At 38.9% G+C, this 72,089-nt stretch overlaps 1 protein-coding gene and 2 long non-coding RNA genes across 3 annotated transcripts in view; all 3 read left to right on the top strand.

The window, feature by feature from the left end:
* The first annotated feature begins 1,879 nt into the window (after window positions 1-1,879).
* LOC137299006 (uncharacterized) lies at window positions 1,880-50,755 on the top strand. Its single transcript, XR_010957773.1, has 3 exons — window positions 1,880-2,087; window positions 23,695-23,732; window positions 50,441-50,755. It is a non-coding gene; the product is annotated as an uncharacterized lncRNA (long non-coding RNA).
* Window positions 42,726-45,069, top strand: LOC137299007 (uncharacterized). Its single transcript, XR_010957774.1, has 2 exons — window positions 42,726-42,789; window positions 43,736-45,069. It is a non-coding gene; the product is annotated as an uncharacterized lncRNA (long non-coding RNA).
* A 10,242-nt stretch (window positions 50,756-60,997) lies between the features above and the next one.
* The window catches only part of LOC137299005 (homeobox protein Hox-B4a-like), a 17,257-nt gene continuing 6,165 nt past the window's right edge, over window positions 60,998-72,089 (top strand). Inside the window, exon 1 of the mRNA XM_067831467.1 lies at window positions 60,998-61,495. Coding sequence (XP_067687568.1) covers window positions 61,060-61,495 — 436 coding nt within the window. The 5' untranslated portion in view covers window positions 60,998-61,059. The remainder of the gene's footprint in view (window positions 61,496-72,089) is intronic.

Raw genomic sequence — 72,089 nt, forward strand, 5'->3', positions numbered from 1 at the left:
AAAACAATTATTTGAAGAAGTCGACAGATGCCCTGTATCGATAAATCGATAAAATTTCGATTAATGTACTTATGAGCCTATACAATGTGTATTTACAGTGGCGTTTAGAATCTGAATTTAGCTAAGCATCAAAACGTCTAAATTTAGGGCATATTTTTCAAAGATTCTTCTGTCAGCACGTGGAACACGTGCTGAGCACATCTTCGGCTCACGACGGGACATGATGCTAAATTGTTTTCGTTGTCGATGCCTCCGTTTCGCTGTCACGGTCACTGAAATAAAGGCAGTTTGCATTTCGGTCGCAGAATAAAGACATAACTAGACAAACAGCAAGCTTTGGGTTCAATGGAAATGTCATCGTCAACACGTCATGGCTTGTAGAGCTGAGGCATATTAACACGTTATCGTCACTTTTAAACCCATGGATTAGAAAGCCAGTCATACTTGAAAACAATGGTCTTGTCACCACCTGTTTATTTTGTGCGGAGAGGCACAGACAGAACATTTTGAAATGCTAAGAGACATTTTATTTTACAAACATGGTATATGGTCCATGAACAGGTTAATTTATTACCAAGATTGCTCTGTTTTGTTAATGAAAGATTTTTATACGAAAAACAGATTTTGGCAAGACTACTCTGGAATGTCTACAATCACATTTTATTGTTGGGGGTGGGGTGGCAACAATTATAATTCGTTAATTTCATGTTATCAATATGATCACTTCGACATAAAATACATCGAAGCATAACATTTCCTATGATCTGTTCATATATGTTTCAGCGTGATGTTGTATTTCCTGCCCAGTGTAATCCGTCTCTCTGTATCCACCAGACTGGTTAGATCTGGCATTGTCTGTTATATTTATATAGATAAGAAGCATATATCTACTTTGTATACATAATTTGTCTGGGTTTTACTACACTTTACACACACCCGTAATGTGTACAACAGTTCTCACTCCACGCAAGGTTCTTAGATAACCATTAAAGTTAAACAAATATATTTTTGAAAACATTATTTCAGATTTTCAGAACAGGTTTGATGAAATATCCATAATTTTGTAAAACGTGCATTTTCTATTCATTTCGTATTCTATCAACTGATAATTGCAAATGATATTTTCTTCAGCCGAAATTAATCAATCGAACACCGTAAATAAAAAAAGTAAAAACTAACCTGCGGACAGTGATAATGACTTGTTCAAGCTTAAGGGCATTTCTACCAAAGAATAAATTAATAGCTGTGTGGGATTTTTTTTCTCAAGAAGACAACGTAACATGTCTACAACTATTTTGAAACTCGATAAGCGGTGAAAAAAGACGTAAATTATCATTCGAACAAAAACAACTATCCTCCCCGTTAAAAATAACGATTTTCTTCACGCAAAAAAGTACTATTTAAGGTATAGAAAAATTATGGGTAATTTTCCAGACGAAGACTTTTCCACCCAACCTCTGTGTGAGGATACCACAAGTGAATATTGGATTACCTTCCCCGGCGACAGATCATTGTGAATAACAATCTAGCCGTGTAATTTTAAACTCGAACGAAGACACATGGTATATATACAGTTAAAACTACGGTCATGACTCAAACTAGCATGCTATCTCATTCCCCCAAGCTCGGGACGGCCAGATAATTGCCCTTTCATTGAGTTTTATGAGTTTAAATGTGCCGCCGGGATTGGCTCTATTACGTCACGTGACCACAGAATCGGGGAAAATTACGGCCCTGTTCTGACGTTATAGGTACTAAATCATAGATTTATGCCGAAATGTATGGCTCTAGAAAGCCTACATGGCTCACAAGGAATCCCGTCCCAGTCTCTGTCTCACAAGCCACGCACCCAGCGGGCTATGCTACCCATCTCCCGCAGTTAGGAAAACACAAAACTCTTTCCAGTATTATATAAAGAATGGAGCGTATATATTCTCCCTGTGTTTTCTAAAAGCAGGATTACGTGTTAAAGCGAATAGGGAGCGAATTAGAAGGTGAAATGTGTAACACTGATGGATTATCGATTTCTGATACGTCGGTGGATCTCGAAGAAAGAATTCATTGGTGTGGAGTCTTAGAATAAGCGGGTAAGTGTATGGAAGCTGATTTCCATGTGTAGTTAATGGCGGCACTGAGAGGAGAAAGCAGCTTGAGATATCGACAGGGCGAGATTCTATACAGTTCCACTCTCGTACCTCCGACGAAGGTCGGAGGAAACTCGCCAAGCGCTGTCAGCCTTCGTGTCTCTGCTGACGATGGAACGGGACGCGCTCCGTTATGCACACGGGAATCGCGATCTGTTCTCCGCGTTGTGTTCGGTCAAGTGGCCAAGCGGTCAGACTGTTTTCTTGAGTAGCGTCTTCCTAGGGAAACAATAAGCATCTCAAAAATATCTTTGGTCGACACACAACTGACATGACTTCCAGGGTGTTATACTAGTTCTCGTTCAGGGCAGCCTGTCCACGACTTCAAGTACATATTGACCCCCGACCGAATTGGCTTACCACGTGCAAACTACATTATCATAACGGATGATAGTGAATTCGTACATTCAGACACAGTATATGTATTCTGATATGAGATAGAGGGAAATTCAATTTAGGATTTCTAGACGAGATGTTTCTTTATCAAATTTATCAGTGCATTTATCATAATGACACATACCTATGTAACGTGTAAAATGAAATGTCATTTTTGACGTATGATTGATAGATGATCTGTAAGGAGAAACGAAATGTATCTGTGAGCAGATCTAATTTATGTTTTGTTAACTTACAAATTATCTTGTTCAAAAGAAACAGTGTTTTCAATACATTTTTACCTTGAAATTCAAATTTACGTAAATGCTAACATGTTAGATCACAGCTCATTTAAATATTATTAAAATTATTTTATATTTGCTAAAATTCGTCTTACATTAGTCATCAAAATATGAAAATAATTTTGAGTGTTAGAGGTTACATTGTTTGTCATTTTGCTTTCTTATGTTGTAATTGGTTCTAATTTATCACAAAGCTGTCATCATATTGATAAATTCACAATTATTGGAGAAATAATATCAGTAAATTTAACTGCAATATTTATTTTAAAATATCGATTTTGGAAAGCAGGTTCGACTTGTGACAGCATGCCTAATATGAAGAAATAAGAACGCCAAATACACAGAAATAATAAAAAAATGGTGTTTCTGAAGCAGATTAAACACGAAAGGTTAACTCTGTATAAATGCCAAGGTTGTTGTCAGTGTACGTAGCAGTCAAATCATTTATTCAATTTTGTAAAAAAAATATATACCCAGATTTACCATGATATTTACATAGCTTTTTACCGACGACATGGTTAAAACAAACCTGTAGGTCTTATTTAAAAAAAAACCAAACTATTTAGCTATTTCTGTTCATTGTTACCACGGGGCCTGTTTTGTATTGGATGGCGGATTAAGGTTAAATTTAATTGACGAATTGAATTTAAATTTTCCTTTAATCTTGCAATAACAGAATAAAAAAATGTAAGTTTTAATTGTTATATTTTATTCTAGAACTATCACGCTCTACTCAATTTACCGATGAAACCAATCGATTATTAATGAAAGACCTTTATCCGAATAAGGAACGTTGGGTATTTATTTAATGGTCGTACTGCATTAAGATAATTTCTTTAAATGTGACATAAATGAAGCGTTCAAAAAGACTTTTAATATTTCATGTGACACGCGTTGTAAAGAAATTAATAGCAAAACACTTAACGGAATACCTATCTATCATGTCTTGCCATGCAAATCGGCAATAAAAATCAATGTACACAACCACTTAAGCAATTCTTTAAGTCTGACGTGTTGAAGAAAATATAGTTTCAGTTACACAAATGTCACGACATTTTTCTAATTATCAGTAAGAAAAAGATGAAATTACATACTAATTTTGCGACATGAAAATACACCGAGGACATTATCACATATAGTCATCGAAATTATTACGAGTTATGGGTTGCTGTGTTTCAAAAAATGACATTTGATGTGTAGCCGATCTCTGCTGTGGACTGCTTCACTTTATACTGTAAATGATATCATGTTAATATCATGATATCTAACTCACTGCCTTTGTGATATGCTAATGCTTATATGACCTGACACAACTCGGGCATTCGTTAGTTTGATATCTTTCCTCTTGGCGAAAGCGAAATCAGTTTGTTGACAAATGGGGAAGTGTTTGTTTCGTTTTGAATGGCCAAATGAGGACAAAACTCTCTGTTATTGACATTTGACGTCCCTGGATAAAAACAACAATACCCCCGTTTACAAATAAACATTCAACCGACAGCTATTTAGGGTTAATGGTTTAATTTAAGAATTGTTTTCGGATTTTTTTCAAAACGGTTCAAGTTCAGAAACGCCTCCGTGTGAATTGACACATTATTCATGACTTGTAACAGCAGAATATCGATAAGGTACATCGATTAACGAAAGAAGCTTGAAAAGACAACCATGTTGTTTTCCTTACACCCTAGGTATAAGTGACAATAATATCTAGCACTCACAGAAGAGAGTCATAGATCACTCAAAGTTACATGTTGTAAACAAATCTCATGTTCTCTAGAGTTTTTACATTAATACGCTTTACAAATCAACCACACACGCTAAATACACAAGGCTGCTCAACAAACAAAACTTCTCAAATTAACATTTGGTCATAAAAGACTTGGATGGTTTGACCAAACCCATAACGTGTGTGTTCAAAATACGTTTAGTGTTGAAGCCACTGGCTTTGTAGTATTATGTTACTTGGCTATTTCTGACGGAACTGCGTTCATTGGTTTTTAACACATTTCAAACTGATGTCAACGGCTTAACGATCAGATTTAGATCCCATATGCTGTCACGTTACCAATGGACATTTGCTGACCTCTGACCTCATAATTATGACCATCTGCATAATTTCAAGTTAACATGTCGTTTAATGCATGTCAGTATTCTTAAAACCTGAAGGCAACCAACTTTGATCAGCATATATGCTACGCTACAGTTGGTAGGGATACGTCTGTATATGGCGACCTTTACAAAATATCTCTTAAAGGTCGAATGTAGCTACCATAGTCATTATGATATTATATTGAGAGAATGCGTGTGCGTACGCACATGAGCGAGTGCGTTTGTTTTATCGAAGTCATTTATCTTCAAAATGCTTGTGTAAGTCATAGTTGAGATGCGGGAGTGAATGCAGGTTTATGTTGGATCAGAAATAGTCAACCAATATCACCTCATTGACACTTATCATCATTATGTTGAGTGAGAAAATGTGAGCGTGCGTGCGTGAATGAGTGAGTGAGTTTAGTTTGTTTCAACGAAGTCATTCATGTTGACAATGCGAGAGTGTATTATTACTGAAGAGTGCGAGTGAATGCAGTTGTAAGCCGTTTTCAGAAATAGTCCATAAATGCCTCCTTAGTGAGGCAGGAAGTGTACTTCACACACGGAAATGTGAACGTGAGTGAGTGAGTGATTTTTTTTTTATTTTTGATTTTATTTCTATATAGAATGCAGCCTATTAATAACCTAAAACATGTCTGAAAACTCGTGTTGATTTCTTGGGCAACGTTAAGTTCTGAATGACTCCGGGTGTTACATTTCAGCATTGCAAACCAACAGTGTTCTGCATCCTACTCAAAGAAGTTAAGGAACACGACTTGTTTCTGTGCTAATATGAACGAATCTTGGGTTCTACATCTTCGTGGGCGGTCACATAGCATAGTGGTCTTCGCGTTCGCTCGTCATACCAAATCCTGGGTTTGAAACCCCACGTGGGTACAATATGTAAAGCCCATTTCTGGTGTCCTCCTGACATTACTGCACGTTTGCTAAAAGCGGCGTAAGACCTCATACGCTCATCTTGAGCAGTATTCAATGAACACTTGTATAGGACCTGTGTGTAACGAATCAGGTCAGTTGAAAGTGATGGCGTGAACGATTTTGTGTTTATCGGAAGCAACGGCAGAGGGACTCGAGTCATTTGAAAGAACCAGATAATTCTCTCTCTTTTTCATTTCTTTTGAATAGCATACTTTTTTAGGTGCAAAACACAAATGACGTGGGTCACAGACCACTGCTGACTCGATAAAAAACAACACAAGAATATAAATTCGTTTAATGTTTGGGACTCGAACCATTCCATGTAGGAGAACTATTTAACTCGTTCCTGATACCACGATACCACAGTGCCCCACTAAACTGAGAGTTTAGTTTATACAGCAAAGTGAACTCTTTTTAACTCGAACTCAGTTTGTCTCGAAGTTAGGGTCGATTATACAGGGTGTAATTATTTTAATCTATCCCCGTCATACCCATGAAAAACGCACGGACCAAGCTAGCTAGCGTTACGTCGGTAGTTTCATTTTGTGTAGCTATTTTAAACAAAGTGTAACGGAATGCAGTGAATACCATGTGTGTCGAACATGAAGCATCTTACTTCAGTAATAACCGAAAGGTGAATAATAAGAGGGAGATCTTGTTTCGAGACAAACGTACGCTCGAAACATCATAGTTCGACTGTATGTGTTTAAACAGATGTCGTCACATGAAAATTAGCTTGCGTACAACATGTCATTGGACAATATAATCGAATTTCGCTTTCGGTTATCGTTTATCTCGAAAGATTGTTTAAATTGAAATTAACCGATAGTCTTAACGGCAATCCATGTTTCTGTGCATTTTGCAGAAAGCGTGAGTAAATTGGGGAATCGTATTGGGCCAATGCCCTTCGAGTAAACCGGAGTTGTTTTGTTGTGTTTCCAGTTTAAGTTAACAGCCAGCTCTGGTCTCTCTCTTGACATGTGAAGGTCACGATATTGTCCTGCTGGTATCACCTGTCACACGTTACCTCTGCATGAGAAGTACAATCCGTAGAAATGGCTCTTTTCCAGATATACGAGCGGTATGACTGTTTCGACAGCATAAGATAATTCTTGGCATACCAGTTTGTGTTTTAAAAACAGGCCATCTAATGTCCACTCTTATCTTTTTCTTACACTCACGTTCATATGGCAGTATAACTTGATGTCTCGAAGGTTTGTTATGTCGAAGTTTCTTCATGTCAACGGCGTGTAATGTCGGCGTTTCTGTATGTCGAAGTTTGAGGTGTCGACGTTTCTCTATGTTGAAGGTTTGTTGTGTCGAAGCGTCTTTACATTGAAGTTATATGGTGAAGTTTTAAATGTATAATCCCTCTCCATATTCGTACTAAATAATCATCATTGTATCAGAAACAACGATTTAGAAATTTCGTTTCCTGGTAACACCATTATCTAACTGACAGCCCTCCTCAATAGAGTCATCTGCAATTTTTAAAACTTTTTAAAACTTTTAATTTGTAACTAACTCTTTAAACTTAATCGAAAACAATTTAATTTCGAGCCCATCTTTGATTAATTGAGAGCAAATCAGCGCTTGATATCTGCTACAGTGAAACTAAAAATCCGAAGTAAGGTAATTTATTGGTTTAGGCAATCAGATGAAGAAATGGTCCAGATTGTTACATTGTTTGTCTCGAATTACTGTTAACTCCAACCGGAACTTCGAGATAACGATGGTTGTTGAGGCTATGTTCGTGTGGAGCGTGCTAACTGTGACGTAAGCCGATTTACCAACAGTTCGTTTATTATTGGCCAGAGCGTGGGTTACTCTTCAGATGTAGTAAATGATTAGGCCTCATATCTGCTCTATCATGATGGCAGAGCTGCCAGTGAATAAGAGTCTTATGTATATAGGATTTGGTGCAGTAGCCTGTAATAGGCTTGCTGCAGATTGTGAGCAGATTTGAGCACTTGGAACTATACCAGGGTAGAGAACCACACTACGACGTCCGGATCCATGAGGCTATGCAGGTATTTTGACAATGCAAATTTGTTGAACAACTGCTCTGTGGCGTGTGTGCTGAAGGGCAAGACTTGTAAATCCATGTGTCAGGGTGAAGTTGGATGGTGATTGGGTTAAGGTGAAATGGATAGTGATGGGTCTGGGGATGAAGTGGATGGTGATGGGTGTGATGGTGAAATGGATGGTGATGGGCATGATGGTGAAATGGATGGTGACAGGCGTGATTGTGAAATGGGTGGTGATGGTGTGGGATGACATTGATGGTGATGGTGTGGAGTGAAATGGATGGTGAAGGATGTCAAGAAGAAATGGATGGTGATGGGAGTGGTTTCGAAATGGATGGTGTTGTAAGAGATGAAATGTACGGCGATGTAGCGGGTGAAGTTTGGATGGCGATGTATTGGATAAAGTTGGGATGGTGATGTAAAGGATGAAGTTGAGATGGTGATGTAAAGGATGAAGTTGGGATGGTGATGTAACGGATGAAATAGAGATGGTGATGTAAAGGATGAAGTTGAGATGGTGATGTAAAGGATGAAGTTGGGATGGTGATGTAACGGATGAAATAGAGATGGTGATGTAAAGGATGAAGTTGAGATGGTGATGTAAAGGATGAAGTTGGGACGGTGATGTAACGGATGAAATTGAGATGGTGATGTAACGGTTGTTGTAAAGGATGAAGTTGAGATGGTGATGTAAAGGATGAAGTTGGGACGGTGATGTAACGGATGAAATTGAGATGGTGATGTAACGGTTGTTGTAAAGGATGAAGTTGAGATGGTGATGTAAAGGATGAAGTTGGGACGGTGATGTAACGGATGAAATTGAGATGGTGATGTAACGGTTGTTGTAACGGATGAAGTTGAGATGGTTGTTGTTACAGTTATGATGGTGATATAAATGATGAAGATGGGATGACGATGTAAAGAGTGAAGTTGTTTAGTGTTGTAACGGATGAAGTTGAGGCGCCACTATGACATATGAAGTTTGTGATAGTCTTGTAGCGGGTGAAGATGGGAAGACCATTTACAGAGTGAAGTTGGGAGGACGACGGTTGTTGCGGAAAGCGGCAGTCCATGATGAGTAGTAAACATCACAATGTACTTTTGTTGTTCAAGTCCGACAAGAGAATCCTCCCGGAGACACAAAACGGGCAGAGGGTTACAAAAGCGTCTTAACAGGTATTCCTACCCGCCGGGTAAACGTGCCGCTATCATAGTCTACATTGATAGGTGACACAAGGGAAACTGTACCCCGGGTAAAGCCGGGACGAAAGATGTCGGACAATGGAAAAGTCAGCCACCTTATCGGATGTTACTGACACACGTCAGAGTCATAACACTACCAGACAGGTATGACTACAGATTACTGTCAAAGAAAGATTTCTTCCATTTCAAAGTTTGTGTATTGGTGTTTGGGGAGCCCCGACTGAGACTTATTAAAATGTCAGCTTCTGTGAATGAAGCCAACTGTATCTTCATCTCACCACCGGTGTCCTCGGAAGGGGCTTGGATTTAGATGATAGGCAGTTTCTTGACTTTTTGTCTTTCAAGACGGATGGATTTAAAAGAGCAATTCACAATAATTGCCAGTGTGTCTTATACCCTGAGGTATTTGTTACACCGTTGAGAGGAATTCGGTTTGGGTGACATCACTGTCTCCTACACTGTACACTGGAAGGTGAAGGGGGTGATAGAAGGCTTGACAGGCCTTTAAGCCACTGCCACAGAGAATAAAACAACTATTGTATACATATCACTGTATCGGAAATCCACATCTCGCTTCTGTCGATTACAATGCTAATTTGTGATTTGACATTACATCAATCAAAAGCTTGTATGTAACTGTGCTTCCGCAGTCTGTTTCAAAAAGGGTATACTTACAGTGAACTTGACAATTGGACCACTGTGTATTGTGAGTTCACCTCTTGACGAATCTGTGCTGTAGGAATGACGTCTTGAACAGCTGATCACCTCTTGTCAGTGAAATGTACACGTGTTAATTTCAGATAAGAGTGTGTCGATTTCAAGTATGCCTAACTTCTTCACAAAGAGACGGTATTGCTGGGGAAAATTAGTATCTTTCTCACATAACATCTGTCAAGACCAATTATAAAATCCTAAAACATCTAGGGCACAATGCAATTGCTGCTTATTCATTGGGTATCAAAATCATTATCACAAAGATATCAGTTTAAAGACGGTGCAGAAGATATTGTGGCCTGTATGAGAGATTTCCGACATCATGCTAATGACAGGTAATTAATATTTGTCATAATTCATCCCATACATGACGTTCTGGATGTAGAAGAGACCCCATAACATATTTTATAAAACTTAATTGCCGTGTTTATTTCAGGCTTATTACCGTGTACATGTTTTTTAACGCAATATGACTTTGCTATTGTGTTCTAGGGCGCCATAAAACAAGGATGTTTTGTCGTTTGAGTTGTGAATGAACTACCACCCATCTGGTTTTACTGCAGGGTGACTAATAAAACTCGTACAAAATAAACCGTTTTATGCTCCTCAGCAATGAACGCTATACAAAACGGAGACAGAATAAACACAGACAGCTATTAGAAGCTTATGGTTTTGCCATCGCTCAGTATTGAGCCCGCTTTTAATTTGTGAGGGGTTGGGATGCCTAAAGGTTAACTTAGTAATATATGAAAATACGGTTTGGAAGGTGAACGGATTCGTTGCAAGCATTACTGGTGATGCTATTGTGTGATGTTGTGGCGCTTGGCAGATGTTTGTTGTGGTTTGGGCAAATGTATTTTGTGCTTGCTCACTTCCTTGTTTTGTTTTGTTTTAATTATTATTTTATATTTTGTTTAGATTCTCAGGGCATTAGTTCCAAAATTAGTTACATTTAAGTGTTTACGCTTTTTTTCGTGTTTTAATGAAACAGGACCCTTGATGACTCAGCATTTCGGAATATGCTCATAAATCAGTCGTATATATACACACCAGTATAGTAATATATGAAAATGAATCTGCTTCCAGTCTACACCAAAATATCCCACATAGGTATCAATGAAAAATGTACAGAGTTGACTACAACCTCGGTCATGAACACCCCCGACAATTTTGTCTTTGAATGTAGTAACGTTTGTCGACACACATAGTTTTCAAAAGATGGATGATTTAATGCCCAATTATTTACGTATTAATTATCATAAAGGGACAGTGTGTGACTCCTACCGAAGACTGAAGCCACGTCTTCCACCGGCGAGACAGTTAAACGATAAATAATACGGAACGCTCCAATGTTACTACATAGAGCGAGGGCCTTGATGTGGGGTGGGCAGCGATGCATGACCAATACTCAGGCCAGGAACATAGACTCTTTTGACAGAAATGTGTGCGATATTCAAATACAACCAATGCAAGTCAAAGAGGAGCTCTGTAAGATGCATTGGGGAGACGTCACGGCTGATAATAGCCTTTTGATACTCAGACGTGTACGGCATTGAGCTCATCCAGCAACGACCAGCGACGAATCTAAGATTGTACAAAGAGGGGTGGGTATATTGTTCAAAAACGTTCAGAGCCCGCTGTGAATACTTACAAGATGAAAGAAGCCGACGCATTGATGCCTTCTTGAAGAAAAAGCCATCCCCCGTCTCCTATCATTGTGGAGTGGTCAAATTTGGGTCCCCAAAAGCTCTTTGAAGTCGGTCCCCTGACCCTTGTGCCCATAAATATCTACCTGCACTTGGAGCTGTCAGGATGGGGGACGAGGATTTGCGGGGTCCTTTATCATTCTGGGGGTGCAGGGCGAAGGAGCATAGTGATTGTTGCTCTGGCTTAGAGGAGAGTTACGTGAGAGAGATGTAATGTTAGCTGAAAGGGATTTTCAGGGCCATTTTGCTGGGATTGACGAGGGAGGGTTTCGCGGAAGGTGGCGTATTATTTCTCGTTGAAAAGAATTTTTTTAACATTAATATTTGTGAGATTTCTGATAACTTGTAAACTCTTTTGAAACCGGGATATCGTGTATTTCGAATAATCTTCTCAAGGTTGTTTATTGTAGGCTTCTCTAGAACTTGTAGGGAAGAGAATATTTCAGAAAGTATCACCGATTTCGGCACAGTTTAAGTACTTGTTTTATGATAATTCAAACGAGTTTGGACAATTCGCTTATGTTCACATTTGATATGACCTGTTTTCGGAATTGCAAAATTTGTAAAGATTTCTAAATTTCGAATGCATGCAAAATCCTGTAAATATCACTAACTTCTATTAACATTATTTTAAAGTGATTAACTAAATGATGACACGTGATAAAACTGAATATTATGAAAACGACGGACGCTGTTTGTTAAGGTTTTATTTACATAAAATAAACACACATAACGTGACCATTTGTGTTTACATCATAGTTCTGACAAGATGATTTTATCAGGATGAATCATATAAATTTTCAAACATGCATATTTGATACTAGTCTTGTACTAAATAATCGTGATGGATGTTAAGTACACGTTTACAATAAACATATGCCTTTCGAAAATCCTAATAATATTTTTATGAAATGAGACAATGAGTATTTGTTGAGTCTATTTTTCTTCTCGTGTTTCTTTCAAATTAGAGGCATACACATTGCAAATCATCTTATTAAATGTTTGGTGACAATAAATGTAAAATACCTGTGGCTCAATTAATTTTAACAGCTTACAGGAAGTAACCGAACAATCAGCGAGGCTTCCTCGCTTCGGCGTGTTATAAATTATGGATTTTCAGGACATTTTCCAAGGCACAAAAACGAAATGAATAATGTTCGTTCCCCAATGTTTAAAACGAGAAGGCGCAGTCAGATAAGAGGCGGTTATTCAGAGAATAGCATCACGACCTTTGCAGTGACCTGTGACCTTTGAGATCCAACGAATCGCGATCGTCGAAACCAGACCGCTTCGTAAGAGTTTCTCTGCTGACTCGCGAGGTTTATGAGGAGAGGGTAGACATTTAATTACCAAGACGAACTCAGTCCTGGATTCTACAAGGATTGCTCCAAGATAAAGACAGCGATAGGCAAATTCTAAAATCACAATTCAAGCTAACTTTAGTTTGGCGGGCGGGAAGATCTTGGTCCGGTTTAGGTAAATCCTTCATGAATTTTCATGTCTTTAATTACCAACGAATTTTGGTTTCAGCAGATGTCTCAGTTTTGAAAATAATGCGACTTCTGATGGTTAAGGTCTCAATGAAGCAGATGTTGTTCACAGTCATGGATGCCGTGAGATATGTACTTAGTACTGTAGTGTATGGACACATGATAATTCTGGCATAAACTGTCACTGTTTCACAACATTGTCGTCACGTGTATATCACATGCTGTCTGTTTTTTTCATTCTATTTACGAACCTGTTCCAGATATGATGTAATCTAAACTTGGTTCGCATGGGTTATGTTATCATATTGAACTTGGTGTCTGTTTTTCAAAGAGAAATATATTAAACGATCTGTTATGGCTTCAACAATAACGTCCAATCTATTGCTGTGAATATATCTTTCACTTAAGTTGCTAGGTAATTGTGAAAGCATGGACCAAGACCTGCTTTATATTGTTTACACACTTGTAAATATCAATACACTCGGAAAAAAAGAAATATGAGCAAATAATAAATTTAAAACAACGAACTATCCATGTCATTAACCAGAGGAGTGAAATGTCATGGATAATCATACAAACAAAGAAACAAACATATACATCAGACATAACACTGATTTTTTTGTTTCATTTCAGATTGAATTTTTTGGGACACTAAAACATAATTACATCTAATATATTTTCAAATATTTTTAAACACATTGTATCAACATTCCAAAAAGGATATCTTTTTTTTAGGATATGTATAAACAATTTTCTATCACATCTGGAAAACATATTGCTCAGGAAAACACAAGATTTTCACGTGGTTAATATTTTCTTAGGCCCAGTGTGAATGATTTTAATGTTTAAAGTGTTGTCTGTTTTATGTCTTCGTTCAACCGAAATTGTCTGAAAGGGTAATGTACCTTAACACATGAACCCATGAATGTATCATGTTTCACGCTTATCCAAAAATACATTCATGACGGAAGGAAAGTGCGACTGGGGACAATGTCTTGCAAGCTGACCGGTCAGTTAGCCGTAATACAAGATGATCGATTGAGGAATTAGCCGTTAATCCTGTCCACTCTAGCTGACCATTAACAGATTATAAAATCAAATAAAACAATCCCCAATAGGAGACATTTCATTCTCTTTATTACACATTCAACAGTATCTTTCACACTTTCGATCAAACTTTGAATTATTTATAGCTCAAATTTAAATTTGAGTATGTAAACACAGGGCGTCATTTTGAAATAATAAATATTCAGATGATCACACTATATTTCGTGATTTCACTTGTCCATATGGTCAAAGATTTAATTCTCATTTCTTTTGAATTTTTAGCATTAAAATAAAGAAGGCTGATTTTCCTAATGCGGGCTAAGGACCGACTTTAAAGTCATCAAAACGGCTTACACTGCCTATTCCATCTGGCTTGGTCTTAATAGTCCATGGCAATAATTCACGATACCACGTTTTGTATTCGCTCTGCCAAGTCGGAAGACTTAACCATGAGTTATAGCCTTTGAGAAACAAAGCGAAAATTCGGCGAGGTTCTGACTCGCAGGACAACCGTTACGGGCGGATACCCAAAGATTTTAACAAATTATTTTAGCTACAGATCAAATTTGTTCAATTAGTGTACCATCACGAATAATATATCAATTTTGGATATATGGTATTGTCAGAATTGGTGGAAGTTTGCTCATGGTATTCCACCAAGTGGATTTAAATACAATAGGTTTGAAGTAACTAAATACAATTAGATATTCACAATATTTACAACACTAAAGTGGAGTAATTGTCTGAACATAAAATGAGAACAATTGAGTCATAATCCATTTACTGAATCTGAGGTCAGAAATAGGAGAAATAGTTTCTTATTGATTTAACGAAATACTTGTCAGTTTAAAAATTTGACAAACAGAATGTAAAAAATGTGTATTAGAAATTAATAAACTTACAGAAAATATTCGGCACATTTCCCAGTTCGAGAGCCCAAACCCAGAATGCAACATTCAAAATGGCTTCTGTTGTTTACCAAGGTAAAGTTTCGGCTGAAGCTTTAGCAAGGGGCCATGTGGTCACTGAGCCGGACGGTGAACGCTTAAGCGATAAACTTGGGACTGACGGCACATAGCTCGTAAACATGTCAATTTTTCTCCCAAACGCCGTGTGCTCTGTTGCGAGACATGTCCTCTTCCAAGTCGTTGCGCTCCGAAAATGTGCACATGGCGACCATGATTGAAATGACGCTTTGGGGACGATTTGCCAAGAAACGAAATTTCATTCATTTTACGTGATTTGTACATTGTTTCAAATTAGGAATATTCCCAAGAGTATAAGAGATTTTATATCACAAATTTAATAAAATAAACATTCATCGAAATGAACGAAATATTTAATCCTGATTCTGTTTTATTCTATGATATTTTTCTAAAAAAATATAGTGCTGTTTTCGTTGGGCACATCTGTATGAATTTAGTTTTGTATTTTTACTGATAATAAACACACATTCAGCATTATATTTAAATGCATCAAACATTAAAGTTATTCTTGTGTTAATGCAGAGTGTCGCGTGAATTAATTATGAGCAAAACATATCATGAACCAACAAGGCGAATTAACGTTGATAAATAGATAAATACAAGGAAATCACAATCTCTGTGATGTAGCGCGTCGGTGGTTGGCTGCGAATCATTGTACTGAAGTGGGAGTAATGTTTCATTCGTCTTGCGGGGCCCCAGTTGCTACAACTCACGCTTGACCGGATGAAATATTAGCATCGGGTCGCTAAAGGTCGAAGGGAGGTAACTCTGCCTTGCATCCTCTTCCCGAGTCACGCGGAATAGGCGGGTTGCACGAATGAACGAAATTCATGCACAACTTGTACATTTTATAACTATTTCTTTCACATTATTATGTATCTAACATACAGAGTTGGTGTATGTATTGAAAATGTGTGACATATATCCTCTTATGAGAAACTCTAAATTAATGCAAACGTACACCTCTCTTAATTATATATTTGCATTCACTGTTGGAAAAAATGAAATATTCACAGTCCCATGTTTAAGTGTACTTAAACATTGTATACATTACTGAGTGTGATAAATTGAGATTGGTTTACATTCTCAAACTCGGTAATGATATTTAAAACAATATATATATAATATATCTCAATAAATTAAAAAGCCAGAAAAAAATAATCAACCAGGCAAAACAGTGAAATTATGAGCATACCTCACGCGCTCGAGGAACTTTTGCACGACATCAGCAGTCACACAGACTCACGATACAACCACGAATCAACTTAAGTCTAGTCACCATTTGTAACTGAGTTCCCCATGATATTCGGCAGTGAATTCACCCAGTAAATATGCAAACGTTTTTATTACCAATATACCTGAAATGTATTTTAAGTATTTTATTATATTCGATAATAATGGACCGTGTCATGCGGCTTATGTACAAAGATAGCAAGTGTTAGCAAGTGTTAGCAAGTGTTAGCAAGTGTTAGCTGTTCATACATTGGATATCACCGCCTCTGTGATCATAACTAAATTGTTTCGATGTTTATTTCAACATCAGCGTAAATTCATCAATGATGTCATTGCCTTAATTTGTTTCAACTTTGGCAAAGTCTGACTGATACAGTTCATGTCAGTAAACTGATTCATGGGAAAAACGAGAAGAGCCTGAGAGTAATTAACACATTAGGGTTTTTTTGCGCCACTAAGAGAGGGTTCAAAGAACTTGTGCCACGATACCTTTACGGGTCACGTGTTTATTGATTGACACTTTTTCATTGCCGGCAGTTCTTAATTATATTTATCTATCTAGCTGAGAGTTATTATAGAAAAACAGAATAAACCTTAAAAGCAATCCATTTTCATGTACTTGGAAAAACCTTGGAGGTAATGTAAAGACATATCTATTTGTATGAAATAAATTCCATTGTTTAATATTGAATCTAAAAATCAAGGTAGTCTTTGACTGTTTTAAACCATACACAAATTCTGTTGTTAAGCTAATGTATCGATTTCGTTTCCATCTTAATATATTTCAAACTTTTAATCACACTTAATGTTTCTTCATAACTTTAATTCCCACTCTGCTAAATTATAAAGCAACGAACACTAAAAACATTAAGTTTGCATATTCGGGAAAAGTTTAACTTAAAATTCCAAACTAAGTAGATGTTATAAATATGTAAATAGAGAAACATACCATCATACAGAACGCGGGGCGGTTCAGTTCAGTGCAAGAGGCTCGTTAATAAGTCTACAGAATATTCCCCAGTTGAGCTCTGCGTATGTCATCCCGTTTGACTTAGTGCCATCTAGACAGGCTAGAGTGTGGTAAGCGTTTGCCGGCAAGCATTAAGATAAATATATTTAGCCCACAGCAACAGACGCCAAATGAAGGAAGAGTCCCTTTGATGTTGCCGACAAGCTTAAGATTACCCGCTGAAAACTTGACAAATTTAACAGTTTGAGAGCTTCAATCATTAAAGAGCGTTTGCTGTGAAAATCTGTCGTCGCCACAACAAGAATGATGTTCCACGGACATGTTTGAAATATTCTGTATTAATTAAGATCGTTGCCCAACGGTTTTTCGTACAAAGGGAGCATTTTCTCTTGTTTTTGTTTTTTTGCGAATTCAGATAACATCTCTGCTTTGAGCCTCATTTATCTTAATTATTCGATAGGTTTCTGCTTCATCATAATTATTTGATGACGGTAACGATGAGCTATGCACATGCGCACGGAAGATCATTCAGCTGGGAAGGCAGTTTGGCACAGGTCGCTTAATTATGGTACACGGAAACTGTGTCACGTGTCACGTGACACAGATACTGATCTATGGAAACGTGTTTCGTGGAGAAGGATTAATTTTGATCTGATGGAAGTTTCAAAATTTGCTACTACCAACCAGATATGCTTTTGTTTACATGTACAATGCCTGTTGTTATTTTGGCCGGATATTGCATCAATGACACAAAGATCATCTTCCTTGTAATCGATTACACCAGTAAGCGTGCTGAATATAGACTATATGGGCGGTCTACAGGTCTACGCCTAAAAGCTCACGTCTAATGTGGGATATGCTTGACAAAATCACCCCACCATCCACCGCGGAAAAAAGAAGGACTACAAAACTAAACAAAACAAAGAAAACGGTAAATCGAAACAAAACTTTACGCCCCCTTACCCCTACTCCCCCACCCATCCCAAGCACACACACACACATATGAAAAAAAGAAAGTATAGAGGAATGCCACCAACAAACAAAACACAACAACGAACATACAAATTTATAAAATTCGGAATCCACAATAACATAAGTCAGTCTACATATTTTACGATGAAAACATTCGTTATCCCGTCATGTATACAGTTTCAACTTTGGAGCTATATCAAAATAAAGGTTTCATATAACACGTAACTTTCCACATAACAAATTCATCGTTCAATGTACCAGCTACAACAGACATGGGCCTTTGTAATACGTAAACACGGTTATACATAATCAACTTAATGGGACCACTAATTGTATTTCGTTCTAAACGTGGGACGCCATACTCATTTCGAATTACGGCAACTGTCTGAGACTAAAACATCCAGTTCGTTATATCCATCAGTTCGTTTTATCCATCAGTTCGTTACATACGTGTTAGTTATGAACGGAGGGTGTATCATTTTAAAGTAAACTATTTAATCAGATAACATCCAAGTCCCCCAAAGTCCCCCATCAAATAACTATGTACCCCATAGGTTGCACAGTCCTTAGCCCTCCTGTTGAGCTGCTTCCTGAGCATCTAACCAGGAGAGTGAGTGAGTGATTGAGTGAGTGAGTGAGTGATTTTTACACCGCGATTAGCAATATTCTAGTAATATCACGGCGGAGGACATGAGAAATTGGCTTAACACATTGTATCCATGTGGGGAATCGAACCCGGGTCTTCAGCGCTACGAGCGAACGCTTTAACCACTTGGCTACCCCGCCGCACCTCTAACCAGAAGAGACGTTACCTGGCAACGGCATTGATCTAACGTTTAAACAGGTCAGGGTTACCATCTGACCTCCTTGGTTTAGTTGACAACAGGTGACAACAGCTGACAACATCTGACATCATGATCTATGAAATGTACACCACTTGCAACAATCACGTTCGCCTCACCGATCAGCTGTTGCGGGAGTGTTAGGTAGGTGATTACATGCCGAAGGGTTAACGTGATTACATGCAGAAGGGTTAATCTATCGCATGTGTATATAAATTGAAGTTACCAAAATTTCAGACCTGATATATGTTGGTGTGACATATTCGTGACCCGACGTTTGACGTCGATATTCCATAGTGGCTCTGGCATAGACAAGAAATTTGTTCTGTTTATAATAAAATATCTAAATGTCATGAATACTGACGAGTATCTGCCCAAATGACGACAGACGTTCGATCATAAGTATAAGCAGCAGGTGTTCTGCTGTTGTACAACAGCATCTGTTGCTGTTGGTAACAGGTGTTCAACCAAACCGCGAAAGTCAAAGCGTTGCGACGTCCACGTGCTTCTTTCAACAGTAATTGAGTTGTGTTTTCTGTTCTGTTAAGTGACACCAACTACATCGACGGTGAATATAACGTCAACCTCTCCGACAAAAAAGAAAACAGTCTGGCTGACTCTGTTTTCAAATCCAGTGTACGAAATCCACGTACGAACGTTACTATTTATGCTCGTGGTCTCCAATTTTTCTGGGACTAATTGTCAAACAACCGCTCTCACAACAACCTATCCTTCAACTCCAATACTACACGCGCTACCCCTTCACCCCCGACTACCTCCCCCAGCCCCCAGCCCCCAGCCCCCGGCCCCCAGTCCCCACCCCCTCACACATACCCAATCATTTATACAGTAATCTCCCTCTGCCCTACTCCGCACCGAATCTGCCATCACCATCAGTACGTTTGGTTATTGACATGTACTGAACGTTCAGGGTGACAGGAGCTAATACATTACATGTACATTTCAGATGAAATTGATTCGTGTATATATGAAAGACATGACAATCCCGTCTCTAATCTAGGTATATCTGTAAAGCCATCTACCCTAGGGCTGAACGCACTTGCGTGTTCAACGGGTTCACGGTCGCCTGTCAGGATCGGGAACTTTGCGGGTACATACGGCGCCATTATATTCGAAACACGGCCTTTCAAAATGATCAGGACAGATAACTCTGCCTCGGTTTTGTTCGCCACATTTTCCGCTTGGAATTGTAACGCTTTTAAAGGCAGTCATCGATCTCTCCAAAGGCAGTATATTCTCAAAACGAGGCGTGTATTATTGCATGTTCTGTATTGTCTTCGGGGATATCTATCCCACAAGTCTTCAGCATTCACTAAAGACAGTGCATTATTTTTGCTCACATACACGTGGATGAGAAATCAATTTGAATAAAGTGGGGCCAAAAATATCGATTTAAGGATCAGTGATTGGCTGCTTGTGAAAGTCTATGCGCAGAGGAACAGAGTTATTTCATTATTGAAAAAAAAATCAATAAGTTTTCCGCGCATCTGGGAATTCACCAACGTCTGTGTCGACTTCCATGATGTTTAATACATGTTCTTTGATCGTAACTAGTTTGCATTACATTTCATCAACTTACATGACTGCTACTATAGTGCTGAGCGTCACATTTAGTATCAGCAGTAAGAAGAAATCGGATGACTGTTATGTATTTATCAATGCGCTAAAAAAAGGTACATAAACCAACTGCACCAACTTCATAACTACAGCTGCCACCAACTGCAGTAAACTTTATAACTATAGATGCCACCAATTGCAGTAAACTTTATAACTACAGCTGCCACCAACTGCAGTAAACTTTTTAACTACAGCTGCCACCAACTGCAGTAAACGTTTTAACTACAGCTGCCACCAACTGCAGTAAACGTTTTAACTACAGCTGCCACCAACTGCAGTAAATTGTTTAACTACAGCTGCAGCCAGCTGCAGTAAACTTTTTAACTCCAGCTGCAACGAACTCAAAGGGGTCACTCAGCCTCTGAACATATATAGTTTTGATAGTAATAAACAATCCAATTTTAATTGTAAAGGTGTCCGTGGGAGATCAAAGACTCAGAGAGATTAGCAGATTAAATAAAATGACGTTTATTTATTCAAATGTGAATATTTGGTAATGAAATATTTGTCAAACCACGTTACTCTCCAGAAACCACCATTATGTCATAATGACAATTCACAGTATTTTATCAGAAGAATTACGCGTTTCGCGTAATTTTTATATCTATTTTTTGTGTTTCCTACCAAAAATGCAAGTTAACGTATTCCAATATAATTCTTCGTTAGCATTTCCTATAATAAGCAATAAATACCCAAACAGTTTTAACTGCCGCTAATATACATGGACATTTGGCATGTCACGTGATCTAGGTTTTTAAAAAAACTGATGTAAAAGAAACCATTTAAAACGAAAATATTCGCTTTTGAACAGTTCAAATTAGAACACAGTTTCTCGTTTAGTGTGATTGATACTGACTTTCTGTCTGTCTATTGTGTGTAGTATTGAACGGAAAATTTCAATGAATTAAATATTTATGATTGAACTATACTTTATATACAAAGCTATTGCCGGCCACAAGGGTCGACAGCGGTCAAACCTCTCACACGAGTGACCTCCCTTTGACCGACGGAGATTCACAACCCATTCCGTTCAGCCATTCTGAAACGGTAGTAAAATACTGTCAAACTACCCACAAATGCATCCATCCATGAGCAATGCCTTTCATAAGCCATACACAACACAAGCAATATGATGCGTTATGTAAACACCGAAAACCACATACATTTAACACGATAGTTCTCAAATCAATTGCTAGCGAAACGTTTTTGAGATTTCATAAACGGGACTTTGTGAATGAGTACAGTTTTATGCCTTTAGTAAGATACTATTCATTCTGAGTCACAAGAGTTGGTCCTTACACATTGTACTCGTGTGGGACAGCGACTGACCTACTCAGGCGCTCTATATTACTTTATTAAAAGTATATTTAATCTGAGAGGTCACCATGTGTAACATTACTAAAACAACAACAACAATACCAACCCAAAAACAACAACAACAAAAAATAACATGGGTGGGTTGTTAATGTCGGATTTTGTTTAGCAGTCCAGCAATGTTAGTGAGTGAGTGAGTATGTTTTTACGCCGCTTTTGGCAGTATTTTCTAGCAACATAACGGCGAGGAACACCATAAATGCTTCACACATTGTACTCATTTGAGAAATCGAACCTGTGTTTTCAGCTGTAAGGATAGCCTAATGGTGAAAGCGTTCGGTCGTCGCACCGGAGTGTGTGAACACAATTTCTGGTGCCCCCTGCCGTGATCGTGATGTGGCTGGTACATGTATATTGCTAAACGCGGCTTAAAACTATACTCACTCTCGACATTGTACACCAGAAATTCAGAACTTGGTTTAACTCATTGCCCCATCTGGACTCGAACCCGGGTTTTCGGCGCTACGAATCACAATACTACCCTTCTACAGAGAGTGAGTTTAGCTTTACGCCGCAGTATTCCCACCAGAGGTGGACTTCAAATATTGTATCCATTTGGGGAATCGAACCCGGACTTGACGAATGAACGCTTTAACCACGTGCACTAGGCTACTCTATCGATTCTTTGCAGACGTAAAGAAAAACGCATTTTAACAAATTACAATACATGTGGTTTAAATCTGTTTCTGTTGGTATTCAAACATTATTTGCATATTCATTCTCACGTACAGGTTAAAATGACATACTTTCTCTTAAAGAATTCACATTCTCAGCATGTATAATTTCACACAGGTGTGCTCATCAAATTGGTGTGCAACAGATATTTAAACATCTAACCTAACGGAATTTTAATTTGCGTTGATTATTGAACTGAACTCAAATTTGGCACAGTGATATGAAGACGCGTGCGACAAGTTACACGAGATAACGCCATTCGGACCAGACACAGATCCCTCCACAGAGGGAGATAACTCGTACCAGACTAAATAGGATTTTGAAGTTGTTTTTAAAGGGATATTCATTCGATATTTAAGGGATTCTGCTGGAATTCTGACTGAAGACAAGATATTTTTCAGTATTATTTGCAAAAATGATTTTATAAAGAACGAGTCTATATATCTTATTAAAATAAAACACTTTTCACCCTCCACAAGAAAACAAAATGTTTGGTTCCTAACAAGGGGCAAGTGAGGTTTGGTTTTACGGTGCTGTTTGCAATATTCCATTAATATCAGAGCGAGGGCACCAGAAATGGGCTTCACACATTGTACCCACGCGGGAAATCGAACCCGGCTCTTCGGCGTGACAAGCGAACGCTATAACCACTCGGATACCACGTGCACACCGCCCTCTTAACAAGGTGTACAGTCTGGGACAAGCCCCACCGTCCAGTTACCGACGTCAGTTTATTTGAAATAAATACTAATATGTAGCAACAGAGTTCCGACTTAATTTATCACCAACGCTCCAGGTAATCCTCTCTGTTTTCTTTTCTTTTTGTCGTTGTTTTGTATTTATGCTCTTTTTTTCTTTATTGTCGGTGACCTACCTGTCTCTCGTTTATGCATTCAGCTGACATTTGCTTCACAGGTTTACTCATTCGTTCTATATCAGTTTTATATTAATAATTTTAATGTTATTTTGCAGATATTTGATCTACACCCTGGGCATCGACTCTTAACAAGGTAAGTTAGTATATTTTTATTACAGCAGGCACATATTTTCGTGACACTAAGCGTGCATTACGATCGTCAAGGAACTGATCAGGGAAAGTTTGCATCCATGAGTTTTCGGCACCAGGAAGAGGAATGATATATTTATTGTTGTTATCGACATATGTTTAATAACATACAAAAACGTTAAGAGGAAACGACGAATAATTCTATTGTTGTTATCAACGTTCGTCAGTGTGAATCTACCTGCATGCATACATGGACACACGCATCCGCCCACCCATCCATCCATCCTTCCGTCCATCCATCCATGCGGTATTGGATGTATAATTACAGTGATCATACGTAAATATACACGGCGGAACCTAATATACAAAATATCACAAATTTATGCTAAATATATCGTCACAGAACACCATCATCTGTTTTGCTGACCACGTGTAAATACGAGCATTTTGCATTTTTTTCACGAAAAACACATAGTATTGACTTATATACTGTTTTGTGCTGAAGTTGTTGTTCTACATATGACAATCTAACATGCAACTTAGTGATAGACTATTTCAATGTATTGAGCAATTCTGTCAAATTATAGGATTCATTTAACAGTTTTCAAACATAACTCAGTGGATAAATAAATACATAAATAATTATCAACTAATGAGCTAAAATAAATGTATACCAGTTTGTAACGATTTAATTATAATTAGTCGACAAGACATTGTTGACCCTGTTGCATAATGAAAAAAATGTTTATTTTACTTAAGTATATCTGATTACAATTAAGAAATTATATTATATGGAATATATGCTTGAGGTGATATTTATGTCATGTCGATCTCCAAATGCAATGCGCAAATGCGCAGGCACGTTATACCTGATCGGAGTGTCAGACTATGAAAAGGTACACTCACGGGTCTTCTTGTTAAATACTCACTTGATGAATGTCTGGAGTCCTTTTTTGTCACATATACACATATCCACTTAGCGTCCATACCCATGACAAAAATACCAGCAATTTACAGCCACAGATCATGTTCTATATTGAGCAGAGGCAAAGACAAATCCTTAGCATGCAACAAGTACGTTTGTGCTATTAGAAATAGACGAGGAACAGTTCGATAACTTTGGCTAAATATAAAAAAATATAAAACCCTGTGCATCTTGTGTGATATAGCCTTTGCTTCTTTGGTATCGTAATGGACATGCTTTCGCGTGCTTTCATAGACGTTGTAGATACGAGTGAAATCTACATCAATCAATTTCAAACTTACACACGTGACTACGCTTGCTGTACATGTCGGACACAATCGTAAGGACTTGTTCGAGGCTGGAAACACATTCTGTAACACAAACTATCCAGTACATACACGTCCTAATTAATCACCAATCTGTTCACGTCCGACACGTTGGCATATACATTCAATAACAGTCCCGTGAGTTACCTTTCGGAGAAGATCAAAGCCCATTGAATACTAACTTGTCATGAAATGGACATCTGAGGGCTTTGAATGTACATGGCAAACTGACAAGCGTTCGTCCGGCGACACATTGCAAAGAGCAAGGTGTAGTACTAATATATACATGTGTATATTTCAAGAATAGCCACAAGGCTTATGAAGCCGCGCTCGATAATGGACAGGGTCAATAGAAGCAGCCTGAAGACGGTGTTTATATCAATGTCGTTTTCATACCCCTGTTATTCGACATGCCGACACGTGTCGTTTGAACCGATGTAGATGTCAGCATGATTGATGGGTGGAATAATCACCACTGATAGCAAACAGGTGTACATTTTAAAGCAGTTCCTATCCGTCTTGTATCTGTGTTCTAAAGGGACGATAAAATCTGAATGACAAGAAAATTCCAACAACGATTTCGAGATTATAAAAATAAATTATTATAAAAAAGTATGGAATCATGTTTGAATCATGTCGCAACTATCATGACTTTCATTCTATGAACAACTGATTACAAATATACATAATAACAATTTTGCGAAAATATATGATATACATAGACATATGATGATAACGTGATTAATAGAATTTCAAACTAAAACGTGATTATTTTACTCAGAGCGCTTCCTGCAAATGGAACACCATTTTTTTCTGTGTAAACCCAGCTACATTTCTGAATAGTAACCGAATAGTCAACTATTCATCAGGGTAATAGCGCAAGCTACATTACACTGTACATAATGATATTGACAATTTGATTGACAGGTATGGAAAAGTTGTGGTTGTTATGTAAAGCATTTGCTGTGCAATACATACCGCCATTCACGTATGATTGACAGGGTTACAGACAGATCAAGTTCTTTGATAATCAAACAGATATTGCTATCTCGATTTGTAATAAACCACTGCGGCTTGATTGACAGCTATTGGGACGGCATTATGGCACGATCTGCAACGACAGACACAAGCTTGATGGTGCTAACAATCCAATGAAATGCATATTGTCTGTGGAAACAGTTTCTTTGAAAGCTATTACAACGTAATAGGTGTTACCTGTCAATCAAACCATTATATAGAGGCATTCGTCAAGTTGCACCCCAAATACAAAGCTTTATAGGATAATACAAGAAGTATTCATCTTTACGGCATCGGAGCGCCCCTTGTACACATATATATGTCAGAAAAAAAGTAGCTTGATCTTAATTACATAGTATCACATTTTATTTCAATGCCATTTGTTGTGAGAAGAATCGTGGGATACCTGCACCATGCCTGATCGAGGAATATTGAACTATGACCTTCACTCATTGGGAATGGAACTTGTTCCAGTTCGAACATTAGCGTAAACAAAGGAGTAATCCGGAACCAGTTTGAACATGCAAGGGCAGGTTACTCTTGAAGGAATCGGTACCATGCTTTGGGCGAGATAATTACAAAGTGCCTTGCAAGTATTATATTTTAACATTTTTCAGCATTCAGTACAACGGCTTTGGTATTTGCAGTGGTTATTCTGAAACGTTGTGTGGGCAAAATAATTCATACTATTTGTTACAATTCATTGCACACAAGAAATGGGTCAAGGGAATTTATCAATATAGAGCGATGGACAGTCAAGGATGATGGAGTATCAAATGCTGGTATCTGTGTTTTCGTGGAATATGTTACTCAATAAAAAGACTTGAAGTCTGTCATCGGTATAAACATAATTGACATTTTGGATCGAAAGGTTATCCATATAGCCCGCTGGTTACTGTGAGTGAGTTTGGTTATACGCCGCTTCTAGCCATATTCCAGCACTATAATGGCAGGGGACACCATGGGCTTCACCACGCAGAGAGAGAGAGAGAGAGAGAGAGAGAGAGAGAGAGAGAGAGAGAGAGAGAGAGAGAGAGAGAGAGAGAGAGAGAGAGAGAGAGAGAGAGAGAGAGAGAGAGAGAGAGAGAGAGAGAGAGAGAGAGAGAGAGAGAGAGAGAGAGAGAGAGAGAGAGAGAGTCACACTTTATGGTTTGCTAAGGTCTACGTAGGTATCCGTGCTTGCAAATACCATAATCGTAATCTATTTCTTAAGCCGTGAAATTGACAAGTGGCTGACATATCCAGCTGCGTAATTGCTACAGGACGAGGCAGACATGAACAATTATTCACCAGGGGACGTGTATAATTGTAATAATAACCTTGACCCACAACTGAAAGAACATAATTTCATGTGGGGCCTGCAGTATACCAAACCGCAGCACGTTGTGAACAACAGCAAGCCGTCTTCAGATCCATTTCACTTTAACATAGACTTGTCATTCATGTCAATTTGTAGGTGTATGTCATTCAAAGAATATGTTAATGTATCGTGTGCACAGTTGGTGTGAACTTCTGAGTCAGACTGTAAAGACTTTAGACATAATCCGGATAGGTGTGGTGAGGGTGTGATAGTGTTGTGTAGGGTAACCACGAATGAATGTGTAGTGGATACCTCGTAAGGATGGGAAAGCCGCAATAATTTGGTGCTCCAACTTATCCAAATATATCCAAGAAAACCCACGCGTGTCTAGAAAATGTGCAAGTCTAGATTTACCCAGCTTCTAAAAAATGAAGAAAGTCTCAGGTCTCCTTTTCATTATATTATACTTTTTTCACCATGATTTTTTTCTGTAAAATGTGTTATTACAGAGACTAACTGTTAATCAAAGTGACTGCCAGAGTTGATCCCCACTGTGTTGAAATTGATAATACGACGTTGCCGTTGAGATCGATATCCACTGATCGATGGGAAAATGCAAGCGCCCTGGCCATGTACTGATTGCGCGAATATGTGTGCTGTAGACACATTCAATAATAAAAGCTTGTCTCTAATTAAACAAAAGCATTTAATAATGACACCAGCTCAGTGTATGAAACTCCTACAGAAAGCCAGGAAGCCCACAGTGTTGCCGGCTCTGTTAACATGTTGGTAGCCCTGAATAAAATATAGTAAACTGAGATATGGCGTTGAAAGAAAGTAATTAATGAATAATGATTACTTGTGATGAGGTAAACTCAAAACATGTGCAAAACCAAATTTAATAAAACCATGTCTTGGTGGTTACTGTCAATTCATTTAGTGTCACTGCCATCAGGAAAGAACGACATTATTCATTGGCTGAAAGCATTCTCTAGACCAGTCACATTTAGTGTTAGATAACTGGGCAGGTAGAGCTGTGGAAGTTACAGATTGATTGATCATGAATTGTACAGACATCATCTAGTTACAACAGTTCTAAATTATTTTCGACAGATTTCCCGTAGTCATTGACATGGTCAAATATATACCCTTGGAAAATGTACTGGCGCACAGGACCGTATGAGCATATTTTACTGTAAAAAAGAAAAAAACGTTCATAGTGAAAAAAAGTAATATAATGAAAAGGAGCCCTGAGACTTTCTTCATTTTCTGAAGCTAAGGAAATCTAGACTTGCCACATTTTCTAGACTTGCGTGGGCGTTCTTGGAAATATATACTTCAGGGTCTGTACGACAGGCTAAGGGCCAGCTACATAATACAGTTATAAGCCCGCCATGTAACTAGCAAGCAGTGGGCCGCCGGGCAGTGCTATTTCATACACTGTACCTGCTACAGAAAGGTTTGTGTATGACACATCGGCTTCCATAATTTCAACAAAATTTTAATGGTCATGAAAATATGTAATGAATGAAACAAAATGATGTGTAGAAAAACATGTGTTGCAATGATTTCCACGAATGTGGAAAATATGTTTTTCTTTTGTTCAATCGGAACTTTTAATCTCACTTTATCGATGTCAAACCCTCACATTTCTGAAAACATCGTGTTTATTTTCGCCCAAACTAATGACACATAGTTTCATATGGAACAACAGCAGATAATACCCAGTCTCGAGTATCCAGTGAGGAAGATTCCACAATAACACCAAAGTAATAATTGTATGGCTTGATCGATCGCTGTAAATATACTCATCGTAAAGAATAAGGGAACATATGAAAGTACGAGTGTCTCTGTATTCATTTCCAGAGCTTAAAAAAAACCTTGTCGAGAAACCTGGAAAAAAACATAAAGGAACACTTGTACTTTCATGTGTTCCGTTATTTGTTTCCATGAGTATGAATGACTACCCCAGAAATTCAGAAATGTCTGTCTGCCATACACATAATTCATTGAAACAGAAATTACCTCTGAATTTTACATAAAACTATGAGTGAGTTCATTTTTACGCTGCTTTTGACAATATTCCCCAAATATTATGGACACAAAAGAAATGGACTTCACACTGTGTAATCATGTGGAGAATCGAACCGGGTCCTCAGTGACAAGCGAACGCTTTATCCACTAGGCTACAACAATACGTCACATAAACTGTGATTGGCCAGGATTGTAACTATACCTGTAATTTCTTGACTTCGTTAAAGTATCCCGGAAAAGGGTAAAACGGAGCCACACATTATGGAAGGCTGTAACAGGTGTAAATATCAAAATCCTGATGAAACAGCATACACACGCTTTACTATCCAGGCAACACAATTTCTATTCAGTATTTATGTATATTAATGATACAAAAGTTCCTGTACATTGAAGCTCTTTTCGGAGACAAATAATTCTAGCCATTTATACTATCCCAGCCTCGTCATGCAAATGCCACGAAATTAATCATTAATATAAACAACACACTTTCCTAATGTTTAATTCATGTCTCCCGTATCCACATATATAATCAACTCTAGAGCATACCACCAACAAAATTGTCATACAACTTGGAACATTACAATGGCGACAGACCCCCGATGATAAAACGTTCCCGACAACAGCTTTGTTAACTCGAACGAACTTATTGACATGCTTCTACATAAATATGTACAAATAACCATTTTTAAACGATGATATCGTTCTATTTTGAAATCATCAGCATGTTAAAGGTCAAAGCACTATTCATTATCGTTGTCGACCAAACGAAAATTTAAGGCTGACTTGACAGATAATTACCATAGAAACATAGAGACGATGTGTTTCAAATGGACATCCGATAGGAAGTGTTTACACGTTGTGAGGCTTATCGCAGTGACCTCGCGGCAGTATAGTTTAAATTGTGGCACTTGTGCCATTAAAGTTTATTGTCGGAATGAGGGGTAGCTTGTAGAGTTGGAGTGTATGTAAACAGAGGGGGTGGGCTGAGTTATTACCAAGTTATTAACATTGACACCGGAGGGATCAGAGTGCACTACGATCTAACCTGCACTCGTGGTAGAGTATGGAAAATGTTTCCTGGAGCAAGCGCGTATGGTTTTACGCCGCTTTTATCAATGTTCCAGCAATATCATGGCGGTGGACACCAGAGTGAGCGAGTAGGGTTTACGCCGTTTTAATCCGTTTTTATATATATTCCAGCACACTTCACGGCGGGGAACACCAGGAATAGGTTTCACACAATGCAGTCAGGAATCGAACCCGGCCCTTTGGTCGAGCGACCGCTTTAACCCCACGGCTATCCCATCGCCCCAACTCGTTCTGGAAAGAGAATAGAGTGTTGATGGACAATATGCCTTGCTATTGATAATACGCGTTGTTTGTTTTAAGCCAACAACGATGTTGTGACCCCTATTGGCCATGCATGAAACAACATTGAGTGAATGAGTGAGTTGCCATGAATAGGCGAATGAGTGAGTGAGGTGAATATTTCAGAAATGTCATAACATCACATCGGAATGGTAGAAGAATGTAAATATAAGCTCAGAATGAAGATGTTACCCAAACTGATGAAACGATGTGTAAAACCATCGTCACAGAACATACTAGAAGGACCATGATAAAAAGACAGTGTTCTAGTAACACATAGACAAGGCTTATATTGCGCCAGTGAAAAAGCATCCATTACGTTTTGAGAGTGTTGTGAAAATTGTCGTTCAACACATTCACATTTGGAAACACTAATCATCCAAAGATCCAAAAGTCATTCATCTTTGGCCTTATTTTCGCCGTGGTGTTATGTTGTAAATAATCATCCTTGCATGAGAATGTCTATATGTCCATAACAAATTCGGAAAGGCTTTCGCGTCCTTATATCTGATGAACTTTAATCACAGATGTGTATTTGCAATGACATACCTAGCCACAGTATAGTGGGGAGACTGATGTACAATCAGCCTGGTACATAAACTGATGGTCAGGTCTGTGGGCGGACAGTAGATTCTCGCCCACTGGCAGATGGACAGATTTATAGTTCATAGGTCAGACAGACACGTTAAGATACTGCGAGGCAGTCAGTCAGTCATACCACATACATACAGGCGGCTTCTCTTCTAGACGGGGGCTGATGTCCTTTTCGGAAAATATGATCCAAAAACGTAGAGGAGTTGCGTGTGTGCTTTTGTGTTTGTCTATGCCTGTTGCTTTTGGAATTGACATGAGAATCTTTTTCAATACATCGAGACATATATAACGATATACTGGATAAGCAGGAGGTATATATATACACAGAGAGAGAGAGAGAAAGAGAGACAGAGAGAGACAGAGCGAGACATTGTTTAGGAAAAAGTCCATGACACATATTGGTTTCTTTGAGAAAAGTATCAGATATGTGTTTAAGCATTAAAGTATTTGAGACTGATTTCCTGCAGGACAATTGTCCTCGGCTACAGATTTACTGCGATGTGTTGCTTTTTAACAAATATATGTCATGTCATGTGCTCATGTCCCTAGAGCTGAGTTGTGTTTTATGCCGTTTAGAACTGGAAAATCTTCATTTGGGAGTAACCTGGTGCACTATGTCTTAAGTATTATTTCTAATCCCACGATAGTTTTCAGTGTTGTACAGAAGCTAGTTTCAGCTAGTTAGCTTTTTCAATTTCGTGGATCCTGATTCGGTAAAGGGAGGTAACTGTAGACATTGCAAAGTACCCCGCTACCAATAGCACCTCATTCGGTACTTAGTGGTAGTACTTCTTTGTCTCGAATAACGTTGATAACGCTAAATCTGTTTTTCGTTTGTCGTCTGCAAAATCTATTGATGGCTGAGAAAAGATTTGACTCGCATTCCAACACATTTTGACAAAACGTTCAAATGTAATCCCTTTGAATATTAAGAAGGGGAGTTACACCACGGCGACTTTACTAAGACAATACCTGCGGGAAAACCAGCAAGATGCAAGATTCGAATCGGTTCAATATCACCGGTTGGCTGAAGTGTACGATCCATGTTTCAAACAGTTCAAAATTAACATTGAGGTTTTCGGTAAGATAAATACGTTGTTCACTGGTCCCCAACTTCGGGCTCAGGGAACATAAACAAACATAAACAAACATCAACCCATGCCCACCGCGTGACCAGTGAACAACCTAAAATATTATCATTCTGACGCGAAGGCATCCAAGGTTACAAGCAAATAATTATACATTCTGCGGACTTGTCACTGACCTCTGACGTCGGACGCGACAATCGGGACGCTGTTTAATTTTTACGACAACCGTAAACCAGAACCGTCTGGACCGGTTTTCGTCACACTGACAGAAACATGGCCGCACACTGTACGCATCCGAGGCGGCAATAAACCTGTCTTTGGCGGCGTCTGTGCGACCTGTTACCTATATTAATTTTGCACCTCCTTCATTTCAGCGTAGTTATCGCCATTGTCCCGGGGATTTAGGGAATGTATATCAGGCATACCGTGTGTAAGCACGTGGTCGTGGGCAGACAAATAACATGGCTACATTTGTTGTAGGTTCTTGTTTTATGCCTCCAGGGCCAAAACTTGTCTCACCGTCCTTGGGGTTTTACCAAACATGGTTTGTTTGCATTGAAGCGAGTGTTAAATTTAAATTTGAAATTACTTCTTACATAGTCAAGAGTTGCAAGCAACATGCACCATATCCCTCTGAGAAACGTTTGGGTGCGTACGAGATAACACCCACACGTTCCGAAGTGTCTGGTCGTGAGGACTCCAGGTCAACATAGAACCTTTTTGTGGAAAATAGAGGCACCATGTTAACCTGAACGTAGACCATCAGTCACAGATCTAGAACCACATTATTTTCCCATATATCTAGCCCTCCCTGTTATACTAAAACTCTAAATGATACAGGTCGATATTTCATCAAGTTCCCAACACACTGGGGCCCATTTTCAGCTTAAATGGGTTTATTTGTTACTATCAAAATTATATACATTCTGGGAGTAAGTGTAAGTCAAGCATATATACATACCTTGCCAAAGACGTCTTGCAAAGATTCCTATTTCTGTATGTTTAACGAAATTCAGTTTTCGCAGATACTTTTTCTGTTCAGCATCATTTGCCGAAATTACACAAGTTCAGGAGAGAATAGAGTCTGATTACTTTTATTCACACTGAAGTTTGAAACGGAATACTGTGGAAACTATCTAAACCGACACTCGTCGGGACGAAACAGTCCGGTTTAGACAGCGTGCTGGATTGTAGAGCTGATGATAAATGTACAAGCCACGGGTGGGACCGAGACTATATGCTGGTGTTCACAACGTGTCGGATTGGACATATACCAGTTTTGACAGCCGAAAGAAATTGTTTCAGGCTATATTTATCCAGTCATGAACTGTTGTCTATATCTATGTCACAAGTCCGTCTTTTCGCATCGAACCTTCCGAACTGTTGAGGATCATCAAAGCATGTATTTCCAGTCTCATCATATTTTAGGAGAATTCCATTTGCCCAGTCGAGACTCGATCACTTGGCCTTCGCCTACACAAGAATAATGTTTCTCATCAATTGAAGATTTCGAATGAGGGTGACCTGCATTGGTCTTTTCTGTAATATTTCAGAAAACGGTTGTCTGTAAGTAGTCGAGTCTTGACCAGAAAATCTACAGATATTATAAGAATTCGCCGATGCCATTGTGATGGGAGACATGAATGAACCAAGTCAATGAACCTGGCCGTTCATCTGATCACGACAGGCATATTGAAGAGCAGTTTTAATCCTGACCTTCAGGAGTTACCTGTTGTCGTATGCGAAGATCGAAGGTCATGATGTCAGTCACGGAGCTGTCTGGTCCGGATTATTTACAATCCGCGAGCACATGAATTATGGAATAATGGTTGTGGTTTGTACATGTAATGGATGTAAGAGGAGCAGTGAGTAGTTTGTGTCAAATATTCATCGGTAATGATAAAAGCGTGTGTATTGGTGATGTGAATGAAACATTGCCGGCAATATTCAAATGGTCCACCCGGTATTTTTTCCAAATATTATTGAGAACACGATCTTAAGAGTATTTTCTTATATAGCATTTTGGGTAAGAGATATAGGCTTTGCATGCTCGCATCTGATCTTTTCCTTAATGCATTTGAATCAGAATGTCTGCTGGAATTGACAGTCACGCATACTGAGGTGATTTCACCAAGATGCTAGCATGAGCTTCAGATACATCGATGTGCTGTTCAGTAGACGCCTAATCGTTTATTCCCTTCCACTGCCTGTAGTGGACATAAAGTGAGTGAGTGAGTGAGTATAGTTTTACGCCGCACTCAGCAATATTCCAGCTATATGGCGGCGGTCTGTAAATAATCGAGTCTGGACCAGACAATCCAGTGATCAACAACATGAGCATCGATCTGCGCAGTTGGGAACCGATGACATGTGTCAACCAAGTCAGCCAACCTGACCACCCGATCCCGTTAGTCGCCTCTTACGACAAGCACAGTCACTTTTTATAGCAAGCATGGGTTGAAGGCCTATTCTACCCCGGGACCTTCACGGGTCAGTGGACATAAAAGTCTCAAGACAGGCAGCTTCTGTTTGACATTTGCATCAGACTGGCCTCGATCAGCTTGTATGACAACATATACGACTTCACATTTAATTTCCATAACGATTACATAGAGCGTCATAAATGTTTGATTAAAGGCAAACTCGTGTGCATGGGTTACGAAGAGAATGTTTATAAATTTAACTATTTTGCCTTGTAAGGTGACCTGCATTTGTCAGAAGGAACAACTGACTGGCCTATGCGTGTTTTTGTGTGGGATGACACCAATGGGGCAGCATGAGCTCATGTATTTTTGCGTTCAGTTGGCGTCACCTCTATTGGATAGGGGTTCATTCATAAACACACGCTGGTACAAGACTCACTTTGCAGCATATCATTTCTTATGAATGCTGAAATGGGTTTGATGTTTATAATTATCAGTATCTGTTAAGATGGAACTAAAAAAGTTTGTTGTATTGTTTGTTTAATTAATTTTACATATTTACTGTTTCTGTCGTATGTCAATTGCGTACATCGATCCTCATGATGTTCATCAAAGAATTAAATATACATACAGCGGCCGTGTGCCTGAGACATTGCTGAGTGGGTTGTTAAGCAACAAGCAATCAATAATTCCAGAAAAAAGCACTCCCAAGTCTAGACTATCTCTGAGCTGCTTAATTCTTATGCAGCATATGTGATCCATCAGTATTATTTTTGAAAATTATATCTGATTTCAGCAATATAACCACGACCTGTCCTTGCAGATGGTAGAGTCTCTGATTATGTTTATGAATGAACATTTCGACGCTCGATGAATGCGTTTTGTCATCTTTTAACTACACTTTTGTTTCAACAAGTGCATAAATTACTATTCTCCTTTATACAACTATCCTTCTAAAAATTGTTTTGACCTAGCCTGTCTCACAGTCCCTGAACCACATTATTTTTCCCTATTGCCAAGTGTGTCTGGATTTCCCCAGGTTCAGGAATCTCCGGGCGCCCTGGGGCTCCTTTTTCAATTTACGTGTTAGTTTGTTACCATCAACGTGTGTGTGTGTGTGTGTGTGTGTGTGTGTTGCGTGCGTGCGTGCATGCGTGCGTGCGTGAGATCTCCGGGCTTGCGGTAGGTTTTGTACGAGTGCGTGCAGAAATAACATTATAAATATGCAGCCCAAATCTTCTGCACGTGACATGAAATTTTCATTACAATCCTGAATCATGTTAAAATATATTGTTTCTCTATATGTTGCAATTTTAAGGTACTTTTTAAAATTTCGTAGATCAAAATCTATGCGTTCAAAACACGCACGCAAAATAGTTTTTGCGTGCTTTTAGTAGTTTTTGCGTGAAAACAAAACTGTCCAGGTTTTTTGCGGTAACGCGAACACTGGTATTATACCAACCACTGCTGAGCTCAACCGTGATTCATTTCACATCACCTGATCACACCCGTCAGTCTATCTTGTCTGCAGTGAAATCGACAAGGGTGTCTTATGACAGTTTCGGATGAGCGATCATCGTTCAAAAATCTTTCCCAGTTTCCCTATCTTTGTACAATAGTCGTATTAAAATGCAAGTAAATCTAGAAGGTTGTTTGTGTTGAAACACATAAAAACAGAGCCTCGACGCGCTGAAACACATTTATCGGAAACCATTTCGTGGCAACGTTGTAGGGCAGGCAGTGAAATATGATAGCTATCGTTCACGTGTGCTTAACGGATGTACATTTCACAAGTTTGTACATTTCAAAGTAGTTAAAAGCGTCATCACCGCCGTAAATGGGTCCATGTACAAAGGAACAAGACGTCCTTGCTTCAACATTTTGCAATTATACAATGTAACGGACCATCGTTCTTAGCTGTTAAAGGACAATTTGACAAATAGCTTATCAAGACACACCTCTGTTATTGGCTTAATCTGTCGTACAGACCCTTAAGCATATATATCCAAGAAAGCCCATGCAAGTCTAGCAAATGTTGCAAGTCTAGATTTCCATAGCTTCAGGAAGCTTCTGAAAATGACGAAACTCTCAGGGCTCCATTTCATTATATTAGTTTTTTTCACTATGAACGTTTTTTCAGTAAAATATGTTCATCTCAGAGACTAACTGTTAGTCTATTATTAGCTATTCCATGTGCTGGATTCCAGATAATGTCCGTACCTCTTTTACACTGCCATAAGACAATAATCATGCATGTGTGCATTTGGGTATTCGGTATCATTATATGTAGGTCTAGTCGCCTGGGTATTGGCAGTTTCTTTTGTGTATTCAACATACACGTATATGTACTCTGTTGGGTATAGTCTGTACTGGGTATAGGCAGTTTTCGTTTTGTATTCAACGTAAACTAGCCATCAACGTTTAGACGAACTCAAAGCACATATATATGTTTGGTTGCTTCGAAGATGAATTTTTCCACCTACGCGACTGAATCAACTGCAAAGTTTATGCAGATGAATTGCACGAGGATCATGCATCAAATTGCTGAAAAGCATGTGCAGATGATGTGAATGTGCGCTGCTGCGTTTTGATGTACGTTTTGCCTAGGATTCGCCAGTTTTCACCGAGTGTCGTCATTTATTAAACTCTAAACAATACTCTTTTCAGCGGTTCGAATTTGTTTAACAACAGATCAGTTCACGTGTAAACAGCACTTTCAAACAGTATGGAATATTTTGCGAAATCTAGTCTAGAACAGTTGACAGGAGTAAGTGGCTACACATACATGCGGGTCTAAAGTTTCGATGGGTGATGTATCTGTATACCTTGGTCCAGTCTACTGGGTATTGGGAGTTTACTTTTGGGTATTCAACACATATGTATCCTCTGGGGTCCAGTATACTGTATATTGACAGCTGGGTATTCAACACATATGCACTCTGTAGGGTCCAGTCCACTGGATATTGGTTGTTTCGTTAAGCATTCAACATATTATATAAAACCATTTGGTCCAGTCTAGTGGATATTGGCATGGCTTTGGATAATATACTTGGTATTAATAGTTGTATTCGGGTATTCCCGTCACATGGGTCCAGTCGATTTATATTTGTAAACTTACGGGTAGATACAATTCATATGGCCTCGTGTTTCTTACAGTTACTTTCAATTAGTGAGTGAGTGAGTGAGTTTAGTTTTATGCCGCTTTTTAGCAATATTCCAGTAATATCACGGCGTGGGACACCAGCAAATGGGCTTCACACATTGTACCCATGTGGGGAATCGAACCCGGGCCTTCGGCGTGACGGTTCAATTAGTGAGTCACATGTCGTATTATATGCAGTGATGCATGTCCTAGTTACAGTAACAAAGGGCCCGGGGTTCATATATATGTTGATTATCACCTGCAAAACAGATACGAAAGCTGTAACAGTTTTGGGTAAATGAGTGAAATGTTGTTAAACAATTAAATCAGAGAATTGCGTGCGCATTTTCCGCCTGGAAAATATAATTTATGTAGTTGTGTGTAATAGGGTCATTTAGTGTGGGTATTCCTGTTTGAAGACCTATTTAACTCGGGGTAATTCGTGCTGTGAGGAACAAGTCTGTTTATAAACGGAACGAAGTATTTTTATTTGATGTTTAAGATTAAAAGACCTGAAACGACGTTTGTTAGTAAGTGTGTATAGTTTTACGTCTCAAAAGACCAGCCACGATAGGATATTTGAAGGGGTTTGTCTTGATCAAACGGGACTGTCTGAGGATCAAGTGATTTTGCACTGGTCTTGGGAACAACAATTTCTAAGACTGTCGTTGCATACGAACACAATCAAGGGGTGGTGTTTAAGGTATTTCTTGGATGCAGTTGTATGAATGGACGGTTTAAATAATTATTTACTGCATCTATTGACTCTTGTCCCACAAGCAAGACACAATGCCATCCAGTCTAGACGTATACATGTGCTCAAGAAGAGGTCCCCATTAAGACTTGCATGGATATGAAAGGATTTAAATTTTAATATTAATTCTGAATAAACAACAACATATATAAATTCACATGCATGTACAAGTCGCGTCTTGCAGTATGGTGTTGTCTGTTGAAAGCATAGTTGAAAGATTTTATGCATCATAAGACTTAAAAAGAAACACCGTCAAAGAAGAGGGTTAGGGCAGGATGTACAGGCACTTTGACTTGGCTGATCATGCATCATTTAACTGTATATTTACAAACCCCCCAACCCCAACACAATCTTCCACCCCACCCCACAACACACACTCACAGTTAAACTGACTTTAGTCTTACGTAAATCTCCAAGTATACACATCACTATATAAATGCAATAACCCTAAATTCACCGGTTATGTAAAAGTTGTTACAGCATGTCGGTCAGCTGTGGTTGACCATTCGATAATCGTCATGAATTGGGCGATTCTAACCGTTCAGGCTGAAAATTAGATCTTTTCTGATAAATTCATATGTGCAGGGAAAGATTTGAAAGGAACTGTGTTAATCAATATTTTATTGTATTCCTTGTCAAGTAATATTGGCTTTATAACAAAATCATTCATCTGACCATTCGGATTATCTCCCCTTTCGTACAGATTCTTGAAAAGAAACACATATTGATTGTGTCTCTTAATTTCGTTATTAATAATAAAATGATATAATGTAGAACGCCATATTTTTCAATCAAATATATAAACAAATAAACAATATCATCACAACATAGGACAGAACCATGGCGAATGTAACTGGGGGTAGAACATAATTTTACAAACTGTAAAATCAAATGCAGCTAACAATGCCCTAATTTACACGAGATGACAAATAAAGTGAAATCGAGCAAGCTTACGTTTCAGATACAAAAATTTCTTTCCAGCTCTGGGTATTACTAGCACGTTTCATGATCAGTCATGCGTAGCTTCTAGGATCCTGTTACCACTCATCGGGCCTGAAATGTAACCCGTTGTGCGCCAAGGGAGCAAAAACCTGCAACTCTAAAAATTCTGCAAAATTCAAATCTTATCAATTATTCATCGTTGAATCGCTCGCTCGGAACGCGAGCCTTTGTGTTTGTTTTGTCCCGACGACGAAAGACAACCTTCTCGGAAAAGATATTGGGCGGATGAAGATACCTGATACACCCGCAAGGCTCATGTGCCCGGTTTATAGTCACGAAACAAAAACCTTAGGACTTTTAGGTGACTAGTTTATACACGAAAGGTTGGCTAGGGTAGTTTTGACTCAAGTATTGGTAGACGAAGTACATTGTCTTGTAGCGCTCTCGAGAGGTATGTATGTCTTAGTGAACCTGCTCGTTGTAAGGTTGAACCTGTTCTTTAATAAGTACTGGCTTGGTCATTGCGTTGTTTTGCTTCAGTTACGATAGACTATGGGCATGTTTCGTGTACATACAGGCTGTGACAAAACAAGTTAGAATGACTGTCTTTACCTCTTTTCTAGTCATTCTGGAATGTCGAAATTGTCTCGTTTGTTGAGAACAATGATGGACATTTACAGAATTCCGAAATCTGTTTTTACTGACAGATGTGGTGTTATATGTTACGCTGAAACCCTATTCATAAAAGTTCATACTGATTAATTATAAGACGATGTACATGTTTCAGGTTTCCCATTCAATTGTGACTTTTCAAGTACTGTGAAACCCTATTTTGTGTATTGTTCGAGACATGCGGGGTGTTGTGGTAAAGCTTTCCAGTTCCATAAAGTGCGATTGATTACTCGAGATAAGGCTTCATTCGAGTTAACGAGGTTTCGTTATATTCTACATAAAGAGCCCACCATCTTGAGAGATCTTTCTAGAAACTTAACTTTGACTGTCCGTGGAATAATGAATAAATTTGTGGCTTCAACTGGACACTATTCTTGTCTCGAACTGCTGATTACTCGACATACAGTTAACGTGTATTGCGTAGGCATATATAGTTGCGTTGTATCGACATTATAAACGCCCTTGGGTTCCTATTTATGTTGGCTTTTGTACAATACCTACCATGATGGTCATATAAGTGATGAACTTGTTTAGACCCGCCTAGTTTTTCTCATTGTATCCTTTAATGGATCAGGCCATGAACTATTTACTGTAGCCATTCATTACTTCTTCTTAGTAGTAGTATATGTTTTTCCTTAGTGATCGATCTAGCAGTTCGTGATTGCCTTCGTTCGCAATTGTATTATTATTGATTTGTAGGATTTCATGCAAATGTGACTTTATATAATGGCGGATAACATTTCATGACATTGTCTGTAACATATATCTCAACACTGGAGCGTGTTTTAATGTGTAAAACATGCACGTTGGGGAAATGCGTTCAAAGAGGTCCCAATGAGTACATATCGATGTTTCTTATGTTCAACCGTTGAAACTGCTTGCACAACGCCCGATAAATCATGTCCTCGTGCAGAGGTTTTATAGCTGTGCTGGCCTTTTTATAGATTTCGTCCCGAAAAACACGCGACATATTTACACGGGTTCCATGTCACAGACCTTTATAGCGAAGAATTCGTTCTCCATTCGAACAAAACACGAACCCTAAAAACCCCTTATCGCGGATATCTCTACCAATAGCCATCACGGTCCTAATGGCAATGGTAAAGACTTATGAACAACAAAAAAATACTCGAAATATCAAAACCGCGCGCCTGTTCGAATCTCAAAAGCACCCTTATACTCGAATGTCACATGAAGTTATGGAGATAAAATCATGTCTGATAGAAATAGAGTAAACTCCGTTTATGTCGACCACGCTCATATCGACCACTGACAATACGAACTGTTCCCCCCCCACCCCCCGACTTCTATATATACATTCTATGTATTGGTCAGAGTGCGTACAACGAGGTACCTTTGAGTTGGTTTTAACCATAGATAAATAAATCGTAACAAGGAAGACTGAAATGAATCCAGAGCAATCCCCTATCTAGATCCGTGAAGGTCCGGGATAGAATAGGCCTTCAGCAAACCCTGCTTGCCACGAATGGCGACCATGCTTGTCGTAAGAGGCGACAAACGGGATAGGGTGGTCAGATTCGCTGACTTGGTTGACACATGCCATCGGTTCCCAGTTGCGCAGATCGATGCTTATGCTGTTGGTCAATGTATTGTCTGGTCCAGACTCGATCTTTTACAGACCTCCGCCATATAGCTGGAATGTTGCTGAATGCGGCGTAAAACTAAACTCACTCACTAACGGAATCTAGACTTGTCGAATCCTTATATTTGGCTAGAGTATATTTCCTCAAGTGTGGAAGACAGACACGGACGTGTCAAGCCCCAAACCACTCCTGTTGTAAATTATAGAACTGCAACCGAGAAGCCTTCATACCCGGTCTTCTTGCACCAGCTAAAGTCGCACAGGTTGCCGTGCCAGTTTCTGCTGCTTCCGTGTGTTAGGTTTCAGTGTCGTGATTTATTTGTGTCTCGCACAAAAACCAACCTCCCCTCCATTGTAACTCCCCGTCTGTGTTCTATAGGCCCAGATCAGCTAGCAGACTCAAGTCAAGCGCGGTTTACCTAGAGTTACAAATGGCTAAAAGATAGCCCCTCGTTTGGAGCTTATCAGAGAGATTAAAGCTGCGACCTCTGAGGGAGATATTTTCTCTGGCGTGTGGGTTTTTTTACCACGCGTGAGTCGAAATTAATTCAGTTTGGGAACGTATGAATAGGCCTGCCTTTCAGGCCACATTGCGAAGGGGTCATCTAGAATCTGGAAATAAAGTTTAGGAGTGTACATATAAGCTTGGAGTAGCGATGGTTTGTACAGCGTTTATGACACGCGGCCTGGATAAGTGGGAACCAGTCTCAGTTTTATCAGCTGCGTGAAGTTATTATCGTTATAAATTATATAGCCTTCTCCTGGCCTATGTTACTTGTCAGTGTATTCGTCCGAAGGCTGTCAGTTGGCCATTCTGCTCCGGACGTATATAAGGTAGGCCGTTTCCTGATTTTCTACGCTCTGTCAAACTTGCACTTGTTTCCGTCACCATAAAGCCAAATGGTTCAGTGAATACGATGTTTAGACAAGGAACCTGTCCAGTGACAGTTTTAGGAATACTATGACCTTCATACAAATATCCTCCTCTATGATTAACACGCATTGGCAGTCATGCTGTCCTGACTAGTGTTTTAGACCAGAACCTTTAACCTTTATTTCAGTAGCCGTGTGTCTAAAAATAGTACTGGATACTCTTGATCGCATAGGTTTAACCCTGACCCAGATGTGTATTCAAGTATTTGAGCAAATACTTCGGCTTCAACGATCCTTGATTTGTGTTATAAACACCAGTTTCAAGAAGCCAAAGCAGTAATACAGGAATGTGTATGCCTACAGCATGTAGTGGGACTTCTCTCGTCCCAGCTGTCTAACTGGGACTTGGCATCCTTGATTTATGCAGTTTTCCTAATGGATCTTGGATTATATGTCCTTAGCGTTGATGGCGGTTGATACAGGCCGTGGTGACAAACCGTATGTCACTAACATTCGCATTTATATATCTGTCCATAATATTTGCACTTATGTTATGTGCTTAAATAACTGCGGACAAAAGAATCGATGAAAAGTCGCCATGATACGACTGCAGTGGTCGCGCCTTCTGCATCCGTATATATTACATAGTCTGGACCGACGGCGAACAATTAGGCCGTGTAATTTTAGAAGGGTTCTAATATTTCAATATGCGCATCCCATGTATTGTTGGCGCTGCAGTTGCCCACAAAAGACTGTGACAGTCCGCTGTGACTTCCCGCCAATTTGGCCAGGCAGACGACAATTTAGATGATGCCGCTTGTCGGAAATAGCTGCTCATGTAGACTAGAGTTGGAGGGGAATGCCAGTAGGTAAACATACACACTAACTCCGCTTCTCTACTTTGCAGAAGGAGCTGAAAATAGGCCTCAACACGTTGCAATATCGTTCATAACCACACTGGCCGCCATTTTGCCGTAATGGCGGACAAGTGTTGCAGGGGCTATAGCCGGACGAAGGAAGTGTTAAATTGGTGAGGGAATAGACTCGGTGAGCAGTTCACTTTGTTCACCTTTACACCTACCCTGTAGATCCGAATTTGTGTGATATTCGATTGACGAATTCGTACCTGCGGTGTACAGTGTATTGGCGGAACACTCGGCGATGGAGCCACGGTACGCGGGATGCACAGATACATTGGCTCGTTACACGGATGGCTAACCACTAACTTTGCATGACCGAGAAGAATTGTGACACATATTTTTGTGCATTTAAACGAGGCTTGCCGACTTATGTGTCCATCGATCTAGGCATGGCAATACGTCTTGACAGGTTTATTGTCTGTCTTTCTTTCCAACTTTCATAATTTTCACGCCATAACTTTCAGTTATTTTGTATGCGTATAACCTAACCAATTAATTCATATTGACTGTTTTGGCTATTTTTTCTGTCATTTAACATGCTCTACGATAAAACAGAATATATCCACATTATATCAAACAATTCGTTTATGAAATTTATTTGTTGTCATTCTAACTTTGATTGTGTTTGTAAAAATAACTGAAGATATGGAATGGAATCATCACACCAACTAGCTTATTCGTTTGTGGAAGACAATTTAGAGTTGAGGTTTCTTTCAAACGTAGTCTAATTGGATATTTTGATTTAGATCATCATCATCATCATCATCATCATCATCACCATCACCACCACTACCACCAGAAAAACCAGTTAGTACGTTAATAACACGTCTTGTTCGTGTTTTCTATCCAAATGTGATTGCTTTTCACGATATAACTGACTTTCTGAAAGCACTCATATCCCCATCCTAACAAAATCCCCTTTTTGCGTTTTCGTCTATATTTATTGACGCAAGCCGTGTGTTATATGCACCCTACATCTCACCCAACACTGCCCCACCAACTCCTTTTCCATCTAATAGCTGTATTACGATTATATTTTCTAGCCTGTGTTAATATGTTCATTAACTGTGTGTATACTTGCATAATATGTCAATACTTTCATAACTAACGACTTTTAACTCAACCATGCAGTTGCTGTCCATTTCATTACTTACCATGATAAGCTAATCATTTCATAACAAACTTGGCATTGCTGCTTTTGTTGTCGTATGTATATACATGTACATATCATACACTATATAGGCGTGTGGTTACGGTTTTAGACTGGCTTTTCTCTCTTAATAATGAAGTTGCTCCGCCACGGACTGACAGCTTAACTATTGTTATTTGAAATAATTGTTTTGTCCTTAATACATTTAAACGAATGGACGCAACATTATATGTAGGACACTTCATTCTATGACAATCTTTGCCGAGCATCACAAAAAATTATTACAAACCTCCCTTGTGAGAATATGCAACAACACGATGTATTTAAGCAGCTAATTAACAGGTTTTGACTTTAAGTGTGTAAAGTGTAAAGATATTTTATGCATCACATCACATGTGAACATGGTTTTCATCCTAATGTCATAATAAAATAACCGCAATGCCATATGAGCTGTGGGGGTAGTGCAAACGAAATAACCAGAATAGAAAACAACATTTGACAGATATTACAGTCACCGAGAGCATAGACATAAAGATATGTACTGGTGCAATTCAGAACATGTGTTTTTATGTTTGTTCTTTTCATTTTCATGACTTAAAAGGGAAGATGGGGGTATTTAAGAGAGTGTTATTTTTGTTTTACTCAGCGTGGATGATATTTCCCAAACCACATAAAAGGATGCAAGACGAATGTTTGTGATCATTTACATATATATGATACTGCTGCAAATGTAACTCATTTCAGTCACTGCATATAAACTCGGTGTAATGCTTATCGCGACAACAACATAACTGAGGCAGATTCTGCTATAACTGTTTATATTCCTGGAAATAGCTCACGAAAATTATGAAGGAAGCGAGTTAAGACAGACAATGCACCAAATCAACATCAAGTGAAATTCTGATAGTCTCTGCTAATGACAATTATAAAGGGACGCTTGCAATCAAAACTCCAAAACTAGACAGTTATACCCACAAATGATTGAAATGTTATTATTTCAGTGTCTACGTTTCACGGTATCTTTCTGAGGCAAGTTTTCTGTTTAGGAACACAAACGCCAGAATTATCATGGTAATTACTTCTCTTGGAGTCACCCTGTCTTCATTGGTATGTGTTTGTGTGTGTGTGTGTTTGTGTGTTTGTGTGTGTGTGTGTGTGTGTGTGTGTGTGTGTGTGTGTGTGTGTGTGTGTGTGTGTGTGTGTGTGTGTGTGTGTGTGTGTGTGTGTGTGTGTGTGTGTGTGTGTGTGTGTGTGTGTATGCATTGGATGCATATGATTACGTTACACGCAATGAAAAGGTGAGGTATTTTTAGATCGTAGCCACGACCCTGACGAACTGTGCTGAAGCGTATATTTCAGAAACGCTGAACATCCAGGTTGAACGTATACAAGGATACGCGGATATATAAATCTAATCAGCATGACTTATGAACCAGATTTGTTGTTTACGTGGGTTCAGGCAGAGCCGTTTCAAACCTCTGTGACGTTCAGTTACCTCCCTTTGTGACATTTGCTAGGGTCAATCTCCTTTTCAAGGACATTGCTTAGGAGCCTTGGTAAGTCTAGACCCACAGTGCTGATCATCAGTTTAAGGGTGGCTGCACATACACAAAGCCTCTTGTGCTGAAAACACTGGGATTTCCACCTGTCGTGTCTCTTTTATTTCGCTTGGACATACAACCAGGCTTAGAAATCTATACGTTCTACAACAGGGAAAAGATAGCAAGGCAGTGGTATTCCAGGTCATCTTAAATGGCTTTGTCATACTGATCCACGACATGTATTCAGTATTGAATTTTTTTTGTATGAAAATATATTTCAAATTTTTGCTATCTATATATTTTAACAGAGACCCCGAAAACAGACTGTTTTGGAAAGTTATATTGAAGTATATGCAGGTGTTTACGCCATTGTTCAGGTTTAAGTTTAGATCTGAGGTTGCTAAGGTTTAGAGGCATTAGCAATCGTTGTCTCGAATATTAAATATTGTGACACGGTTCTTGGTTAAGTTTACACCTTGGGTTATTAACAGTTACAAGCATTAAGAACAATATTCAGCGTTATCGGCATTCTAGTGTATCGTGAAGATTTCCGACTCGAGACATTATCGAGTAATGTGTTCTTCGAAACAAACGAATTACGGACATTCAGCTTTATTTTAACTAAAGATTGTGATTGGACACCACAATAAATCTTATATCGAAATTTAAATAAAACGTCTCGGTATTGTGTATACTGACTGAACACAATGAGGTAGAGTGTAGAGTGTATTTCATATGATAGCTTGTTCTCTGTCCTAAGTGCCAAAGTATACCCCTAAAATATCGATCCTTGACCCTAAATATATTTTTAAGGATTTTTCGACTGGATCGTCGACGTAAATATGGATGAGCTGATTTCGAATTTTCGGTTTGGAGGAAATATAAGTTTACTATTATTACTACCACAGACTTGCGCAAATCGCAAAGTTAATAATTAAAACTTCAAACATTAATTTCTCAAAAAAAAGTATTTAAACATGTCCTTTTCTAGCATCTTTAAAGAATAGACTTACGATACATATATATCTGTGGGCCTGGCATTTAGTACGGCCTTTCACAAGGCTATAACTACCGGCCAGTACCACTGTTTTCTGGAACACTCAAAGATTGTAATATTTGAAAAGTGTTTTGTTGAACGATTTTGCACAAACTCGGTATCCCACATTTTGTTATCTATCTGAAGCGATAGCTCTGCTGTAACCAGTATCCCCACGGACGTTGCTACCTCGCGCCTGTGCAAGTTGAAATTTTGCAGATGGTGAGGAAATGACATAGAGCAGTTCCTTGTCCCATGGCTAGCTTCTCCACCGCCAAGTTTGAGACAGGCAGAAAACACGATTTGACTGCATAGCAATGTGCATTCGTCGATTTATCATAATAACCATCATCCAATGAAGATAGATAGCACTTTGAGCCTCACCCCGTCCTTACCTTTTGTGAGTGCAAATCAAATTTTTTAACCATTTGTCATGCCGTAACCGGTAATCACAAACGGGATAGAGTCATTTCCAAACAAAACCTGTGATAAAACCATTAATATCTGACAAAATGATGTGATACTATTAACTCCGGCTTGCTGCACAAGACTGCCGGGCTTCATGCGGGCAGTGTTAGAATTTGACTGGTTACGATTGAAACAGTGTAGTAACGGCGTTTTACTGTCTGAAATCAAAGTCCCGCGCTGGATCATTGTTAAGTTGATGGACTCAGTCCGCCTGCTTTCTAACTAAGAAATTATTCTCTTAAAAATAACAGCCCCCTTTTAAAGCCAGACTTACATTTGACAGGAGTTGATGATAAACGAGGCGCATGCGTGCTTGGTCACGTGGCTGGCCTTCACGTGCAAGCCGTGCAAGGTTGGAGGTCAGGCTTTTGACGAAAGTAATTAAAACGGCTTCAGTTCCCTATAATTAGCGACGCAGATTTGGTGTTCTTTCACCTTTGTAGGCGACCTTCTCTTTAAACAAGCATCTTTACATGAGTGCTTGGAAATGAGGCGGAGAGAGTTCAAGCCTTGTGAAGAAGGTGAAGTCAGGAGGTTTTTTCCAGATCTCACGGGGGTTCGCGAGACTTTGCTCCGAAATCAACTGCAGGGTCGTTGAGAACGTCTTGCCTTCTGCAACCCCGACCTTTGAGTTTTGGATAAATGTTTATAACAGATAACTGTAGCTTTCATAAATCCTTTTCAAGCATTCCAAGTTTGGCTCGTCTGAGAGTGTTTATCAAGCAGACGTTTCACAGCTTAACACGCAATAAACAAATGCGTGTTTACTGTGGAGGAATTTAAAAAGAATACCCCGATTAATGTCTCACCCATGATAGTTGTAATCAGAAAATGATGATTTCTTGTGACTGATAGCTATTTGTGATGCTTGGTGTTGATTTATCACTGTAATGCTGAAACTGTTTCTATCAAAGTTATATATCAGTTGTTTTTAACTTACATTTTCAACACTTTTATCGGGATATCAGTTTAAATATACTGGGTTTTATCAACATGTTTGCTGAAAGGAAAGAACAAAATACTTTTAGCATGAAATGAGATGTCACCAGGTCAGATGGTGTCCCCCGTCGTGATATTGCTGGAATATTGCTAAAAGAGGCTTAAAACTAACTCACTCACGTCAGACGTGTGTGATGAAAGCCCAGTCTCTCTGCACATATCCGATTCAGATAGGCTCATGAGACCCACATTTTCCCAAAATGCTGTGCCATTGTTAGATGTACCGATATCATTATCACGTTATGAATATTATGGCTATCATATTGCTTTTCCAATGTATATAAACTTCAAACGTTCATGCTGGTTGTCGTTAACAATGCATTCGCAGGTAATATGGACCATCTATATGCAGGTAATTACAAATTCCTGAATGCCAAAGGGATTTAAAACATATCACCTAGGAGCTAGAAAATATCAGTCACAGATGGTTAACTAAATGCTGTCAAACAATCCTTCGGAGCACGGTGTGCTCGCAGGTATAAGCGTGTTTTTGTCATTTTCATTTTTCCAGTCACGTGATTCTCACAATTTTTTTGTCTTACAGTCAGGTTGAATTTGTTTCGGCAATAATCAAAACTGGTTATTCGCAGCTTTTAATTCTACATTTACGTTTGTTTTAGCAATACTTTTACATTATAAAATGTGTCTACATACTTATAAAGAAAAATACCAACAATCATTCACTCAGATGAGAATCGAACCCGATTTTCGTCATGATGATTGAACACGTTAATCTTTCGACTAATAACCACTTCGAGGTTTGGAAGGATCAGGCTAAAGCACGTGTCATACAAAAAGGATTGTGTTATTGTGTTGCCTGATGCATTACATACTAAAACAACCAACAGACACTGTGGATTGTAAAGTTTCAGATTGTTTCGTGATGTTCGGGGCTGTTTACCCAAGCAATACAACAATCGGCACAATATACACAGACACATGATATTGACATGCACATGATATTTTAAACGAAATTAAGTACAACACGCTACTATGAGCTGCATGCAGGAACATGTATCAGCTGGTAAAAGATCCGGAATGGACTTCCCATAATCGAATTGCACATTATTCAAGCCAAAGGTAACACGACGAACGTCATAGCTGAATTCAAAACTCTTCCGGATATAACGAAATTGGATACCATGAAATATCGGTTTTAACGAACACAATTGATTTAACCATAATATATAAATGTCGTAAATTATGGAAAAAAGAGTTCGGATATTACGAAACGTTGTTTATAACGAAGTTAATAATAATCCTTGGATTGTTCATGAATATTATAAGGCATATGAATTTATCAAACCATCGAATATTACTCCAGTATTATACGGAATGAGTTTCTCTTTAATTGCTTAAGATGTACTGTATTGGGCAATCATTTGCATGTACATTTGAATAACTAGGTTTGATTCATATAAACGTATTTTAAGGCATTTTAGTATAGATTAATTTAATATTGTTTACTTTATAATTATGATCATTTATATTGTTTCAGAATTGAGTAAATAAGACAAACAAACTTCCTAAGAGTGACAACACACCCTTCGGACTGAAACAGTTAACAAAGATGGTTGAAATAGTCACCGAATCTCGTCGTCATGTGACAGTAAGAGTTAAAGATCCAGTTAAAAACAAGTGGCATGGTGTATGTGACACTGGAGAAGGACATAAGAGTAGGGTGTGGGGAAATGACATTAGAACCCATCCTCATTCAGTTGTCAACGTGATCTAGACAAAACACATGCATGACATGATGTACCACACCATTGTGCGGTGGTCCGATTCGTATAAAAAACACCATTCTGTGATGTCATCGCTTGTAGTTGTGCTTGCGTGCATTTGTGCTTGCGTGCATTTGTGCGTGCATTTGTTTTCGTCTTGTTATTTTAAAACCTTAAGTTGTCAGCATGGTTTGTGATAACAGGTGTTACAAAAAATAAACTCTAATTAAATTAGTGATACTTTAATTTGAAAAATGTAAATACAGCCTTTGTGTTCTAATATATGCTATACATTTTGTTTTAAAAGATCGTACACCTTATCCCATCTTCTCACACCACCCCATCTTGATCAAACATGGACACACTTCACGAAAATACATTTATCACAAAAAAGTGTTTTTAACATAATTGTAAATTAACTGTATTTGGAAATGAAACGAAATAGAGTTTTGATGAATACACACTCGACATCTTCGCAAAAGCTTCTGTCGAATGTAAATAAAATCATATTCTATATCATTGTTTTCTCGTACTCCTGAGAGCGCCTAGAAATAATAACACTTATACTTATCTTAAACGTGGTATTTTAATGAAATACCGATGTTATATGAATGCAAACAACCCTTCATGCTTCTCATGGGAAGTGTGAAGTATCCGTGAAGCTATGAATAGAATTTGGGCAAACCACGGTTAACGTGTCTCAGGGGCAAGGAAGGTATTTGTGATGTTTATTGATTATCTCGATTGTTAGGATCGGCGTAAATAAAGGAAGTTTTGAACGTTTATATTTTCCCTATTCCTGATTTCGAAGTCGGAAAACAAGTCCTGAAATAAAAAGCATGAAACATAACTAATTACATTCGAACATGTGTAAAACGTATGTAACATAACTAATTACATTCGAACATATGTAAAACGTATGTAAGCTGTTCCTGGTCGAATATTTCGAATATCGAACATTTCCTGCTTGTTAAGATTATATACTAGTCAAAAGATGTCACGGTCGCCCAATTCTGTCATCTATCTCTTATTAGAACCATTTCTGCAGACATTGTTGGAACATTGCTTAATGTTATGGAAAACCTCACTCACTCACTCACTCATAGATTAACTGCAATACAAGGAAAATATTTAATAAAAATTGGGTCGTTTTTGTGTGTACAGATTCACACACGAGTTAAACAATCGTTCAAGCAAACAACCGTCAAACAGGACATACAGCATCACGTTCCTCGTACGCACAGCACAACTGACGACTTTGAAAAAAGATGAACACAACAAACAGGCATTGTTTTGTAACACTGTTTTGCAGAGACATCATCTTGTGTCCGAATGTGGGAATCGAACACTGTCGATGGTGTGCGTGGCTGGGGCCTGAACCTCGCGATTACCCAACCGCCCAGTCAAACTGTGAGTTCTAGTGTAGGGTGTAGTCTGTCTCATAGTCTCTGAACCACATTATTTTCCCCACTGCCCAGCTGTCCCGGCAATGTAGTCTGTCTCATAGTCCCTGAACCACAATGTTTTCCCTACTGACTAGCCCTCCCTGCAATATAGTCTGTCTCACAGTCCCTGAACCACATTATTTTGTCTACTGCGTAGCCCTTCCTGCAATGTAGTCTGTCTCATAGACCCTGAACCACATTATTTTCCCTACTGACTAGCCCTCCCTGCAATCTAGTCTGTCTCATAGTCTCTGAACCACAATGCTTTCCCTACTGACTAGCCCTCCCTGCAATGTAGTCTGTCTCACAGTCCCTGAGCCACATTATTTTCCCTGCTGACTAGCCCTGCCTGTGATGCATTCTGTCTCATAGTCTCTGAAGCACATTATTTTCCCTACTGCCTAGACCTTCCGGCAATGTAGTCTGTCTCATAGTCCCTGAGCCACATTATTTTCCCCACTGCCTATCCCTTCCTCCAATGTTGTCTGTCTCATAGTCTCTGAAGCACATTATTTTCCCTACTGCCTAGCCCTCCCTGTAATGCTAAATGAAGCAAGTTTAGATTTCCTCAGGTTCCAAATCTCTGCTCTCCCCTGGGCTCTTTTTAAATTTAAATGGGTTTATTTGTTTCATTAAAAATTATACATTCAGATACCTTTAAAAACAAATATGACTGCGGGTGTTGACACTCGGTTTTTACCGAAAAACGAGTGTCGTCATTGTAATTTTCAGTGATCCGTCCATTTAATATCCATTAATATTTTGCAATTTACACACGATAGAATATATTTTCTGACGTTGGGTTATCGATGAAATCAGAACGTTTAACTGTCATGCATGATTTAAAACTGGACCACATAATCAAAAGATTGATGTTGAAAACAAAATGGTATGGCGACACTCCTTCAACCAAGCCGCCAAGACTGGTCTCTGGTCAGTTTTGGTACCTCATACGACCAACACAGTGTGCTAACCAGCACGCACAGTTTTTAACCGGAGGGCCCGTGAAAATGATGTTTATATATTTATCCTGATAAAATAGAGACATGACTCACTGGATTCGAAGATGATATATGTGTGCATTTGAGACGCTAGAACCATAAACACATAATATCTTAATATAGATAATATTGATAGTAACAAACAGTCCCATTTAGATTAAAAAGGCGTCCAAACAAAATGGAGGATTCCGAACCTCAGAAAAACTAGACTTGCTTCATTTAAATTTTAGCATTTCAACGACGACAAGGCAGTAGGGAGAATATTGTGCTTCAGGGACTGTGAGGCAGACTAATCTCTCTCCTGCGCTGCTTCATGCAAATGCGTTAACAACATAATCACCACAGGCATTGGCGCTTAAGCACCGAATGTGCTAATGTGCTTTAAGTAAGGTGTGGATATTTATGTGCAGTACAGAATGCACACATGCACCTGCACGTATGAATTGTCAACAGGTATTTCCTCCCTGCCAAATACAAGGGGCAATGAGTATCTGCTTGTAGGTTAAGCGGCAATTAAGGAGTAGTGATGGAAAGTCAAGAGACGCTGATGGCGGTTTTGTTTTGAGAAGAGCATGTGCCACCGACGAGGCGTGCAGTTAATTGGCATGCATCATCACTGTTGTGATCTTGAGTGCAGCGTCTTAATTATAACCATCATAAAAGCCCTCGTAAACGTTTCATTGAAACTTTATGTTGGCGGAAATAGATGTATTCGTCTATAAAAAATATGTTATGTGTTGAAGATTGGTGATGTCGAATGAAGGAATTTTGTCACAAGCACTTTGTACTTTGTGAATGTAGTGATGTTTCATATTATTCGTCGTCGTCGTCGTCGTCGTCGTCACCATCACCATCACCATCACCACCATCACCATCACCATCACCATCACCATCATCATCATCATCACCACCACCAGGTGGTCTCAAAGCATATAAAAGTTTAACACTTTATGAAATGATAAGGATTAACTTGAGCCGGAGGGATTGGTCTACATGGTAGAGATTAATTCAATAATTCGATAATGGTATGCACTTGAGAAACATGCAAGAACGTGGATTTGAACCATATCTCTTTTATCTGCTCTGTCACAAGCTGAACAGAATTCTGGACACGTTCACAGAGAGGGGGTGAGTATGTTTTAACGCCGGTTGTAGCAAGTTTCCAGCAATAATAGTGAAGGGTCCCCAGGAATGACCTTCATATATTGAACCCATGTTGGGAATCGAACCCTGGTTTTCATCGTGACGGGCGAACGCTTTAACCACTAGGCTACTCCATTGCCCCGAAACGAGGATGAGGCTGTAATACCAGAACAATGGATGGACACAGGATGATGAAGAGGAACAGGGAAGTAAATCTGAGCCATCAGAACCTTACCGTATACACACTTGAATATTTGTCCACGACTCATGTTCAGTCATCGCTGTACGTGTATTAGACTAACAGATGGTCTCTGAAATGAACATATTTTACTGAAAAAACGTCCATAGTGAACAAAAAATAATGTTATGAAATGGAACCCTGAGCCTTTCTTCATATTCAGAAACTTCCTGAAGCTATGGAAATCTAGACTTGCCACATGTTCTAGACTTGCATGGGCTTTCTTGGATATATATACTTCAGGGTCTGTACGACAGACTAAGCCAATAACAGAGGTGTGTCTTGATAAGCTATTTGTCAAATTGTCCTTTAACAGCTAAGAACGATGGTCCGTCACATTGTATAATTGCAAAATGTTGAAGCAAGGACTTCCTGAAGCTATGGAAATCTAGACTTGCCACATTTTCTAGACTTGCATAAGCTCTCTTGGATATATATACTTCAGGGTCTGTACGACAGACTATACGTGTATGTACGGTAAGATTTTCATCCTCTCGCTGTGGCGCGACGCATAAACAAAGGGAGATAATTGCATTAACCAGTGGAGGTACCATCAGCGCGAATAAGCAACTTCCTGGGCAGATTGTTGTTTCAGTGAACAGTGTTGTAACGAATAAAGTAAATAATCATTACAAGTTATATGATACTTTCAAATTGATTTGTATTTAAATATGATAATATACCCTACTCCCATCACTAAAATGTATTTAGGATTTAGCACTGCAAGGAGTTTTTCACACTAAAGGAATTATTTTAAACTTCTCTAGACCAATACTGATGTTGCATTACATGTGCAAGTATATGTATATTACATATCGAAATCTGTGACCGTTTGAGATGTGATATCGAACGAAAACCTGCGTATTCGGAACAACTCCTTAATCCGAACCCTGGTTGTCTGGAAGTTAGTCTCTTTGGACATGTGCTGTGCTGTGCTGTGTGTTTCCACCTGCTGTGCTCTTAGTTCTGGAATTCCCCACATGGGCACAATGTGTGATGCTCATTTGTGGTGTCCCCCGCCGTAATATTGCTGGAATAATGTTAAAAGCGGCGTTTAAGTACACTCACTCACTCTTGATTTTGAAATGAAGGGGTCCTTTGAATATGGACTTTGGACAATTTCACTACAAACGGTGATGTTAAAATTTGTGCTTCACAACTTGTGTTACCATTTGTTTATTGTTGAATGCTGTATCCAACACTAATCCAGCTTTTTGACAGCACGCTGTTCAATCTTGGTCGGATTGTCGAGGGACCTGTCAGACCATCAGGTCCAGTTGGACAGAGCAGTATCTTCACTTGTGACCGTTTAAGGTCCTAAGTTAAACACGTCAGTCCTACTACAGCGTGAAAACGACAAAAGGCACAATCTCTATCAACTTTAATAATTGTGTCAAGTAAATAAAACAATTCCTCGACAAATACATTTAAAAGAAAGTAGAGAATATTCCTTTTAGTGCCAGTTAAAAAAGTAATACATATCCATACAAATGAAACGTTTTTTAAGGAGTCGAATAATTTGTCACATTTTCCCTTAATTTCTCTTTATCATCATTTTCCTCCTTCACTTCATTTTATCAATCTTGAAAATCAATATATCCTACTTTATTTGAATTGTATATTTCTAATTGAAAGTTTAAGATATTTCTGAACGAAAAGTTATATATAATAATTGGATGGCGGTCACGTTGACACTGATAATTATCGATTATCGATCTGTATGTAACAAAAGCTATTCACTTGTACCATAAAAAGATCTATATTTGAATACATTTTGAGACAAAATACATTAACAATACTATATACATTTTGTGGAATTAAAAAATATTATGAATATTTTAAATACTTGGTGGATTGGTGATGGTCTCCACTGTCCTGCTTTTTAGATATGTACTGAACAGCAAAAGAAAGGCAATTCTTGAAAAAATGAAATCTGATAACAGTACTCGTTCATGTTTATGTCTTCTATTTATAAAATTGACAAAGTTGCGTTTCTTGGACTGTTCAGTATAGATATACGCATGACGACCATCCCACGAGAAAAGCATTCCTTGGCTTGTTGACATTTTTCTGAATCATCGGTCAAAGATGAAGATGCTATTGTTTTTGGCACGAGGTGTGATCCCGCCAACAAGTTAATGCGTCACATTACGTCGCAATCAACCGCAGAAGTCACTTTCATTGTTGTTTCTATTAATCATAATCAGATTTCCTCATCCCTCGGGATTCCGCACGAGGGATAAAGGTCATGTGACACACGACCCCAAACAAGAGTCAAGTGTATATGTTACGTCATTCATTGTCCTCCATGACCGGGTCATATATCAAAAAGTTACGGATTAGTGAACGAGAATTGTTGATCGAAGAACGATCCGTCCTTAAGACAAGATTAAGTCGGAAAGATCAAATCATATACTGCTTGAGCCTTTTCAAGATTTGAACTCATCCCGAGAGTGATTCGCCCAAGGCGAGACTTATCCCTAGCTATGTTATGACGTCACAAAGGTCAGCCATGGACAGCGTTGTCCGCCAGGGGGACGTTTGCTTGACGTGTGACGACGTTTATGCGTTTACACGACGACACCCGAGACGTCATGTCTGCATTCTACTGCGCATGTACCAATAAAAATAGAATCATGTTCATACACTTTTAGGCGAGAACTGACCTTGTATGTTTTTGCTTCAACTTTTTTTTTTCGTTTTTTTTTTCTTTCTTTTTCGTTTTTATTTTTTGCATTTTTACAGATGTGTATCCTTTGGGGAATTTTATTTCAGAGCAATATTGTTTACACATATCTGACGTCGAGATAATTTCATTACGCAATAATGATTTCAAAATACAAATATAAATGGACAAAAAAAACTCACAATACACACAAATATTTCAAATGCCCGAAGCTTTCTGAGTATCAGCCTTCCAACACAAAAATACGTCTTGTGTTAATTAAAAGTGCAACAAATATACCGACATGAGAAGAATGAATCAATCTTATTCGATTACTACGTCTCAAATTGTGAAATGTTGCATTTACGGAACTGGAGCGGACAAGAACTACTTAATGCCAAGCGTGGTAATCTGTGTCATATTGTGTTTTTAGAATTAGGCATCTCGCACCGCACTGTCCCTAATCACAAATTTACCATTTTATTAATTGAACAGAATTTTGAACATTTATAAGGTAAATATTAAATCGTGAACAGGCTAAAGGTAAAAAAAAGATGAAAAGTGAAAATTAATACCCCACAAGAACTGTACTATTCAAAACAAGATTAACGCTCAGTTTGCTTTCATACAGGCCACAAAGAGAACATTCATTTCAATTTTAGTTCCTTTACATGCCAAACCATTTGAAAGAAACCTAAACAGTTTCTGAGCACAAATGACAGCTGACATGATCTTTACACACAGAAAAGACAAAACCAAAGGTCATGTTGCCTGTATGGTTCAGATTACCTTCTACATGCATATTCAATTGTTCATCCAATTATGTAAGCGAAACTCCATTTTACTCTTGCATGGCTGACACAAACCATATCATCATACTTCTAATACCAATAGGCATTTAGGAGAATGTCTCTGTTTGTTGCTTGTAAAAATGTTTTCTATTTATGAAAGGTCAGGGGGCATGTCGAAAATAGGCCCACATACATATCCGTTTGCGTAATTAACATATCACATTACGAAAAGTATGTTAATGAAAATCTCCTTAAATGTCAAATGTTCTGAATCTTGAACACTGAAAATGAACAGATACACTGATAGAAATGCGTGCGTCGTGTAAACAAGGCTAAAAATTAACACTGATTCATAGTGAATAGTATTATAATGATAACAATAGTAATAATAGACTATAATATATGTGGTCTTCAGTCTGCAGAACATAGTCTTGAATGTTATCAACACTGTTATCATTATTATATCATAATCATTGTTGTTATCATTATCATGACAAAATTAGTGGATTGGTTGGTCAGGTTCGACGTTTTGGTTGATACACAACGTGGCGATGCATCACACCACCGTGTATCTTTATTATATCAATCAATGGATTGTCTGATCCAGGCTTGATTGCTCACAGGTCGTAGGAGCGAGTGAGTTCAACGATGCTTTAGCAATATTCCAGCAATATCAAGGTGGGGGACACCAGATATTAGGTTAAAACACTGTGTCCATCATGGGAATAGAACTCGGGTGTTCGGCGTGACGAGCGAACGCTTTAAGCACTCGGCTATCCCACCTTCCCAGTTCGTCATAGTGAGTGAGTGAATTTAGTTTTACGCCGCTTTTGGCAATATTTCAGCAAAATCACAGCGGGGAACACCAGAAAATGGGCTTCACACATTGTACCCATAAGGGGAATCGAACCCGTGTCTTCGGCGTGACGAGTGGACGCTTTAAGCATTAGCCTATCCCACCGATTTGCATAGTATCATAAAATTTGAATAATTATAGGAAGGAAATAATATCATTGTCGGTAAAATCGTTTTCAGTACATTTATAACAGGTTCGTTTCGCGATGATCTTGGCTCTAACCAGCGAACACCAACCAAACACCAACATCTCTGCCACGCGCTGACCAAATCCATCCTCTTGGATCTGTCTCAAGTTGTCTAACAGGCAATTAATATAAGTATCGTTCCCAGAGGCCCGCACATTAATCAAACCGGATAATACATATTCATATACGCCTAATCCCGGCTAAGGCGATGCCACACGCCCGCCGCACGCTGGAACTATAATAGACATAACAATTATCGCACGGTACAAGGGAAGTAATTATGCAGCACTTACCGTGTCAAAACGAGGGAGGTGGGACTTTGACCGATCAACAACGAATAATTGTACAATACTACATGTAGTAGTCGTACTGAAAACAATTCTTAGATGATGTGTGTGATGTGAATAGAAGGTGCCGCGGTATTTGCAATTTAAGGCGCAAATCTTTAGTTGGTTACACTTCAGCTTAATGGTTTACAAAAACGCGGTGCTTCATTCTTGAATCCCCCCACCCCCCAAACATAAAAAAAATGTATTTTTCTACCGTTATCTTGAACGTGTTAATGACGAAGGCCTTTATAGTATATCACAATTCGTTAAACACACCCTATGTTTTTTACTTAAAAACTAAAAGTTACATCAGGAATAATTTTAAAAGTGAAGTGTTTACCAAAAAGGTCTCGTGTTCTGAATTGTTTTGAAATGTAACTTTAAAAAAAGCTTTGATTGGTACAAATGTCATCCTCAAGAAACAAATTCTGAAAATAGAAAACGTGCTAACGTTCCACAAAAAATATTTACAACGAGGGAACGAGAGCACGGGATGGATACAAAGTGCATATTTCTTGTTTACCATAAATGTCTTCCACAACAGAACGTGAAATGAAACAGGGTTATATCACAGCTATGTGAAATGGGAAACAGAATACTCTTTTAAACGGTTGTGGTTTTTCACAAAGGCTTGACGAAGTGAGTATCGTTTTGACACACAGGCAAAAGAAAACACAACAGTCGAAATGCTACTCGGGTGTTGATTTGTATAAGGATATTCAATTTATTATTTTTGTAATTGAGCATATTCCAAAGCTGGCACGGGAAAGGGATCCAGTTCTTGGAATGACTGACGGAACAGGCGGCAGTGGAGGAATATAACTTCCTCTTTTTTTTTTCTTTGTCCGTTTTTGACATAACCCGAGCAAACGCCAATCTTATCCCGGAGCTGTGGCAGTTGTCAAACAGTGAGATAGGCCAATTTGTACATTTCATTCTGATGTCCAAAACAAATGTATTTCCGACTAATGCGATTCCACCACATCTTGCAAATTTGACTTTCACATTTAAATCATTTGACGCGTGTCCCCAAGAGACTAAAGAAAACTGGTAGTCGAGACTCCATATCTAAGATAAGCTCGGAAATTCATTAATAATAACGACAGACTTCCGATCGGATTCTCGATTCAACAGTTTTAGTCTTTCGGCGTCCATTATTACGTAACAGTTTGTCTGTTGGGTCTGAAATCCATTTCGCTTGACCTGTGGTCAGCGTTGAGTTGACAACGCGAGTGCGCGGTTAATAAATCATTTGGACGTAAATCTGTTTAACAAAACTAAATCCTGTCCGAGTGGGAGTGATTCTCAACACCTGCTTTGATTGAGGAAAATTTATTGCAGTGTGAAAGAGACGGCCGCTGCCCTAACTATCGAAAAGAAATTTAGGGCCCCCCGAACTGTTCGGCGATGAATCCCCGCGAAAGTGTCCTACAATGCCAGGCAATCGCCAATCACTCAAGTTTACAAACAATAGAAATATCGTTTTCCAATTTGATGTGTTTATCAGCTTCAATAGCCGCACGGCAATTATCCCCTGAACGATTTCAATTGCTTAAGGGATACAGTAAATTTCGTGCTCTTTGGCTGTCAACAGTGATTCATAACGCGACGGCGCTGCAAATTGATTGGTCGCTGCTATCACGTGACCTGCCGTGGTAGAGTATGGGAGGGACTTTATGACTCGAATACAAGAGAAACTCGCTGGGCGAATTATTTACTGCCGATTCGGCCAAAATTAATGGCCATGAGTTCGTTTTTGATGAACCCTAGCTCGTACACAGAGCCGAAATTTCCCCCAACCGAAGAATATACACAATCAAGTTATATACCTACTCACGGAGCAGATTTTTACCGTGCCAGTTTCTCCAATTTCGGATACAGTACAAACAGCGAATCCCATCGGCGTTACGATGAAGGGAAATCACCTAACAGCTCTCCGTTCGCTTGTAACAGCGTACCCCAGGGACCTTCAAACGTCGGGTCGTGTGTTAACGGCTACAGTCAGCCCTCCATGTCCCCCAGCCCTCCGTCCGTTGCCACACACTGCCACCCTCCACCCTCGTCGGTATCGACTGGGGGGTCAAGCTCCAGTCCACCGAATACATGTGCGCAGGAGAAGAACGGTGGGCAGCCTATCATTTATCCATGGATGAGGAAATCACAAACGACAGCAGGTGAGAAATATGATGCATATTGAGAAACAACGTCCGAAATAGGTTGTGGGGTCTTATAACTTTTATAAAGTGCCATAATGAGTTATAACCGTAATTAAAAACCTCCTAGCCTTTTTTAGCGTGTGAAATACCGTTTATGAATCTCCGTGTTTCACCTGGATATACCTCAAAACATTCACTTTGATAACCTGCTGATAACAGTGTAAAAGCTGAATTATCTCATTGTGGGATTAATATAAAATGAAAAATTCAGTAAATCCTGCGAAAGGAAGCCATCCCCAAAATGCCCCAACCATATCAGTGAGTTCAGCATCTGATTTGAGATCCTCTCGTTGATATTATCCAATATGTGAAGAATGTTTGAAACAGTTCGGCAAATCCCACATCTATTTTGAGATCCAACTGTCATTCTCACTTACCATAATCTGTCCCAAAATGGATACCAGAGCTGCAGTGTAGGGTGGTCCCATACCTGGAAATCTGATATTTACGTCAGACCAATCATATATGCAAACAAAACAAATCTAAACAATTATAAATATCCGATATGTTTACCAATAACATTACTCCATACTCACGGAGACTAGCATCTACTCACTGTTTAAATTTCAAGTTTAGACCAATTGTTTTTATGAAACAAAATTAGCTCGTTGAATGCCAGAAAGATGGGTGTGTCTTTCAGAGATATGAAAATGTTGGCATGATATCCGTGCAAAAGCATACACCAGTCTCATTTCTCTGATGATATAATTATATCCTCTCATATTGTCAATGCACTGCATATATTTCATGACTGTGCGGGGACTCACAGACAACAGTGGATTGTGTTTCATGTTTCCTTAATAATTCATGGTACAAAATTATCATAAATGGACAGTACTCCTTAAAGATTCAATCATCAGATTATCTTCACTTTCATGGTCATATTTGTTGATATATTTCATAGGGAAATATGTATAATCCATAACGAGCAGCTAAACGTTTAGTTTAGTATTTTAGATGTGACTGTGAATACATATGCTTGCTTTAGTTGAAACAGTCAGGGTAGTCACTATCGATCTCTAAATATATCGATCTCCAGATATCGATTACATCATAATGTATATACTAGCCAGGAATGTAGATGATCGCCAACAAGATCAGGTGGGATTGTAAAAAACATGCTTTTTGAAAGAACAGAACGTCCCTAAGACTCGACCAGGAAAACGCAAACCTTTCCTTTCGTACCTCTCCTGTTTCATGTAATATAACTCAGATAGGCACGTTTGAAAGAAAAACTCAACCACCCTTCAATTTACACAGAAAGGAAGGCAACTGAGACTCCGTTTTAAATGTCATTTGTCATCAATGAGAGTATGACCTCTTTTATGTCTGTACGCTCTAATGAATATAAATATTGTCCCGTAACAATTAAAACTGTTTTCCTCCACATCCGCTCTCACGTGGAACCGATAACCGGATTCCACCTTGTCAGGAATTGACGTGTCCTTGTTATGAAATATACACCAGCTGATAAAAATTCATGACCATCCCTCAACCCATCTGTTGTTAATGCATTGTGTCCATTCGTTTTACAATGTCACATCCTGTTTGCAACGTCAGGAGGTGAGGAAGACTTAACAGCTCGCCGCCGTCGCGATTACCCACGTTTCCTTGTTTTATGTAGTTCCGGCACAGTCACCACACCTTGTTCACCTGTGATGTAGTTACAGTGAATCTACATTACATGCGTTATAACGTCCTTGTGTGACTGACTGATGATAAATCACAGTGATTATTCAATGTAAGCAATTAATGTCAAATCTAATACTCATTATTATAAACAGGTTACGAAATGTGGTTTTAAACCAAACAAATGTGTAACCGTAACCATTAATATATCATATCTATAAACAGAACAGAACATTTGATGCTTCAGAAATCATTGTATGTCTATTAAACATGTAATTTGTTATTATGCAAAACATGAAAAATAATACACATATTCGACCTACTAAAGTAATGATAAAACAAGTCGTTGTAGCTTGTGGCAACATTTTTTTAAAACCGGACAAATGCGTGGCCGTAACGTGTCCATTAACATAACATTTGTACAAACAGAATGTAGCATTTGATGCTTGAGAAGTCATTGTATGTCCACTTAAAATGGAATTTGATATTAAGCAAAGCATGAAAGGTAATACACATATTTGACCTAAAATAACGATAAAACAAATCGCTGTAGCTAAGGTCAACATATACACTAAACATTGGTTATTCAAATGAAGTGATAGGCCCATAGTAAACGTGCCTTTGTTTGCATTTCATCCCATTGAAAAAATGGATTTCAGTGAAAAATCGACTCGTCATATCCAACAGCGATTTGTTTGTAAGCAATATATGAAAGTGTTGATCTTATAGGATGACACGTGATATTCTGCCCATACATAAATGCACATTTGTGAATCAAGTAGAATTTTAGAGATGTAATATATTTTGTAAAAAAGCTTGTGTGTACAGTAATGTCAGTGAAAGGTAAGTATAAAATCGTATAAAAATTGTTAGAAATGATTATGTTTCCTTCTTTGAAAATAGTGATATCGACACGAAGGACTATACTGACATTTACCCAAGTTCAGGTATACGATCATTTAAGTGTCAAACCCGTGTCTATGTCCAATCTATTTTTATCCCAACATATCTTAAGTCAAACCTGTCTTAAGTCCAAATAGACCACTGTTCGTCCAACCAAATCCAATTGATATACGCTAACCACAGCAAAAGCGAGCGTACTCCACATAAGACAAACAGCTAAACACTTTGGCACGCGACATGGTGTAACCGCCGTCTTAATACTTGCTGCTAACGGTGTATTCAGGGCTACATGGCCGAGGAATCTATTCATGGGTATTATGGAGGCCTCAGCGTATCCACCAAAAAGTAAACGTACACATCCACGCGTGACACATTACGGTTTCATAGCTCAGATTAACTGATCTGATAATTGACTGACATCGGACCCCAAAAGAAGTAGCTCTGCTTGTTTCTCAAGCTTCACAGAGCCTCCGCATACAGGGTCTTATGCCATCTTGTTTTTTCTCTTGCCCTACTTAATTTGCAGTCACAATAACGAGCTGTTTCTAACAGGTTACAGTGTCTGGGCGATTAGACGACGCTAATTCCTCATCTCGGGCTGTTTCGGCGGATAAACGAGAAATGCTTGATGGATAGTTGCAATCGTTGGCATTACGTTTCTCGCTGTTATTGCGAGTCGATGGGGCGAGGTTATGAATTAGTAATAAAATCAATACATAAGGAGTTAGTAATGAAAAAAGGATTGATGGAATCTGCACGACTGTTTAAGTGTTGCATCTGCCACCTGGAGATTTGGAATGTGCTAATTTGATAGGATTGTCAACGAGAGCCACGACAACGGTAAATATTAATGACGCGTCAGTTTATTTTACAAGTTATTGCTTTCGTTAGCGAACTACCTCTCAATTACTCAACAGGTGAGAAAAACGTGACATAAATCACACAATGCCATATTCATCGTGTTGATTTTTAAGTTTCTCATTTTCGATTAACGTTTACATTCATTGTTATTTAAGTTCTATTTAAATTACCACGATTTTCTAGAGGCACGGATTAGGAACAATCAAGAGCAAGGGCTGAAGAGCGAGCATTTTTAGCCTTGGGCTAATCACACACTATAAAATGAGACATCTATCATGAAGCTGTTCCCGTGTATGGCTTCATTTCCAGACTACTTAATTTTTTGCGGTCTCGTTTCCGAGCGAGAAACTTGAGAGAGTTTAATTTAAATCAACAGTTGAATTTTAAGCATCATGAAATTAACTTCGTTATCACTCACCCAGGAATCGCTGATAAATATACGGTCCAAAATTAATTTTGTTTCAAGATTCAAACGCACGCTATTTCCAAACGCGACATCTAAACGCTTATTTCTCCGATATATTGGATTTCGTTTTGAAAATGGAAAATTCAGTAGAAAGGTTCAGTTCCTGTAAATTCATGTGTGGCACATGTGTTTCAAACCATGCAATAGGACAGTAAAGTTATTCATGATTTTCATGTTATGTTCATTTGAAATGTGCAAGTGTATTTCGTGAAATGTCATCTGTCCCCGCCGTGAAATCGACACTGTGTTTCCGCTGTGAACGTTTAAAATAAGTATTCGACAGATATACATTTTGAAATGTGTTACACGTTATTACTCCCTACGCGAAACAGCGCAATCAAACGTAAGTTGTAAAATTCATCTCTTTATCTGATTAATGGCTTTATATTTTGTAACCGGGGATGACAACACGCTGCCTGTTGTTTGAAATTAACATTCATGAGCAAGAGCACGCTTATATTCATATTAGGTCTAAATATTTCAGATTTATGACACCTGATGAATAATATCTTCATCAAATAAAACGTGCGAATGTAAATCGTGTGTAAAATAGGAGATTCGAAACGCATGATTATGAAAAGAATGGAAAATGAATGGGTTAAATGATTTATTGTGTGCTGACGGCGGGACCATGAATTTGGCATTTTGGGGTGAAAGATGTTGATTGTTAAAAAATGCATGATGCACTAGGATCGGCTTGTGTTCTACGAACGAAACAGTTAATGATCATATCTTATCATTAGTCCTACTTTCTAGACCCCACTTCTCTATATATGTCTCTGTCTCTTCTCCAAATTCACCCATGATATGGCAAATTGTATTGAATTCATCTGCATCTCTCCCCAGAGATGTCAAGCGATTATTCTCAAGTTCTCTCCTCTCTCCAGTCTTTCTATAGCAGAATACATCCCCGTCTCTCTTACCTCTCACACAATACATCGCCTTCTCCTTCGTCACAGAATACATACAGGTATTTCTTTCCAAGCTAACGGAATACAGTCCCGCCTCTCTATATTCTACCATAGAGTACATTGCGTCTATCTTTCCGCTCACTCAGAATACATCCCCTCCTACCTTTATCCCATCAAAGAATACATCGCCTTTCTGAGACAGTACATCAAGTCTCGTAGTTTTTCTCTCTCACAGAATACATCCCCGACGCTGCGTACTCTATCACATCATACATCGCTGTCTTTCATTCCACTCTCAAAGAAGACATCCCCTCTCGAACGAGCTCGCACACGGTAAATCCATTCAAGTAGCTTTTCGCAAAATACATCATTGTTTGTCTACGCTTTCTCATACAATACATTCACTCGCCTTCCTGACAGAAAACATCACCTATCTTTTTTTCTCACAGAATTACCCCCTTGTCTCTTTTCCCTCGCTCGCAGAATGCATCCTCATCTCTCACAGAACAGAATGCATCATCGTCTCTTTTCCCTCACTCACCGAATGCATTCTCATCTCTCACCGAATGAATCCCCGTCACTTTTCCCTCTCTCACAGAATGCATCCGTCTCTCACAGAATGCATCCCCGTCTCTTTTACCTCTCTCTCAGAATGCATTCCCGTCTCTCACAGAATGCATCCGTCTCTCACAGAATTCATCCCCGTCTCTTTTACCTCTCTCACAGAATGCATCCCCATCTCTCACAGAATGCATCATCGTCTCTTTTACCTCTCTCTCAGAATGCATTCCCGTCTCTTTTACCTCTCTCTCAGAATGCATCCCCGTCTCTTTTACCTCTCTCTCAGAATGCATTCCCGTCTCTCACAGAATGCATCCGTCTCTCACAGAATTCATCCCCGTCTCTTTTACCTCTCTCACAGAATGTATCCCCATCTCTCACAATGCATCCACGTCTCTTTTGCCTCTCTCACAAAATGCATCCCCCATCTCTCATAGAATGCATCCCTGTCTCTGTTCCCTCTCTCACAGAATGCATGCCATCCTCTTTTCTCTCTCACGGAGTGCTTCGTCTTTCATCTCTGAGCTATAATATTTCACAATACATGTATTCTCCCCAATGATATACTAGTAATACATCCCTCGTCTCTCCCAGTCTCCTTCATCAATAACCGTCTTCATCTTACATTTGCATATCTCTTCCCATGAAACACCCCGCTGTTGGATCTTCCTAGTCTGTTGTACAGACCCAGAAGTATAAATACCCAAGAAATCCCGCGCAAGTCTAGAAAATGTGGCAAGTCTAGATTTCCATAGCTTCAGGAATGAAAATGAAAAATGTCCCAGGGCTCCATTTCATTTCATTATTTTTTTTTCACTATGGACGTTTTTTCAGTAAAATGTGTTCATTTCATAGATTAGCTGTTAGTCTAGATCTTCCTGTTCCACCAACAAAAACTTTAATCCACTGATCAGAGGATACGAGTTCTTTTGCGTCTGGTCACCTAATGCCCAGTTACACGTTTCCGAGGGTCAGATCACCCTTGAACAGGAACTAGTTTGACTTTCCCGTGTTGATAACCGAGAATGATGCGATGTGAAGACAACGATCCTAATTACTTTTGCTTTGTATGCATGTCTGTAAGTGGGTACCAGCTACATATATTCCTTGGGGTAGCCTTGTGGTTAAAGCGAAGATCCGGTTCGATTCCCCACATGGGTACAATGTGTGAAGCCCATTTCCAGTGTCCCCTGCACTATTATTTTGGAAACTTGGTAAAAGCGGCGTAAAACTAAACACATCTACCGGTCAAGGCAAGTCAAATTCATTTCGTGCACCAGTTACAGGAACTACGGAGATCACTGTCATCGTGCGTAATCCCTCAACCCGCCCCGCCTCCCTCTCTAATTCACAGGCCACCTTCCTCCCGATCGGGCAAGACCGTCTGTCCTTGAAGGGAGGGCTTATGTGCCTTAAGTTCCACGGAAGCATATCTTTTTCCATTCATCCATTCATCCATTCATAACTTCCATCTTCTCTACCATGCTCCCTCACTCACGCGCGTACACACGCCTTACGTTACGAACACACACACTGTAAGTGTTGTGTCAGCCCTAATAAAAGTTACCTGACCATGCATCTTAGAATGACACACGTCATTGCCATGCACGTAAGTATAATACGGTAGCCTGTCCTCCTCCCTAACAACCAAACAACCATTGACACCCAATCTTAATGCACAAGTCATGAAATGAGACACAGGAACTAATAACGCCAATCAAGATGTAAATATCACCAATCAGTCTAGCCGTCAATGTCACCCGACGCTTTCCAACACGTCACCAGAAATGTACAACGTGAAAAGCACACATTCACAGATAACCATCCGCATCTAATGGGCAATCAACATTGTTGTTCTGAGTCCAGGATCGTCTTACAAGAAGGTATGGTTATATTTTAGGCATGTACTTCCGACACACATAGCATGCAAACACATAACAATCGCTCACTACTCGCATTACCGTTATGGCGATTGCAAATCGCTCGGCATACTCGTGGGTTAAAGGATGGCTGGAAGTTGTGGTCCAATATCAGTCGAAATTGCCTTCGACCTAAGTAAACGTGTCATGATCATTTACCGTTATGACAATGTTGCATTGCTCTTTGAGGGGAAGGGAACTGTCCGGAACATTGACCCGAGGGTTGAAGATGTATTTGATGGTGCTGTCGGGATACTGAACTTTATCATTACATATTTATTTATTTGTTTGTTTGTTTGTTTGTTTGTTTGTTTGTTTGTTTGTTGCATCATTTGCTGATCAGGTCGAACTCGGATCTAAATGAGGGGGACAGTCTATCTGCAGACTGATCTTTAACAAAATCGATGAGCACATAAATCCTCTTTGAACAGTAGTCGCATTGGAAAGCGAACTCCAAGACGTGTTGAGAGAGCAAACACTTTATCTGCTAGGCTACGAAACAGGCTTAATCATAAGGATGGATCCGATCTCTTGAGATGACATATCTATACAGATAGAGAAATGTACTCATTACAGAGGGAGTCAGTCGGGCCCAAAGGAAAATATTCCCATAAACAGATTAGTCCCCTTGGAAGGTTTCCAATGGTTAGCTTTATTGAAACGTTCGAATGAAAACGAAAATGGCTTCAACATTTACTCGGTGTTAACCAACAGTGCAGTAACTGCAATGGATCACTGGATGTCACTGACATCTGTCGTTCATGATAGTGTTGAAATTGGCAAGAACATAAGTACATGATAATGTCAGATATATGTAAAATGCCTGCCTGGACATACGCCAGAGTATCAAGCATGGCCATTTGCCTAACGAGACGGATGTAGAATTATTGTCCTCATCATAACAATACCTTGCTGGTGACATCTGCGCATAGATGATGGTCGTATCCGCGTAATGAACTAACCAGGATATAACAAAACACAAAACAATTACGTGAAAAAATCGGTTGAATTGGAGGACAATAAAGACCGACTCCGTGCAGGAATTCAGTGGTGAACTACATGTATTTGTGAGCTTGTGACATGAGATTGGCAGTGTCAGGAGTTGTTGCCTGGCCTCACGGGTACTGTTCGCCATAGAAAGGTTCGCCCAAGATGGTACTTGTTTTTACCTTGCCTGCCATGTCAGAGAAACTGGACTATCAAAGTGTCATTAATCAGAACAAGTAGTATCAAGCAAACAGACGCATGCACGCAGGCACGGATGGACGGACGGATGTTGAGATACAATAATCCTAAATGGTTTTCAATTCCACCTCAGCTCCTAAAGCAATATATAACCATTTACATTTCTTTTAAAACAAAACGTCAACGTTGTTGATTAGTAACTATATTTTCTCTTCATTTTAGACATAACTGTTATGTATTGACTCGTTTTTGTTTAAGTGTGAGATTAGTTTTTATTTCTGGCGTAAACGCTAACATTGTTCTTCCCTCGTTTGCCTTGAATGACAGGATAATGTGTTAGTTGTTGAATGCCTGGAGAAAGAAATAGTCGACAGCAAATTGAAAAATTCTTTATTCTCTCTATATGCCGCTGGAAGGAATGAACTTAGATCTTGAACAGTAGATATGGCAGTTGTGTGTACTTACACATGCCTTGAAAAATATAACGGTACCGCAACTGATCCACGTCTTTGTGGTACCTGTTTCTCGTTCTTAAATAATAAAATAAATCTTCAAGAATATCTAAAGTTACATGTACTTCGAGACCAAAGATCTAAGAACTTACCCACTAGCAATAATCTAATGGAATCTTTCCGTTACATATTTTAAAAAGATACAAGTTGGAGTTCAAAAGATCCGAATGTGAAAAGAATGTATATTTGAAGAGATTGAGGATGGTTTTACTCCGCATTTTGCAATACTCCTGCAATATCACTGCCGTGGGCACCAGAAATGGGCTTCACACATTGCACCCATCAGGAAAATCGAACCCGGGTCTTCGGCGTGACGAGTGAACGCTTTAACAACATGGCTATCCCATCGCCACGTACATATTATGATGACGAGTAGGTTTGGTGAAGGGGAATGAATAAATGAATATTGCTTTGCGCCGTATCACCGATTTATCACCGCTTTCTGCAACGCGTTCATGCTTTGAACGATATTCCAGTTACGTCAAGGTGTGTCTGTCTTTTATGGGATGAATACCCGAAATCATGCAAGTCCTACACGTTTTGTAAACACGATAAGGGGCTATGAGAAGGGTGTTTTCAAAATGTCAACAGCATAAGAACGCACACAACGAGCACCCGTACGTCAGTTTAGATGCCGAATACTTCTATAATTAATCTAAGATCACCAATCAATAATCATTATTTATTACATGTGCTTATTTTGATAGCATTTACAATCTCTTGACAACCAAGTCACTTTTGAGATCCACTTGTTACAAACTGTTACCCCGTTATCGATGAACATTTTCACAGAACTCAACGGTTGAAATAACAACCAGCTGTCAAGTATTCACGGCGTGTATATAATCACCCCTCCTTTGGAATGATCCGCTTAAGAAAGCTTTAATATTATCCGACATTTAAAAACAATATTTAAATTCACAGATATATTGTTAATAACATGATTAATCCAGCATAATTATCCCACATCCCCAAAGAAAACCCCCTGGTGTATTACACATGAAATTGATACGACTTCATAAAAGAATAATATGATATTCACCATGAGATTAAATTGTGACGCCAAGCGTGATACGCGCCGGGGTGTTGTAATAATAAATACTCCGGCAGGCTTGTCGGAACCGATAAAAGCCTTTGCGGCCATGTAATGAATTAGCAATACCATCTCCAGCATTCGCTGGTGCTGACACTAACGTGCTGAAAAAGTCTTTGTTTCGAGATTGCGTTTCAGATAATCAACGAATATTGTCGTGTAGAGATAAAAGTCGGTCACAATAACTCATGAATATATTTCACCTTTTTATAAAACATGTGTAATGGGGTTTTGTGTGTATTTAAAGTCAGAGGTAGATCTGTATATCTGATATTTTGATTCGGAACGAAATGTGAGTAACCTGTTACCCGACTAGTTCATAAGGTAATTAAATGCATCAGCAACTATATTTTGACTTGCTTCAAGGTTGTGCAACGGACAACCATTTAGCAAACTGATTTGAGCATGTTTCTGAAAATATTACTTTTGTTTATCAAAACCTTTTTTACTTTTATTCAAACAGATGGCTAGACAGTTTAGGTTTGTGGTAATTGTTTTACATATTTTCGGAA

Source organism: Haliotis asinina, chromosome 10, assembly GCF_037392515.1.
Source record: "Haliotis asinina isolate JCU_RB_2024 chromosome 10, JCU_Hal_asi_v2, whole genome shotgun sequence".
NCBI lineage: Eukaryota > Metazoa > Mollusca > Gastropoda > Lepetellida > Haliotidae > Haliotis > Haliotis asinina.